The sequence below is a fragment of the Maniola hyperantus genome, chromosome 10 (genome assembly GCF_902806685.2).
Source record: "Maniola hyperantus chromosome 10, iAphHyp1.2, whole genome shotgun sequence".
NCBI lineage: Eukaryota > Metazoa > Arthropoda > Insecta > Lepidoptera > Nymphalidae > Maniola > Maniola hyperantus.
The window spans coordinates 9,815,751-9,887,839 of NC_048545.1; the positions used below are offsets into that span (position 1 = coordinate 9,815,751).

Here is a 72,089-nt window from a genome sequence, read left to right on the forward strand (position 1 = left end):
CCACGGGATTTTAAACACCTGAATCCATGAGGATGAAGTCACATGATGGCATGATCTAGTTTAAAATTATTTCCCGGCCCTGCGAGTGTACGGTGTGAAGGAAATCTTCTCTTATTTGCATTATTAAGTATAATTTATAATACTTTAGTGCTGATTTCACCAACGCCGAGTAACGTTTTATCGAGGAATAAACTGAGCCAAAATATCAAATTTATTCTCGGATATATAAGACTTATTTTACTTTGGTGAAATCGGCCCTTATACGTGCATACACCTACACTAATTAATTGAATTTACCGAATCCCAAATCAAAACAAGTTCCCTTTGTGTAAATTCATATAAATCCGCAAAATACTTCAATAGGTTTATAATTGCCCCAAACTGAATCTTTGTACAAAAACAAATTATTAAGTACTTTTACCTATCGGAATTACTCTCATTCCAGCAATCGGTTAAGCGCACGGATTTTCAAATGAATAAAACCACCATCTCGTTTTACTCTACAATTTATAAAATTATTGATTTCGTAATTATTTAAACTGTTTCTTTTCTAGCTTTTACACGCTTTGAGTATTATGTAAATATTGGAGAGATTGTTTTAGGGCCGACGCTTTCTCGTTATCAAAGGAATTTTACACAAAAACGACTTCATATTTTTAAAATGTTTCATCCCTCACGTGAATTTATGTGTGAATTTCGTTTCTAAACCCTGTGTATTACAGTAGCACCTGAAATATCCCTGTCATAAAATAAAAACACTCGCAAAAAATCCGTTACGTCCAAAAAATATTGAGATTGTCGTTTTGTTTATTTCGTCCATTTATTGTGTGAATATTTCATGATACTTTAGGCATTTTATGTGAATGATTGTTGTTGCGTTAGGTGTAATGCTTTGTTATTTATTTTACGGTTTTCATTATATTGGTGTTTGGTGTATTAGATCATATATTACCCTATGTTCAATCTCTCGCGACTGTTAAATACGAGAAACGATTTCAATTCAAACATACATAATGTTTTGTTTAAATTTTTTTTGAATTTACTTATGTATAAAAGAATATCCAACAAGTAGCCACGTGGTTGCCGCTCTTTTACGTTGTCCACGCGGTTCCCGTGCGTCGTCTGCGTGATTGCCGCGTTGCCACTTTGCTCGTTTAATTTAAAACATACTTTGTAAATATAATTTAAAGCACGATATTATACTACTACAATGTGCTTCATCTGCAATGAAATTGTAGGTACCATGTGGCGGGCATTTATAGGCGCAAAGAGATTCGTGTCAAATAAACGCGCCCTTAAGCGTCCTATCTCCGATAAACACCCAGAACTCGCGGCTTAAAAAATCTTGCTTGAACTTGTAAAAAATAAAAATGAAAATCGTGTTTTGTGGATAGCCTCAAGGCAACACGGTCGGGCAAAGTTTCCTCCAGCCCAGGCTGTCTAGTACAATCTGTTATATTTTATTTTTCATTGAAACATAATTGTTTTACTGAAATAGACAATTTTATTTGACCGTACAGTGGTTATCATAATCTCAATCTCAGATTTTAAAATTTCTTGTATTTGAGTAGATTCAAACTATTTTCATTCAACTGTTCAACAGTTTTATCAGTAAAAATTCTGTTTTAAGTTATTTTACCTTTTACAAGTTTGCTATTTAATCTCAGTGGCGTATGGCCCTTGGTTCTGTCTGGTAGTATTTTACGGCTCATCTTTTCAACCGGTTGTATTTAGTACGTACGTACGTTAATATATCCAAAAACACCAAATCTATTTAACTATGTATTGTAGTTTCATTTACCTATATACCCATTACAAATGAGTAGGCAGATCAAGTCGTATCTAATTTCATACATATCCGTTTCATGTGTTTCGAATAAAACCAAACAAAATTGCCTAGTAACGATGAATGTAGGGACAAGGCCTTCTCTATTAAAGTAAAGGGTTAGAAAACCCTCGGCGTTGCTGAGTCATCTTGCTTATTAGATATCCGAGAACTCCTGTCATGTTTTCCTTTGTTACATGGTACGCGATCGAATAACTACTTCATCATTATACTGTACGTCAAACCAAAATTCCTAAAATATCTGCTATTAAAATACCTTTGTAATTTTTATAGGTAGGTACGATAAGTAACTTACGCTATAAATTACATAATATATACCACGCGCGAATTCGCGGAGAAAAGTGTGTAGGTAAGTTTGTCACACTATGTATTTGAGAGCTGGTAGATAAGCCTGGGGATGAACAAATATTCCTATTCTGAAAAACTAATTCCACGTGGACGAAGTCGTGAGCATTATCTGTTATAATATATAGTTAGCTTGCATCCTGTAAAAGGATATAGGTTAATTTTATCCCGAAAATTTGAGTTGCGTTCAGATTTTTAAGAACCTATATCCACGCAAACAGTCACGAGCTTCAACTAGGATGCTCCCGACATGGTCCTCGTAGATTTAAATATTTAAAGATCGCGTGGGAAGTTTTTAATTTTCCGGCCTATGTCCAAATCTAGGCTACAAGCTATCACTATAGAAAAAAATAGATGTTGCCCGCAAATTCATTCACGTGGATTTAGGTTTTAAAGAATCCTTTACGAAGAGGAACTCTGACAAAAAAAATAGCTATCATTTCCCGGGAGGCAAGCTATCTCTGCGCCATATTTCGTCAAAATCGATTGAACGGATGGGCCGTGAACAGTTAGCAGACACAGACAGATAGACAACTTTCACATTTAAATAATATTAGTATGGCTTTTGGCTATGGATAGTGTATATTGCATTTACTACTCTATATATTACTTTGTGAAGCTATTGGTGTTAGTAGATAATATGACATAACTTACTAATAATATTAACTATGAAATAAATTGGCACTGTGACATAAAGTAATAATATTTCGCATCCAATGTAGGGACAATGTTTATATCAAATTATTCCTACTACTCTACGCAGCGATAAACAACTTGACTCGGCAATTTCCGTTAGACATCCGAACATAGCCGAATATCTTTATTTTGTGACGAAGAGAAGCGATAGTCGCGTAGCGGTTTCAGGTCGCATCGTAGCCGACGTAAACGGCTACGCGCCTACGTTACCGCTACGGAAATTCAGACCGTTAAATGGACTAAAATTGTTAATTTTAACGTGAAATTTCTGATGAACTGAGTGTTGAATATATTATGAAAATAGTCTCAGATATGTTTCTTGTGCTTTTGGATATTTATGACTAGAAGGTAAGTTTAGTTGTATGAAATATATTTTTAAAACTGAAAATCGCTATATTGTCATCATTTATCATGATGACTTTATGGTTATGAGCAAAAACCAATATGGTAATTATGGTTTACTTTTATTATATGTTTATAATATTATGTTTTACACAATACGGTGGTGACCTTTAACTTTAATAAGAATGCTAATTATTACTATTTTGGATTTTTGATGCCGAAAATAATAGTCTTCGCATTATTGCCTTTCAATGAAACCGGTTTTGGGGCACATCAGTTGGATGGTTTCAGTCTTTAATGGACACAGGTAGAAACATTTTGTCTTTTACATACCAACCTATATATACATTTAATAAAAGAAAAATATAACAAGGTAAACCTTTCAAGTTGAAATGACCTATTACCGTTCGTTCACTTCTATTTATAGCTTACCCTTAAACTAATTGAATAAACTCTATTAGTGGTTCAGCCATGACAGCGCTAAAGGTTTCTTCATCACCCGCCTACTACTGAGAATAGTTCTCCGCTGCAGAAAACAGGTCCTAGGTCATGGTCCACTTGGCCAGAAGTGTGGATTGGCAAACATCACACACCTTTGAGCACATTATGAAGACCTTTAGTTATGCGAGTTTCCTCACAATGGTTTCCTTCATCGTTAAAAGAATTTAATTGTTTAAAACGCACGTAGCTCCGAAAATTTAAAAAATGCGTGACCTGACAGGATCAAACTCCAGACATCCCCGAATAGAAGGTCAAACTCGTAACTACTTGGGTATCAGCAGTTAAGCTCAGGTTTGACAATGGACAATTTTGAAAAATACCAACTCTGATAATATAAAACTGGTTTGAACTTTGCAAAGTCAAAGGCAAGGAAAAATAAAGGCAATATTTCTGTGCTGCCCTTGAGAGTTACGTTTCTACGTGTAGCAAAACATTGTTTTTCTCTTAATTAACTTTTTATTGTTTTGAAAGCGTTTATGCAAAAAATCCAAGATTTTAACAATCTTACGACTCAGCAAGCTTATTTTTTTTCAGTTTAAGCAACTTAAATTTTATTTGTTTCTAATTAAGTATGTACCTACATGTCAACACCAAGGGCTTGTCACGCATGGCGCAACATTTCCATTATAATATTAAAATGACTTAGTTAACTTCTAGTTAATTATTTTTAAACAGAAAGTCTGGAGATATAAAGTGTTACACTTTAATTAAAATGAATTTATGTTCAAGGTATGATGACCTCTAATGTGAATTTCTAGTAGGTACATTCGTTATTTATTTCTTGGCTTAGTTTATTTTTATTTTTAGGGTTCTGTACGTCAAAAGGAAAAACGGAATCTTTACAGGATCACTTTGTTGTCTGTCTGTCTATCTGTCTGTCAGAAACGTAGAGGGTACTTCCCTTGACCTAGAATCATGTTTGGCAGGAAGGTAGGTCTTATAGCAGATATGAGGGGAAAAATCTAAAAACCATACAAATGCAATTTGTATCTAAACTACACATTTTTACAGAAATCTAAAACCAGAAGCACTGTACTTAATTTTACGAAGGTATCTACAAAATTTTAGTAAGTTGATTAGTAAATATTCAAATGAGAGAAAAAAATAGGCTTGTTTGAGCTCGCTATGAATAAATTCCTCTAAAACTCCTCTTTATAAGGATTACCTCTAAAAGGATATTATAAACTAGCTTATGCTCATGACTTCGGTCCGCATGGACTATACAAATTTCAAATCCCTATTTCAACCCCCTTAGGGGTTGAATTTTCAAAAATCCTTTCTTAGCGGATGCCTACGTCATAATAACTATCTGCATGCCCCGCTCCGTCCAGTAGTTTGAGCTGTGTTGATAAATCAGTCAGTTAGTCAGTCAGTCACCTTTTCCTTTCTATTGTGACAAATCCATACCTCAAAAGCAATCTCCATTCCAATATAAGGAACATCAATTACTAATCTAGTAATTTGATCAGGATCGATAAATAATAGAGAGAGTACCTCTCTGCAAATTGAAGCGAATTCAGATAATAAGAAAACCGAGAAATAGGATTGTTGTTACAAAGGGTCCCAAATTGTATAGAATTAGGGTGCTGGAACTAATTAATTACACGTCTGGTCCTGATGGGGTATTTACTCACAGAGAAACAATTTATTGAGTGATTGTATATTGTGGTTACCGATGAAGTAGGTATCTTTTCATTTCATCTAAATATATAAAAGAAAAAGCTGACTGACTAATCTATCAATGCACAGCTCAGTCAGTCAATCAGCTTTTCCTTTTATATATAAAAGAAGGCCTCCTTTTATTAATTGAAAATCACCACTACTGAAAATATATTTCGTTATATCGACAGGCGAGTAAAAATTGCAAAGCCACGTGAATCAAAAACCGCAGCGCAGGGAATGTATCGATTCACTCGTTATTTACATAACAAAACCTCATAAAGGGGAGCATTACTTCCAGCCGTCGGGCGCACGTGATGACAGGGTGCGCTGGAACACCATTGCAATTTTTTATGCACAGACTTAGGGCTCATCCACACTGGAACAATACATTACCGTGTTTTAAGACCCTACATATACTTAACTACGGAATAGAGTATAAAAGAAGTGCAGCTTTTTTAGACAACTAGCTTATGCCTACGACTTGATGCCACAAATTGCAAATAATTTACGTCATAATAGCTATCTACATGCCAAATTTCAGCTCGACCCGTTCAGTAGTTTGAGCTGTGCATTGATAAATCAGTCAGTCGGTCAGTTTTTTCCTTTATCTTCGATTTTGACTTCGATTGAAATTGGTTTAATGAGAACAAAATAGATGTTTGCAAGACAGATTCAACGCCGCCCCCACCTGCCACTATACCGCAGTAATTAAAGTAGATTTGAACTGTTATTAAAAAAATCCTGCGCCTTATCACAGTGTAAAGAAACAGTAGTCTGATGATTTTGATCTCGTGGTAAATGACGGCCATGACGACCCTTCAATATAGGGCCTTAATGAGGTGGGCCCGTTCGCTTCTTCGTCCCGCACTTATTGCACGGTTGAATGTGTCTAGACGGTTTCGTCGAATCTTTGGATGTAGTAATAATAAATAATATCATACCTTACTCTGTCCATATCCTAAGGGCGGTTAGCGCACTTATCCAATCCGAGTCGTGAAAATACTTTTCGATGTAGTCATAGAACTATATGTACGTATGTGTTTGTATAGTAGCGTATGACATATGACTAGATATTTTTTATATCCGAATTTTCACGGATTCAGATTGTATGAGTGTGGTCATATCAGGATAAAAATATATCCAAATTAATTATGCTAAAATTGACCAATCATAAACTTGGAGTCCTACAATAAATATTTGTAGTAATAATTTAAAACAGAATCGTTATCCCGCGACAGTATATCAACGCCAATGTTACCCAGCCCGAAGGATTATGATTTAATAGTGTTTTATATTCTTTATTGTTTGTCCAATTTAATATCTAGGAAGGTGACATACGATAAATAATATTATGTGAATTGTCAATACTGGTAACTAATTATTCATTGTAAATTAAATACTGTCAATGTACTAAGAGTGACATTATACTAAGCTATTGTCAACATACAGTTGGCAATAGCTATTATGTGAAAATAATATGTTGTGTAAACTGTCAATTTAAGTCCGCTTATTATTATTGTAAATATTAATACGTAGACCATCAATGTTACTGATTTTATTATTGTAAATTGGGTGTGTCCAACATACCTTTTGTCAACAACCTAAAATAAATAATTATTAATATTAAGATCATGGTGATAGTCGACATCCGGCCCTGTTTGCGATGGCAGTGTTATAAAAGTACCCTACCTCGACAGAGAGGGGACAGTCTTGTATCGACCAGCCCAGAGGCAAACACAGCGGACCTTACTGAAGTTAGTATTCTTATATTTTATTATAATGTAATGTAATCATTGCCTTTTATAGGTTACATGTTGTAACTGTGTACAATATGTACCTACTACTTTACTCAACGTTTCTAATGTTTAAAAGATGTGTGTTATGGAGTTTCTTTGCCCCTTTCTTCTCCATGACTAACACCTAGCGAAATGGGTGGTAGATTCATTTTAATATAAATAGAGCAATGCTGAACAAATACAATTCAGTTATTATTTCGACTTGGTTGGTTTTTATTCTGTATTATCACCTACCCTCTTGTGCTATTTACTTTTATACATTGAGCATAAAAGTAAACACTAGGTTGTTAGCTTCTAATTATTATAGAAGCCTGTTTAGATGATTAGGATTCTTACTTTGAAATAATACAGCAGATGCTTTGCTTGATTTATAATTACTTAGTATTTGGCCTTACCTGACAAATAATTGATAAATGATAACTTTCATTAGTAATCATTGGATTTAATTTATCATCACTATTAAAGCCCACTGTCTTAACTTCTCTTCTCTTTATCTAAATTTGACATCAGAAGTGGGATACGATAATTCTTTTCTTGTCGAAATACTAATACTTTTCAAATGCTTTTAGCAATCGTGGATGCGGCTTCTCCTCGAAGCAACAGGCTACTGCCTGTCATCGGCAGCACTTGGTATTGGTGCCCGATGATCACAAAGCGATGGGCAACGCTGTTGTCAGCGGCACTTGGTGCTGGTGTGACACCGCTGATCGAAACGTCGCGTCGCTCCAATTGTGAAAGATAAGTGAAGTGTAATTATGTGCTGCTTTAAAGTGATCTTAAAACCACGTTTGTGGTATTGTTTCTATGAAAAAGTTTTTGTGGGGGTAATCATAAAAGATTTTAATTAGTTAGATAAACCACGTGTTGTGGTATAATTAATTTAGATAAGAATAAGTCTAGTAGGCGTCAGATGACCGAGCGGTTTTAATAAAGTATATAACAATGTGAAATCATTTAGAAGGTTATGATATACCGAAACTAAATAACGAATAAATCAGTAGGTTTGCTTTAGATACATTGCATCGTACCGTTTGCTTACAACTCAAAACAAGAAGAAATCACTATTTTGATTTATGTAACTTAAACGTAAACTATTTTAATTATTCATTCTCCTTCTTAAATAATTCAACTATTTTTCTTTTCTAAAAGAGATGGTCAAGTAACTTTTGTTAATCAACTAATTTCCTTTTCTTAAAACAACGTAAAGCAGATTGCCTACTCAAGTATTTCTTTTCTGTTTAGTGATGCTATCAGAACATTTAATTTTATAACTACCTACGTTACAACGCGTTTTAATTTATTATTGTTTTGAGTTGGTTTGAGGTTAAACAAGTGTAGTGTATGTACACTACACTTGTTCATAAAACATAATCAACAAAGAGAACATATTCTCTTCTACTCTAATTTTGGTTTGACGTCTAGCTATTCTAGTTTTTATGACAGTAACATTGACATTGAACCATTGAATTTTGTTTTGCAAATAGCACAATCTAAATTTTTTTGTGTCGGTACTTTTGTTGCCGTAGTTGATTTAATTTCACGGGCTGCAGTTTTCTATTTTCCTATGTACTTCGGGAACGAAGTACTTATCAAGATGGCCGAATAGTAATAAAACATACTAATGCTAAATGACAGGAGAACAGAGGAGAGGGAAGGAAAAAGAGAAAAAAAAAGAAAGAGAAAAAAAGAAAAAAAAAAAAAAACTTCTCTCCTCAATGGAAACAAAATCTTAAGACTGCCAAATGTTAATGGCACAAATTCTAAGATTCTCGTATGGGACAAAATGTTAAGATTCTCATATGGGTCAAATTAAGATTCTCATATGGGTCAAATGTTAAGATTCTCATATGGGTCAAATGTTAAAAATTTTATATGGGTCAAATGTTAAGATTCTCATATGGGTCAAATGTTAAGATTTTTATATGGGTCAAATGTTAAGATTCTCATATGGGTCAAATGTTAAGATTCTCATATGGGTCAAATGTTAAGATTCTCATATGGGTCAAATGTTGAGATTCTCATACGGGACAAATCCCCATAAGATAAATGTTATTATTATTATTTATTATTATTTATTATTATATCATAATGTGCACTGTCCTTACAGGGGAGTCCTAATGCGGCAGTGTACTCTAATCTATCTTATACTTAAAATTTACAAAAAAAAAATATTTACAACGACTATTATTAATCCACTACTTAACAGCTATATTATGTGTAACTAATAATCCACATTGCTATCCTTGTGAGCTTAGTCAGAGAGCAACAAAAAAATATCTATATTTTTTTTCGGCTATGAAGTATGAAGTATGAAGTGTATGTTTAGATTCCCGTATGAGACAAATACTAAAATTCCCGTAAGGGATATCGATAAGATGCCCATATGAGACAATGCTATAATTCCCGTAAGGGATATCGATAAGATGCCCATATGAGACAAATGCTAAAATTCCCGTAAGGGATATCGATAAGATGCCCATATGAGACAATGCTATAATTCCCGTAAGGGATATCGATAAGATGCCCATATGAGACAATGCTATAATTCCCGTAAGGGATATCGATAAGATGCCCATATGAGACAAATGCTAAAATTCCCGTAAGGGATATCGATAAGATGCCCATATGAGACAAATGCTAAAGTTCCCGTAAGGGATATCGATAAGATGCCCATATGAGACAAATGCTAAAATTCCCATACGAGACAAATGTTAAGATTCCCATGTGAGACAAATGTAAAGATTCCCAATTGGACAAAGTTAGTTAGGTCTGCCTGGCGCTAATCATTGCTAGTACTAAGTAATCATTTGTTGGCCTTGTCTTTTCTTTCTTCGTATTTTCCTATGTACTTCGGGAGCGAAGTACTTGTCAGTATGGCCGTGTCATATCAGGATAAAAATATATCCAAATTATTATGCTAAAATTGACCCAATCATAAACTTGGAGTCTACAATAAATATTTGTAGTAATAATTTAAACAGAATCGTTATCCCGCGACAGGATATCAACGTCAATGTTACCCAGCCCGAAGGATTATGATTTAATAGTGTTTTATATTCTTTATTGTTGTCCAATTTAATATCTAGGAAGGTGACAATACGATAAATAATATTATGTGAATTGTCAATACTGGTAACTAATTATTCATTGTAAATTAAATACTGTCAATGTACTAAGAGTGACATTATACTAAGCTATTGTCAACATACAGTTGGCAATAGCTATTATGTGAAATAATAATGTTGTGTAAACTGTCAATTTAAGTCGCTTATTATTATTGTAAATTATTAATACGTAGACCATCAATGTTACTGATTTTATTATTGTAAATTGGGTGTGTCAACATACCTTTTGTCAACAAACCTAAAATAAATAATGATTAATATTAAGATCATGTGATAGTCGACATCCGCCCTGTTTGCGATGGCAGTGTTATAAAAGTACCCTACCTCGACAGAGAGGGGACAGTCTTGTATCGACAGCCCAGAGCAAACACAGCGGACCTTACTGAAGTTAAGTATTCTTATATTTTATTATAATGTAATGTAATCATTTGCCTTTTATAGGTTACCTGTTGTAACTGTGTACCAAATATGTACCTACTACTTTACTCAACGTTCTAATGTTTTAAAAGATGTGTGTTATGGAGTTTCTTTGCCCTTTCTTCTCCATGACTAAACACCTTAGCGAAATGGGTGGTAGATTCATTTTAATATAAATGGATCAATGCTGAACAAATACAATTCAGTTATTATTCGACTTGGTTGGTTTTACTTCTGTATTTATCACCTACCCTCTTGTGCTATTTACTTTTATACATTGAGATAAAAGTAAACACTAGGTTGTTAGCTTCTAATTATTATAGAAGCCTGTTTAGATGATTAGGATTCTTACTTTGAAATAATACAGCAGATGCTTTGCTTGATTTATAATTACTTAGTATTTGGCCTTACCTGACAAATAATTGATAAATGATAACTTTCATTAGTAATCATTGGATTTAATTTATCATCACTATTAAAGCCCACTGTCTTAACTTCTCTTCTCTTTATCTAAATTTGACAAGTGCATGATCGCTCTTAGTCTATAGAATAGAGATATAATAGCTTCATTGTTTATTTTTACGCTCGAGTAAAAATCGGCAGTGTTTTTTGAAATAGAGCGGTTACAAAACAGAACAAATCGTTTTAAAAATAGTCCTATTTTAAAGCAAAAATCATTTGGTGATAAAAATGGAATATTTTTTAAATCAAGTGAATTTTATTTGCTTGGTAAAAATCGCGTATTGGTTACGTTTTAATACACGCGTATTAAAACAAAGGTAAGTTTGGATAATACCTAAGATTTGCATCATCAACTGAATCATCAACGCCCAGAATCTTGGAACTAGAAAGCTTTGATAATATAGATAAGAAATAGGGCTAATGTTTTTAAAATAATCACGGTAGCGAAGTCGGTCGTTAGTAGGTACTCGATATAAGTCGATTTTACATTCTAGTAAAAAAATATTTAGGTAGGTATGTTAGGTATAATTAATTTGTATTTTTATAGATCTACTTTATTAGGATTTTAGAACTTACTACTTATAATTTTTAATAGTGTAGAGTTAATTTATTTATTTAGGTAATAAATCAAAAAATTGCTTTTCTTAAGAGCCAAGTATGTACAGATTTTAGATTATAATTACAGTGCTACATGAGTGCTACATTTGCATCGCCCCTAAAAAAGCTTATTCGTACCTAAAATAAGCGGAAATGGTTCGTCAAGATCTTTTCATGTTTAAAATATAATATGTTGTTTGTTATATTAAACAATCAAAGCTGACGAGGACTTCAAACTCAATTCCCTTTTGGTATTTGAACTACATTATTCCCAGCGATCAGCAATTCCATATAAGTGAAATACTCTTCAATTTTCACGTGAAAGCCTTTCACAGAGTTAAATAAAGACTGGGCGCCAAAAACGTACGTGCCAATAGCGCGAGCGCGGGGCTTTTATTTTTTCATAAAATATTATGGGCGGGCGATGGGCGGGCGGGATTAAATAAAAATTATATTGCTCTCGTGACTTGTGAAAGCTTACATTACTTGTTTTTATTCGTGTTCGTGTTGTATAATTCTTCTAGTGGAGTAATTTACCAAATTAAGTTTTTTGTAGTTTTTACTTCAGATGTATTTAACGCAGGTAAACTTCTAGATTAGGGGTCACAACAAAGTCATATCGCAGATAGGTACGGTGGCGGATGCGCTCACGAATAACAAAATCTACTTCTGAAAATGTGATATTGAAATGAAATGAATTTTTTTCGTGCAGCTTTTGCCACTTATAATATGGCAAAACTATAGCACCGGCTCGGAAAACAGATTCTACTGAGAAGACCTATCAAGAAATTCAGCAGTTGCTCTTTTTTAGGGTTCTGTGCCCGATGAGTGCCAACGGGACCCCATTACTAAGCTTCGCTGTCCATCTGTCTGTCTGTCAGCGCGCTGTACTTCATAAACCGTAACATGTTAAAAGTTGTTTTTTTTCTACTGCCGTGGCAACAACAAACAATAAGTATTATTATAACAGCTATAGTTTGCGTGTAGTTATTGCAAAAATACTACACCTGCCACCGCACCCAAGCTTACGATTTCTACTGTGACCTTCATGACACCGTGGTGTACTCTGCCTTTATATTCTGCCTGTAAGTTGAAAGCTCAGCTGATGCAATTTGAAATTCTTATAACTTTGTGCCCCTAAAAAGCCTTATCCCATCCATACTAATATTATAAATGCGAAAGTGTGTCTGTCTATCTGTCTGTCTAATAGCTTTTCACGGCCCAGAGTTTAACCGATTTAGACGAAATTTGGTACAGAGTTAGCTTATATTTCGGGGAAGGACATACTACTTTTTATCCCAGAAATTCAAAGTTCCCGTCGGATTTTTAAAAAACCTAAATAAACGCCAACGAAGTTGCGGGCTGATGCCCGCTACATAATTATAAGTCAAGTCTAGTAGTACATAATTATAATTAGTGTCGCTCTTTCAGCTCGACATAGTATGTAACATGAGGTTAAGTTTAGGAGTGGTCTGAAACTGCCAATTTCAGTAATAAACCGTTGAGATACTGTAGGCATATATGTAGACTGTAGGCTGTAGGATTATCGATCACACTTCAGTCAGTCTAATTAGTCTTAAGCTCTCGAAGGCTTACTTGAGCCTAGCTCCAATCTGAGTGGGCATAAATCAATTTAATAAAGTATCTTTTCAGTACTCCATCCGTCCTACCAAAGTTTGTTCGAAAATAATAATGTAACGTTAAGGAAATTATATAAAAGGAAATATAAGGCTCGACTTATACTTGCGAAGATTTAAAGAAAAACAGCGCGTCTTTTCCAAAATTTTCGTAAATATGCTGAACTCATCTCCGCGATGTAATGTACTGTACAAATAGGTGTGAAGCAAAATGGAATGATGGAGTGGTGGAAAGGAATGGAATTGGAAGCGGGGAAATTGTTTTACACAAATAAAAGGGCGATAGTAGGCACGATGAATGAATGAAAAGGAATTAATGAAATATTTTATTAGTATGAATATGTAATGATACAAATAAGATGTTACTGTATGTTATGTATACAATTAAGCTTGCATAATATCATGCTTGCTAGATGCTTTAGCATCAGTGATCGATGAATTTGCGATTGCATCGATGCTGCATCGCGTTTTGACAATTTTCTGTCTTCGATCGCTATTTCTTAATGTATAAATGGAAAACGTGACTGACTGACTGATTGACTGACTGACAGACTAATCTATCAACGCATAGCCCAAACTACTGAACGGATCGGGCTGAAATTTGGCATGCAGATAGCTATAATGACGTAGGCATCCGCTAAGAAAGGATTTTTGAAAATTCAACCCCTTACGGGGTGAAATAGGGGTTTGAAACTTGTGTAGTCCACGCTGACGAAGTCGCGAGCATAAGCTAGTTGAAATAAAATAATATTGACTTGATCGTTGCGACTAGAGATTGTATGTGTGCGGAGTGGAGCTAAAAGTATAGTGTCTATTGTGGCCCTAAGTATGTACGAGTACATTATGCTTTATTCAATTTAATTTCAGAAAAGACTTGTCATTTCATTTTAACTGTGCGCAAATATGTCTTGAACTTAAGTTTTATTTCTGGCAGAAGGTACAAGTACTTTTCGTTCAAAATTAATTGAACAACTTTGTAAGAAAGTCGCGGCTGAGATTTCCACCGAGATAAGGGAATGCGTTTCTTAACTTTCAAAGGTCGTACAGGCTAATTGCAAAAGTTTAATTATTACCATTAAGCCAGTTACTTTTTCATATAAGTATTATAATAAGGGGTGAAAATGTCATTAATATTAATATTTGTACTTCAATAAAGCTGCAACTTCACGCACAACAGACGGAAACGTTTAAGTGCGGAAACCAGCCCAGAGCGAAGAAAAAAAGCTGCAACTTCTCTAGATCGCATTGTAATGAATTACCTCAAAATAAATAGAAGCTTATTTACTCTTTAAAAGTATCATAGAGGTTTTAAATAGTCTTTAGATGAAAGGAAAAGCTGACTGACTGACTGATCTATTAACACACAGTTCAAACTACTGGAAGGATCGGGCTGGAATATGGACATGCAGATAGCTATTATGACGTAGAGATGCGTTAAGAAAGGATAAATCTCTATTTTATCCTCTAATCAAGGGGATAAAATAGAGATTTGAAATTTTTGTAGTCCACGCGGACGAAGTTGCGGACATAAGCTAGTTTTAAATAATTTAAATAATTCATGCTTCTTTATTTCCAGTACTAGAGTAAAAAAAATCTTAGCTCCTAAGATACAGGCTTTTCTAGTTTAAGTAGTCAAGATTTCTATGTATTTTGCTGTATTGAGTTTCAATATTTAAAAAAAATTAATTGCTATTTTTTTGGTAATCACCTAACCAAATAAATTTTGTATAATGGTACAAACCTTCAGAAGTACTCGTATATCAAACTTTGGATAAATGGAAATTAATCTTCATAATATTATGTGATAATTCATTCAACAAAACTAATTTTCATTACCAACGGTTCCAATTAGCAGGAAACTGCAGTGCTCCTGCTAAGTGGATGTGCACTGCGTGATTGTGAAGCCGTAAGCCTTATTGAATTGCAGCCGCCCAGAGCTTCATCTTGTCCTAGTACTTGGCTCCTAAAATAAATACTCATTTAGAAGTTGGCTTTCCGAGTTTTACGGGTAAACTTTATCTGTTGACCACCAGTTGTTTTCCACTCTGGGAACTTGAATAAATAAAGAAAACATCCATACTAATGCAAACTTGAGAGTGTCTGGCTATCAGGTACGTTTTCACGGCCTATCTGTTTTTTAAAAATTAAGATACAAATTAGTCCTTGACTGCAATCTCACCTGGTGGTAAGTGATGAGGTAGTCTAAGATGGAAGCGGGCTAACCTGGTAGGGGCATGCCCGCTTTGGTTCCTACACGGCATCGTACTGGAACGCCAATTCGCTTGGCGGCACGGCTTTGTCGTTAGGGTGATAACTAGCCATGGCCGAAGCCTCCCACCAGACTGACCATTTAGCTGATTTTAACAAAATTTGGTACAGAAATAGATAGTTTGCATTCCGGAGATGCATAATACATATAACTATAGGATACTTTTTTTATCCCGGAAAATCAAAGATTTCGGACGAAATTTTTAAAAACCCAAGTTAAGTTGCAGTTATTATTTTTTTAATTAAAAGAAAGTTGATAAATAAAATTTATTTAATTTAGTAGGTGTACAGAGAACACACAATTCTATTAAATAAACTTAAATCTAAATTAAAAGAAAAAAAAACGTTAAATTAAAACTAAAATAAATTGAATTAAATCTAAGACTTCATCGAGACCACCGCAGCGAGGCATTGTACCCAAGATGCTGGCCGCATTACCAACAACATGTTGGTAAAGCATTATTAGCTATGTATAGTTACGACAGGCCGAGGTCGCAATCGGGGTATGAGGTTGACCATTAAATTCGTAAGAGCAACTACTGATGGAACTAGTATCCCTAATCAGGAATTGATACTTGATATTGATGTATAGGCTATTATTGAATATCACATATGAATAGCATAATCGCATCCGTTATTGTAATATTCTGAAACCTTATATTATTATGTTGTTGTAAAGGAAACCTCAATTTAATCAGTGTTCTATGAATAAACGTATGTGCACAAAAGCTACATTATAAAGCTGGATACCAAATTGTATTAACAAATGTAGTTAATATTGAGTTAATCTATTCTATAAAGTTCAACTATCCTAAAAATGTTAACACGTCGTGCTTGTTTAAAATGTATTTGCAATTCCTCGGTTAGCGAATATTTTCACTTTATTGGACACGGTGTTCTATCGAAAACACCAATTCGCAAAATTGGTTTTTAATTGGAACGAAACTTCGTGGAATATGCGTGATGCATTGCTTGCATAGTTTGATTTGTTTTTCAACAGTTTTGCAGTTTACTGCTGCAGTGGCGATGTACAAACTTTTGAAGTATTTATTTGTATTGTTCAGCAAATCACATTTCATGTTTCTGCGCTAAACACTCTTACTTTTTTGTTTCAAATATGAACATAAAGGGTATGTTTTGTGTGTAAGCCTTTTATAAGATTTTCAATCTAATCATCCAATTTTGGTTTACTAATATCGACAAGCTATTTTTTGTATAAAAGTAAGGTGGCCTTTGGACAAAGTTTATTTCATGTAGGTAAGCCTCCTTTACAAGCATAATTTAGTTATTGTAAAAATATGCTTGTACTGTTTGTTGCATACAACAACGAAAAGAAAACTTTCTTAGAACAATGCTGTTTCATTATGAGTGCTTTCTGCTTAGTACATCACTAGTATGAAATTAAAACAGATCTATGAAAAGTCTATTTGAGTGGCCAATAAATTTTCAATAAATCTGCTGCTCCAGCAAAAAAACAATTAGAGAGTTTTCCAATTTATCTAGACTACGCTATCAGCCGTTATTGACGGGTCTGGTTGTCGTTTTGTTCCATTAGGATGGAGTTATCAGAAAGCTGTATTTATGAGATCTAATATTACAAAATGTAAGACGTATCTAACTGTGGATTTACTATAAGAGAAACTCTGACTTTGATTGACGTATGAACTTTTCAGTTTTCTGGCACATTGACAGTATGGCAAAATACATTGTTGCAAAAAACAAAGAATGTAAAATCCTAAATCCACGCGGATCAAATCACGGGTATTATCTAGTTTATCATAAGTTTTAAAACAAAATTAATTACTGAAATAGGAAGTACACAAAAAATAAAAAATAACTGCACCAATGACAACAATTACAGCAACTTTCCTCCCCCTTCCCATCCTCCATTAAAACACAGTGTTACTTTAAATAAATTAATTGAAAATAAAATAGATGATGGCGATCTTAAGGGAGCGGCTCGTATTTTATTTTCTAGTGACACTGTTGCCCCTGACACGGCGGAGACTCTGGAAGCACTGCGTTCCAAACATCCATCCCCATCTCATAATTCTTCTTTTCCGGACGTACCGAGCAGTGACGATTTGGTTTTTCAGGCCACTACAAACGACGTGCTGGGAGCTCTGTTGGCTTTCAGGAGTGGTTCGGCTGCGGGGCTCGATGGTTTGTCCCCACAACACTTCAAAGATTTGGTTTGTGGTCCAAATATCGACGCAGACGGTACACTCCTCAAAGCCATCACTGATCTGGTGAACCTGATGCTATCTGGACGAGTACCTCAAGAAATTGTTGAAACTTTATATGGTGCCAATTTATGTGCCCTCAAAAAAAGGATGGTGGTATTCGTCCCATAGCAGTGGGTTCGACGATTCGGCGCGTCGTTTCTAAAATTTGCTGCAAAAAAATTTTACCCCTAATTTCATCCACATTTGTTCCTGTGCAATTAGGCTTTGGAGTTAAAGGGGGATGTGAGGCAGCTGTTCATGCGGCTCGCACGTTCCTTCTTGGCTCCCGGGAGGAGGTACTCCTTAAAATTGATGTTAAAAATGCATTTAACTCAATAGATCGTGGTGTCCTCCTCTCGGAAGTTAAAAATAAATTTCCACAGCTGTTTCCATATTTAGCGCAATGCTACCGGAATCCGTCTAAACTTGTATATAAAAAAAATTTACTGATCTCCGCTGTGGGCTGTCAGCAGGGGGATCCACTTGGACCAGCTGTTTTTAGTTTGGCTATCCATCCTATCATTTCGACGCTAAATTCAAAATTCAATGTTTGGTATTTAGATGATGGGACCTTAGGTGGCGAAGTGAACACAGTTTTGGACGATCTAAGCAGTGTTATATCAAAATTTGAATCTATTGGCCTAGAACTAAACTTTGATAAATGCGAAATATATGTTCCAAATTCGTTTTCGGCTGATTCTAAATTAGATATTTTAGAGAAATTCAATATGTTGGCTCCTGGTATTAAAATTTTAAATGATGAGTCACTTCGTCTCCTAGGGGCTCCCGTACTAGATGCATCAGTTCCTCAATTTGTTGAAAATACTATTTCAAAATTTAGTAGTAACTCCCACCGTCTGTTTGAAATTAATCCACATATGGCTCTCACAATATTGCGGTTTTGTTTATTTGTTCCAAAATTTACTTACTATCTAAGATGTTCTCCACTTTGGAAATTTAATACTTTATTGGACAATTTAGATGCTTTTGTTAAAAATATTCTCACTAGTATTCTAAATTGTCCAATAAGTAATCAAGCATGGTCCCAGGCTTCTCTTCCAATCAGGTATGGAGGCCTGGGAATTCGCAAAATTTCTAGTGTTTCGCTGCCAGCATTTCTTTCCTCTGTTTACAGTACACACACTCTCTATGGCAAGATTATATCCAATTCTTTGGGTTCCATAGAGGTGTCTGGCTTAACAGAGGCAAGAAATGAATGGTCCATGCATAGTCCCAGCCAAGTGCCGGTTTCTCTTTCTTCCCAGAGACAGTGGGACGACATTATTTGCAAAACGACATTTGACACTTTACTAGCAAACGCAAATTCTAAAAAAGACCGTGCTCGTCTTCTCGCTGTCTCTGCAAAAGAGTCCGGCTACTGGCTACATGCTCTTCCCTCTGCCAACCTGGGCACTCTGTTAGACCATACGACACTTTCTGTTTTGATTGGTCTTAGGCTTGGCGCCACAATAAACCAGCCTCACCGTTGCCACTGCGGTGACTGCGTTGACGCCTTCGGCCACCATGGACTCTCCTGTTCGAGAAGCGCTGGTCGCTTCTCCCGCCATAGTACCCTTAACGACATCATCCGGAGGTCCCTTGCCACCGCCCATGTGCCAGCTGTACTAGAACCTATTGGTTTGGCACGTGGCGATGGCAAGAGACCTGATGGTATGACGCTCGTACCGTGGAAGATGGGCAGGTCGCTTGTTTGGGATGCAACTTGTGTAGACACTTTAGCTGCATCCCACATTCAGGCGACCTCCTCTATGGCGGGTGCAGCGGCCATCAGCGCCGAACAGGCCAAAAGGCGCAAATATGAAAACCTCGATGGGAGCTTCGTATTCGTGCCTTTTGGTGTGGAGACCTTGGGGCCGTGGGGCCCGGGGGCTCGAGCTCTTTTTGAAGAAATTGCGAAAAGAGTTATCGAGTCAACCGGGGACCCGAGAGCTGGCAGCTACCTTGGCCAAAGAATTAGTTTGGCCATCCAAAGGGGTAATGCTGCCAGCATCTTGGGTACAATGCCTCGCTGCGGTGGTCTCGATGAGGTTTTAGATTTAATTTAATTTATTTTAGTTTTAATTTAATATTGTTTTCTTTTTTTTTAGATTTAAGTTTATTAATAGTTTATTTGTTTCCATCTTCAAGTAATTATTAAATAATAAAAGTTAATAGGAAGTTATATTAAATCAATATATATATATTGAAATGAGATGATGGTCATTTTTATTATTACTAACTATACCTGCCTAACTACTAACGCGGCTTTATTTAGAGGTCGCGCATTTTTACGTAAATAATTGTGGCTAATTCCATTGTACTCAATCTCTAAACGAAACTAAAATAGACGTGTCGTTTAAATCTATTGCTATTCCTTTCAGAATGTTGCTTGCGGAAAAGGATAGCACTAGATTTGTACCTGTTCATTTAGTTTAGTTTAGAGATTGTATTATAAGTCTCGCAAATTGCTAATGCGCGTGGCCGCCATTTAAGTGACGTCAGCACTGGACTGAAGTTTCGAGCTGATGGTATATTTTTACTTAAATATACGTCAAATGACGTTAAAATGACGTCCTTTCGATGTTAATGAGACATGGTTCCAGCGCAATAGCAATTTGCGGGACTTATACGCTAGTAGACAAATTATGTTGAAAAAAATTAAAATTATTAAGGAAAGCCTTAAAATGTATGCATAAATTCAAATTATATGCGGCATGTTCAGTTGCGTACCTAGTTAGTTGGAAAGTTTTAATGATAAAAAACGCACGTAATGCGGTGGTCGTTTATCTTGCAACGCCAGCCGCACGTGCTTAACTACCACCTATTTGAATTTATGCGCCACAGTACTTTCATCCTGTTTGCAGTTCCCGACATTTATCATTAGACCGCTTGCAACTTTTATGTGGAATGTAGATAGATACTTTGCTTTATCTCTATATATATATAAAAATGAATCACTGAATGTGTTGCTGATTGCATATCACGAGAACAGCTGAACCGATTTCGCTAATTCTTTTTTTATAATATTTCTTGAAGTACGTAGATGGTTCTTACGGAGAGAAAAAATAATTAAAAAAAATTAAAGTATCTACATTTAGGCGGTAGGTACGAAGTTCGCCGGGTCAGCTAGTATATAATATATTTTAACGGCTATACTCACGTATCCAGTCAACGTTAGCCCGACTAGTTTCGAACCCATCCGGGGTCCTTTGTCAAGGGAGTCAATTCGTGCACGCGCGGCGTCGCATTTAAGACTTAAGCGGTTAAGAGTGCAGTCTTAACCGCGACGCGTGCGCGAACTGACTCCTGATAGTTTAAGCGCTAAGATACTTTGCTATTAGGTAATAACCTGGTAAATATGTAATAACTAATAACCAAGATAAATATGACGTCATCATCTTCATCATAATATTATTGTAAATTGGAAACTTGGAAACAGCAACCGCCGAGTTTGTTGCTGGTTCTTCTCGTAGGAACGGACAAACAGCCAGACACACTTTCGCATTTATAATATTAGTATGGATAAATAAAAATAGACGTAGTTATTTTAAAAACGTTCGACACAAATTTTGAAGCTTACCATAACTTACGTGGGAAATATCGATCTGTTTTTATTGATCGGTATAAAATTACTTGGGGATCGCAAAATCTTACAAGTGGAAATGAAACAATGAATTAAATCAAGCTGTTATCTGGTCGAAACTAGTACAGTGCAAGTTGCAACACTGTCTCGAGTGTCGGCTGTCCTTCATTGCTAACTGTTGCTAACCCGCAACTGTCACTTGTCTTGCACTAAATAACTTCACTCATTGTAGGTACTAACTCCACTGTTTGAGGATAAGGATAATAATAGTAAGGGCGTAACAGAGTGGAAACACTTTATACTTTTTCATGGCATTGGGTCCTGACCCGATCGCTTGTTATAGATAATTATGTTTACACGTATACCTACCATAACATTTTATGCCATACCATCCATTCTGGCCTTTCCTTTAAAGAAAACCCAAAAACATAGCGAGAAAAACAAGTGACTTGAACTCTCAATGAAATAAACCTGCGGCCCGGCTGCCCCAAATTAATCAGCATAATATGGTTCTGAGCAAAGTTGCGATTATAGGAATAGTTTAAAACCACTCAAATTAATGAAGCATTCATTATCATAATCAGCCTGTGGACATCTACTGTTGGACATAGGCCTTCCATAAAGAGCGCCACCATACCCGGTCTTCAGCCTTCCTCATCCAACCACTTCCCGCAAGCCTCTTTTTATCGTCGGTCCAAAGCAGTCATTGAAGCATTACCAATTGTAAATTTTCCTGTACCTTTTGCAGGATGCAGGACTTAAACACGTCAGGAGTATAAAATGATAAACTGGATAGACAAATTCACTAACTTGAGATGATTTTTATGCAGTAGACCCCCAGTAAGGTTCCGATGGTTTTCAGAAATTCTGAGCCGAAGCAAAGCCGAGTTGAGTCAAATTGTTACGGATACAAAAAATACAATAATCAAAGGCTGGCAAAGTCGCGTGATTTCCAATAAAAATATATATATTATTTTGACCACGAGAGCAATTTAAAACGCGATTTTTATTCGCGATTGCTCACAAACTGCGAATGGTGGAATCAATTCCATTGTTGGCATTGCCAACCAAACAAATTCGCTGCAATGGATTTTATAGGTCAGCGATTATTTTATTTGCTTAAATAGCAGTTCGTACAAAGTGGAAAGCCACGATTTACAAAACCGTTCCGATCTGGAACTTTAAAATAAAGAAGAATAGGTACTTAAATTAATTTAACTAGCCGACACCCAGCGTGTGCTACTACGCTAAAAAAACAATGCATTAACATTGTTTTAGTAGTCTAAAACCATCTTCATATTATTGCCTTTCAAAGTAGATAGTTTCAAAGACTAGTTCCCATAGCACAGGGAATCCTAGTTTGGGGGCTAGGAACTTTGCATTGCTTCTACCAGGGTTATGTATTATTGTATATATACCTTGTAAACTTTTATCAAATAAAGATTTATTTATTATTTATTTACAATAATGGACATAATTATGTGGAAACATTTTTTGTTTTATTATATTAGGATAGAAGTCAGTACAGGAACACGCTCTCTCGTATTTTTATTGAACTTTACCATAAAGCTGCGAGCATAATGAATCGTAATAATTGTGCTTTATTTATATTTTGGAAATCTTTCTTTGTTACAGTTTCCATGGATGAAGATGCGCATAAATTCATTTCCAATCTCTTTCTGGAGACGTCGTAATCTTAACAACTGTAGATGAATACACAAATGTTACCATGATGGATCGGAAGTTCACACGTGTGCTGATGGCAGCACTTATCGTTCACGTAATTAGTGCCAGAGTGATGTGCCCTAGTCACCCTAACTGCGTTTGCGGCGGCACGTTCGCTATTGAACTGAACTGCAATATCGATGGTAAGTGCACTTAGATAGCTACATTTTAGTGCATTGGCAGCGATATATATCTGGCATTTCATAATAATAACATGTAACACCGAACATAGGTGTCTGCAGTCCTGTCAACCGTAATCCGCTTTAGATGCAGTTTCTTATAATAATTATTATTATCTAAATGACTACTAATTTTGGTATACACTACGCTGTCTCATAATATAATAAACTGTTAAAATATAATATATTATCAACACTAACGACGCTTAATTAAAACATTTGTTTCAGGTCGGATAGTAAAAATAAACTTACTACCAAGTACGTACATAAATATAGAATGTGAGAATACAACAACTCTAGATTATAGCCAGCTACCAAAGTGTGCCAACGGAACGAGTACTTTCAAATCAGTCAGCTTTAAAGACTGTCCATTACCAAACAATTCATTCAAGGATATTTTAATGCAAATTGGAGTCTCTAAGACAATGTCACTAATATTTCAAAATGCAAAGGAGCTTTCTGGATATTTCGATAGAAAACATTTCGCAGGCTTGCAAGATTTGACCAAGCTACTTCTTTCAGTTAATGGTATTACACATTTACCGAACAACTTATTTATGGATATTCACAACCTAACATGGCTTAATATAAGATGTAATAATATAAAACTGTCCGAAGAGTTGTTTAAACCACTCGAAAGATTAGAGACCTTAGAAATTAGTCACAACCACATGACGAATATGTCCTCGAATCTGTTTTCTCATTTATCTCTATTAAGGAAACTGTCTCTATGGCAAAGTAATGTGACAAGGTTTTCGAAAGATTTCTTCTCGGGTGTAGACGTTCTTGAGGAATTGGATCTAAGTTCTAATGGACTTAACGAACTTCCGACGTCAATATTTAAGCCATTAAGAAAATTAAAGAAACTCACGTTATTTTCCAACAAGTTTTCTACTTTACCGCAAAATCTATTTTCAACCAATAACAAGTTGGAAACTGTAATCATTCTAAACAACGACGTTAAAATGAAAGAACTGCCAAAGAATCTGTTTGGAAATTTGCTAAACCTAAAACAGGTATACATTCAGCGAAGTGGAATAGAAATTATACCCTACGATATTTTTACAAATTCATCTCTCATAACAAACATATCTTTAGCATTTAATGATATTGCAATAATACCAGAATCAACTTTTAACGATCAAATAAACTTGTTAGAACTGGATTTAAGTCACAATAACTTGAGAAGCTTAGAGTCCAAATTGTTCTCATCATTAGTACGGCTGGAGAAATTGGATTTATGTTATAATTCAATTGAAGCAATTTCAGGGTGAGTTTAAAGCTAACTCCTTCGCTTTAGTGGAGTGCCTTATGTATAACATTTTAAATCGTATTTTTCTTTTGCAGTTCCACATTTTCTTCCCTTTTAAGTCTTATATACCTGAACATGGAGCATAACAACTTGAAAACAATATCATCGTATTTATTTAGCAATAACAAACAGAGGATGTCAATATCACTGGCATATAATGAACTCGACTTTCAAAATAAAGAGTTGCAACAGAATTCTTGGACTGTTAAACATGTTTCTCCGTTCGCTCACACATATAATCTAAGAATGCTTAATTTGAGTCACAATAAATTCCGAACAGCTTTCGAAGATTGGTGGATTAATGGACATGAAATCTTGGACATCAGCAATAACTACTTAGAGTTTCTGTGGGTATGTATCAGAGACGATAATAATATTATACTGAACGGGAAAAATATTTCTGAGCAAGGACTATAAACATTATTTTATTTTAGGGAAATGGAAGCACATTGCTAGACCCCGGGGATTCACCGATCTATGAAAAGCTTCTCAACAAGCCACTAAAAGAAATTTGGTTACAAGATAATCCATTGGAATGCAGATGCGTAAACTTTCGCTTTGTTGACTTTGTTAAAGAAGTTTTCCATGCAAAGGTATGTTAAGTTTTAGAAATCATGTTGTCATATTTTTCAGTCTATTATTATTATTATCAATATTCTTTTGTGCATCTAGATGGTTTATTTATGGATTTAATATTTCCAGGTAGTTGAGGATACCCTGTCTCATTGCTCTATTTGGAAGAGAGAAGTTTGTTATTTAAGATTCGTAATTTTCATGACAGTTTTAACAACATCGTTAGCATTTTTCTCGCTTTTAATCATGGCGTATGTTACATACAAGGAACAAATTAACTTATTTATAAAGAAGACCCTCTACTACTTTCTCCATCAAGATACTACAATCATGGAACAGGAAAAGAATATAATTGTAAAGTATTCAGAAAACGACGAAGAGTTTGTCCTAAAAGAAATATTACCCGAATTAAGAGAGCATAAACATTACAATATACAAGTCAAATGCATAAACAACACAAATAATAAAGAAAATTTCATGAAGCAGTTTAGGGTTGGCACAAAGGAATCAAACATTGTCTTGGTAATATTTTCGCCAAATTACTTAACGTCAGTGTATAGTCACGTGAACATAAAGAAAATTCGAGGCGAAATGTTGAAGAGCAAGAACACTGTTTATGTATTCACGGATATTGGGCCAGAGAACTCTATCTACGCTTTTCTGAAAGAGCAGCGAGATCGGCGTTCAACAATTTTGTGGAATGATCCCAATTTCTGGAGTGTCCTAATCTATATGTTGTCAAATGGCACATACAAGAGAAAAGTAAGAATCGCTACGGAATATAATACACACTCTCCGATCGATACATCGTTTAGTTCACCCAAAACTGAATGGTTCACAACCAACCCTTTTCTTATGACAACTCCTGATAGACCAGATATCTACACTTCAAGTACATTTGCAAACAATCAAGTTTAATTAAATTCTAATTTATTTTAGTGAGGTAAAGACTGAATTCTTCGCTACAATCGATATGAGTCTCACATTCCGTAGTTTCAGATCACCAATTTAGTTTTGATGTAACATAGGTTATTGTAAAAAACGTGTTTTAGGGTAATGTAAAACGTATTCTGTAAAATTTTTACGAAGATAACTTAGCGTGTATAAATTTCTGTAAGTTACATTTTATGTAATTCTTTTCATTTTGGAAACATTATCATACATACTAGATTCCGGTATCCGTGTTTCTTGTGCGTTGGCTTCACATAAATAAGCCCTTACTTTAATAAAAAATACAAACGGCTTAAACACGGCTTATACAAATGTCATATATTTGACGTGTTTAAGCTCTTTATAAGCAGTGTGTGAATTGGTAAGAGGCTCAGTGTATATCCGGTGTCAAAGAAGTGTTGCCATTGCTATGTAATCGTTATATTTATATTAATAGCCATTTATTTCTATTACATGTAAATATATTATAAGAATGTATTACTTAAACCCATCTAAGTTTCAAGGAAACTGCATATTGTTAATGAGTTATAAGCTACAGCTTAAATAAAACATATACTTTACCTAATTTTATTATCTTTCATTTTTATAGCCACAGCTATAAAGTTCATCATCATCATCATGATCAACTCATCACCGGCTCTCTACAGAGTACAGGTCTCCTCTCAGAGTGAGAAGGGTTTTGGCCATAGTCTACCACGCTGGCCAAGTGCGGATTGGCAGTCTTCACACACCTTTGAGTACATTATGGAGAACTCTCAGGCATGCAGGTTTCGTCACGATGTTTTCCTTCACCGTTAAAGCAAGTGATATTTTAATTTCTTAAAAACGCACACAACTCCGAAAAGTTACAGGTGCGTGCCCGGGATGGCACCCCCGACCTCCGATTGGAAGGCGGACGTCTTAACCACTAGGCTACCACAGCTATAAAGTTATATATTCATAATCATAATCATAATCGTAATTTATTATTGCAAATTATACGTTTTATAGGTGGTAAAGCAGTCAGGTCGCAGTGTATTTACCACTAGCTTATGCTCGCGACTTCGTCAGCGTGGACTACACAAATTTCAAACCCCTATTTCAACCCCTTAGGGTTTGAATTTTCAAAAACCCTCTCTTAGCGGATGCCTACGTTATAATAGCTATCTGCATGCCAAATTTCAGCCCGATCCGTCCAGTAGTTTGAGCTGTGCGTTGATAGATCAGTCAGTCACTCAGTCAGTCAGTCAGTCAGTCACCTTTTCCTTTTATATATTTAGATTGTACCTATTTACCATTATAGGTCAAAATATATTATAATAATCAGTGGGATTATATCGGTAAGTTGCAATGCGTATAGCAACACGTTTAGAGTAATATGGGTGTGTATTGATTGCTTTCCCTGCAGTTGTAGTAGTAGTAGGGCGGTGTATTGCATATCATGCAAAGGGCATGGTGTACGTTGTACCAAATTTATATTACAGCAAAATAAGCTTGCTGTAAAAAAAGCGGTGTTAGCTGGGAGGTCTCGGGTTGGATCCCGGGCACGCACCTGACTTTCAGAGTGAGGTGCGTTTTAAAAAATAATTAAATATCATTTGACTTAACGGTAAAGGAAAACATCGTGAGGAAACCTGCATGCCCAAAAGTTGCCTATAATGTTCTCAAATGTGTGTAAAGTCTGCTGAAAAATTAGAGGTGCATGCCCGATGTTGACTCTTTTATTATAAAAATAGAAAGGAAGTGTAGGTATTTATTTTGCGTTTTAGTATGTTATTATTGTGCCAAACCTCTGCATCTTTCACAGGCACCATTGATGTCAATGGTGTCAAATCATTCTCATCCTGAGAGGAGACCCATCTGGCGATGAGTTGATGAAGATGATGATGATGATGAAGATTGCTGTTAATTATTGTAAAATAAACGGCAAACCCGTGCCGCCAAGCGATTTAGCGTTCAGGTACGATGCCGTGTAGAAAACAAAGGTTATACCCCTTTCAGGTTAGCCCACATCCGTCACAGACTGCATAATCACCTACCACCAGGTGAGATTGTAGTCGAGGACTAACTTGTATTTGAATATAAAGAAGTCGGTTAAAAAGGTACAAGTTAGTAGGTACATAATATACACAAATTAAATTATTGAGTATGCCACAATATTCACTGAACACGAATACGCATTCCGTATACAATGTTTCATAGTGTTTTATGGGAGTTTTGTGGGAAATACACAGGTGTTCACATGTTGAGGACGTTGAAATTTGTAATCGTTCTATTTAATTCAAACTCAATAAAACGTGTTATAGTGGAACAAACTTTTATGTCCTAAGGCTCATTATGATCAACCCATGGCTGGCTCACTACAGAGCACGGGTCTCCTCTCAGAGGAGAAAAGGGTTTTGCCCATAGTCTACCACGCTGGCCATGTGCGGATCGGTAGTAACTAAATCTGACTATAAAATGCTTTTTAATTGTGAAATTTCGTCTCAATCGGTCTTATGTTTGATAAATAGATTTGTAGTGTTCGTAACGTAGGTAAAGGTATTAGTAGGTATTGTTTTTAGGGTTCCGTATATCCAAAGAAAAAACGAACCCTTATGTGACCACTTTTTTGTCTGTCAATGGAATCAATATCTATAAATGCCTATAGGGTATTTCCCGTTGACCTAGAATGATGGCAGGCAGCATTGTCTCATAGCACAAGTAAAGGAAAAAATCTAAAAAACTGTTAATTTGTCGTAACATCACAAAGAATACGATGGCACGGAACCCTTTATAAGCGAGTCCGACTCGAACTTGAACGGTTTTTGACAAAAATAACAATCCAGTGATTGAAGAGTATTATGAGATCTTGAAGATGCAAGATTTGACATCATAATATAGAATTAATAACCCAATTTTATACGAGTAAATAATACAAAGGAAATATCTAGGCCAGTTTATTTGATCTACCAGTTGTAGCTAACCATCCACGTTCCAGAAGTGCCGGAAATTGCATATAAGCAACGGCGAGCGAAGCAAGTGGACAAGGGTGGTGCGGGAGGTAAGTCATCGCTATGTTATATAGTACGCGACAGGTTGAGGTGGCAATCGGGGTATGAGGCGGGGAGACGCCCCACATACTCGCACGTTACCCACGCTTTCCCGCACCGGGTTAGCGCGGAGGCTGTGTGGATGAGCGGGGCGTTCCCTTCCCGATTGCCATTTCGACCTGTTGCGGACTTATATATGTAAATACATACATATATTCGTAGTACAAGTAGTTACATACGAAACATAAAGTTGTACCTTTATGGTATATACAAATTAATTAAATGCGAAAGTCTGCCTGTCTATCTATCTGTATGTGTGTCTATTAGCTTTTCACAGCTCATCTGCGCAACTGATTTGTCGAAATTAATACAGAGGTCGTTTGCATCCCAGGGAAGCACATAGGCTGCTTTTTTCTCCCGAAAAATCGAAGAGTCCCTATGGGATGTTTAAAAACCTAAATCCACGAGCATGAAGTTGCAGGCATCATTATTTTGGCACTTAGATGCCTTGCATTCTGGACACGGCTGATATAAGCAACTTTTATACCGGAAAATCGAAGAGTTCCCACGGAGTTTTTATAAACATAAATCAACGTGGATGAAGTCACGGGCATCATATAGTATTTTTTTTTAAATTCAGACACAAGTTAGCCCTTGACTACAATCTCACCTGGTGGTAAGTGATGACGCAGTCTAAGATGGAAGCGGGCTAACCTGGAAGGAGTAGGTATGGCAGTTTTTATTACATCCATGCCCCTTTGGTTTCTACACGGCATCGTACCGGAACGCTAAATCAGCTTAGCGGCACAGCTTTGAAGATAGGGTGGTAACTAGCCACGGCTGTAGCCTCCCACCAGACCAGACCAGAGAAGAAATTATAAAATGCCAAACCCCTGCCAGGAATCGAACCCGGGACCTTTCACTAATAAGACTAGGTACAGTGCTTACCACTGCGCTAGGGACGTCGTCAAATAAATGCGGCTGTTTACTATAAATATTGTTATTTATACTCCCAGGGGTTATCGCAAGCGATAAATATGAACAACAACTCTTAACTAGAAAGTTGCTTCCGCCTACTTTAACTATAACAAATACACTACTAAATGATAGTTGTAGTTGTGTATACAAGCAATATATTTGCCGCGTATCTGTTCGGTGCAGTGTAGTATAAATCTAGCTTTATTTATGTCCCCAACGAATTCCGGCGGTGGCCACATAACAACTACTAACTGGACAGTTTTTCCTGTACATTTTCCTGCACAACTGTTAAATATGAATAACTTTTATAGTTATATGAATTGAACAAGCTTTTTAGCCTACGACTTTGTTCATGTTTTCTTAAATGGGAGTCTTTTCTGCGGTAAAAAGTATCGCATGCAGCTCGTGCTTCTGCTATAATAGGTACGTATATAGCACACGACAGGTTGAAATCGCAATCTGGGAGGGAACACCCCGCACACCTGCACAACCCCCGCGCCAGCCAGGTGCGGGCCAGCGCAGGTGACGTGCGGGTGCGGTTGATTGCCATCTCAACCTGAAGCGGACTATAGGTTCATGCCGTGTTTTTTGATTACAAAGCTTCTAATAAAATAAAATTTTTGATCGAATTTATTAAAATGTTATCATAAAAATATGTGACTGAATATACATATATGTACAGCTCACACCACTAGATCCAGAAATGCAATCCAGTATTATTATGCGTTTGGAATCATACTGCAACATTACGAAAGAACGTTCCATTAAAAAGGGTTTTCAGAAATTGCAATAGGGTTTTGAAGAACCCTAAATTCACTCTGTTAAAGTCACAAGTAAAAGCTAGTTTTATCATAAAAATAAATCAGAATGTGAAAAAGTTTTGTACGTTAACGATCAGTACAAAACTACGCCAAAATGTTCGGTTTACAAAAAGTATAGTTCCGGATTCGATAATAGCCTGATCTAGCTCATGAAATATGCATGGGTTCGCCGAACTCTGCTTTTATATTTAATTCTGACCGCATCATGGTCCGCAGCGCCGCACCGAAAACTTTATCAAATTTATCCAATGTTCAAACTTCACCTGTGAACGAGAAAGGTTAATGTTAGATATCTACTAACCACTCCGCCTTTGCTCGACTAAAATTTCTGATAACCGTGTCTTAGTGGGTGTCATTTAGCGAAAAAACCTACAGGATTTTGAGCTAGCGATATTGGAGCTGTGTAGAGAAATACTAAGTATAACCTGGCTGAAATATCTGCGAACCTGGCTTAATGACGTTATGCAACGTGCTTGCGTTGGCAAAGGTACTGGCACTGGTACATGTAGCGGTACTGGTAGAACGTATTGTTTATATACTCTTTGGGTACTGGATAGGCGAAAATAGGCGAGCTGCGGGAAAGCGCGAGGGGAAGCGCATTCCTGCGAGGTGCGCAGATATTTTCACCAGGTTATAGCTAGCTCTATTTACTACTACCCCATTGCCACAATATTCGAGTTTTCAACAAATTTAAAATTCTGCTGCTTTTTCGAGTTTCACTTTTCATAAGACAAAGAGTTTTGTAATTCTTTGTTTAAAATATTACCCTGCACAGCCCTTGCGCTTACCCAGTGCGGGATAACGCGGATGACTTGCGGGTGTGCGGGGCGTCTCCCCGCCTCATACCCCGATTGCCATCCCAACCTATCGCGGTCTATAGGTAAATTGCCGAGGGTGGTGCATTGAACCGTGCGCATTATTCATGCCACTGGTGGAATGGTGCTGTCGCCACATAACACTGACTAATTTATACCGTGGCTGGAATAAATGACTTATTGCGAAACCGCTGAATCCCGATTGGCGTAAGTTACCGACCCAGTCAAAATAAATTATGTCCTAGAGGATTGTGGAAAGTATTGACACATAGAGTAAATGTGGCGCGTGAATTCTCAAAATGTACTTGATGTTCTTTACAAAATACTGTGTATAGTTTGCGACAAGTCGACATGGCAATCAGGGTAGGAACGCCCCGCACACCTGCACCTCACCTGCGCTATCCCGCACCCTACATTAAAGTAAATTTTTATTTATTTTCAAATCGGCTCTTCAAACGCCTGTCTTTCTATCGCTTTATACCTCATCTCTTTCTATCTGAGATTACCTATTACGAGACAGGATCGAAGTGACGCGCCAGATTGCTAGAACTCTCCTCCATTTTTCTCTCCAAAGAGGAAAGGGGGACTTCTAGCAAATTGACAGATCTAAATCTAGTCCTATTCTTTTTCGGAGGGAGCAATATGGAAGGGAAAGAATATCTATACAGATTAACTTGAAAAGTTACACTGGTTCGGCACATTGTTCGGGCTCTATATATTACGCACCTATGTATTGAACTTTTATTTTATTTTGTTATGGGGTATCTACATATAATATGTTATGGGGTCCCTACATAAAATATTTAACTCAACATCTACCTTCATATTTCTCTTCATAAAGATTTTCAGTTAAACTTAATTTAAAGTTCCTGTAGCGTTGTAACAGAATAAATTAGAGACGTAACACGAGTAGTTTCTACGGAGATTTTCAAGCCAAGTTCTGAAGGAGCGAAATTCATGTTTCGAAATGCCTTGGAGTACGACACTCTAAGGCCGTCTTAGCTCACGTCAATTTTAATAGCAAGCACTGTTTGCGCTTTTCAAGTTAAATTTTGCAACGCGACGGCAAAATTCTCGACAACTTGTCCAGTAATTTTAGAAAAGTTATACATAATTTAGAGACATAATAAATACCTATTTCCTTTCTTCATATTTCATGATGCCAAAATTGTATATTACTACATACTGACTATTATCTTAATCATTGGTAATGAATATTGCATTGAAATTCACTTAAAAAGTTCAAAAAACTATACTTACCTAAGTACTTATTTAAGCAAATACCCATTTAAACGCGAATTGCGATTTTGTTTTATGTTTAGAAGAAGAGACAAAACAGTAGAGAAGAATTTAACTAATAGGTTTACAAAGTACCTACAATATTATGTACATAATATTATTATATTCTGTATATATAAAACTCAAAGTCCTGACTGACTGACTTATATATATACGCACAGCCTAATAAGCCCCCTAGCCCTAGAGATATCAATTTGGAGGTTATGTACTTTGTAATGAGTATAGGTAACCACTAAGAAAGGATTTTTCGAAATTCCATCCTTAAGTACCTAAGTTAAAGGGGGTGTGAACTTTATGTAGTCCAGACGGACCAAGTCGCGAGCATAAGTTACTCGTTACAATATAATTTTCAAAGCCAGATTGTTTAAATAAATTGAGTACCTATGTAAAAAAACGAAATCCGACATTACTCGGTGTGTAAAAAAACAGCAACATTCTGTGTTTTTTTTATCATTATGTTGTTTATCCCTTTTGATAAATGATTACCCTCGAGTCCAGGCAAAGCGGTCAATTTATATCCTTATTATTTCGCTTGAATAAATTGGCAGTAATATTTTAGTACGAAATATTTACGATTTCATCTGTTGTTGATAAATATTTCTGAAATTTTACGCATTGCAACAATATTAATTAACGAAATTCATCTTTTTAGGGTTCCGTACCCGAAGGACGTCAAAGGGAAAATCTCCGCTGTCAGTCCGTCCGTCCGTTTGTCCATCCATCCGTCCGTCCGTCTGTCTGTCAGCGGGCTGTATCTCGTGAACCGCTATAGGCAGAGGATTGAAATTTGCACAAAATGTGTATTTTTTTGCCGCTATAATTACACGATATATTATTTCTTGGTAGATTACCTGCATCAAAGCTTTTATAAAGTTCTTTGAGTTACAAAGAACAACACAAATCTAGTTAATTAGTATATACATCACTAGCAAGATTATATTGTACTTATAATTTTGCCTTATTTATGTACGGTATACTTTTTTATTTAAAAAGTATTAAAATGGCGTCATACTGAAAGGCTTACCAGATAAAAGACACGTTGGAATGTAATTTATCACACTATCCACACCATTAACCCAGGAGACTGTAAAGCCGCATGCATGATACGCTTCACGGCTCTCGATTGTGGGAAAATTCTAAAATCATTGCTATTATCACCGTATTTATGGACCCGTACAGCTTCAGTTTAGGGATAAATCTTTTGGTAAACGTACCTATACCTTCTGGGTGTCAACCTGTTATGTATTTTGTATAGAGCAAATTGATTTTCTTCACCCTAGCCTGCTCCTATACCTACTTATCCAGGATCAGTAATTTTTAAATATAGGTCCCGCAAATTGCTATTGCGCTGGAACCATGTCTCATTAACATTGAAATGACGTCATTTTGACGTCAGCCAAAATAAAAATATACCATCAGCTCCAAACTTCAGTCTTGTGCTGATGTCAATAAAATGGCGGCCACGCGCGTAAGCAATTTGCGGGATTTATACCAATTTGACAAACTAAAAAGTTTTACTTGAATTGACCACGTGAGTACCAACAACCGATTGCAGATGAATAGCTAGCTCTGGTTTCAATAATACTTGATACTAAATGATGCCCACGTCTTCTTTTGCGTGGATTTAGGTTTTTAAAAATCCCGTGGAGACTTTTTAATTTTCCGGGATAAGCCCGGGATGTAAGCTAACTCTGTACCTTTCATCAAAATCGGTAAAACTGTTGGGCCGTGAAAAGCTAGCAGACAAACAGACAGACACTTTGTGTCTTTACAGCTTTTATATCCCTCTTTAAATATTTGTCACGGCTGAAAATCGAGTCAACGATTTCCGAGTGACGGAATAGATTCTTCTTCACGACGTTCGAAAACGAAGACGTCTGTCGCATAAATCTCTACACTTATCCCCAAATAAATGGGTCAAAACGTACTTATTACAGGAATTCGTTTTTGGTAAATGATAATTTTATTCACAATATCAAATAAGGCGGCTTAAGGGGAACGATTTTTTAAATTTGTTTGGAGGATTGAGGAAAAAGGATCTGCCCGAAATCCAGAAACTCCTCAATTTTTGGATGATTAACTCACAAATGATACGGAATGGTGTATTTTTGTCACATACCGACTGAAATATTGATAAAAATGTTTTATGTATTCTGTGATGGGCGTACTAAATTGTGAATGATTGCTAAGCAAATTTCAACTCGTAACGCTAAGCAAAAAAGATTATCGTCAATTTAATCCTAATATTAGTAGTTTAGTCCACCTATTGATTTGTAAATAGTTTGTGGCACTCCATATTAATTTTATTATTAATAATAAGAAGGTATCAAGCATTGACCTGAATGATGTGCACATAACGGGAAATGTATGAAATCTAAGAATTGTGTAAATCAATTTATGAAATGTACAATCCCACCAAAAACATTTCATGTAAATTTGGTTGATCTTGGTAAAAAAAGTATGGCTTGGCCGTTTAATGTTCATAAATTATTTATGAAATGTACAATATGGTAGATCGCTAGATTCAAGTTAATTTAAACCGCTCTTGAATTTTGTAATACAACGGCCGATTCGCAAGTACAATGTAGGTAATTCAGTTTGAATTTTCTAGAATGAAGATAGAATAAATTAGAGATTATAATATAGTTTCTATATTCCTGAAATCTTCTCATTAAAGTCTAATATTGCTTATCCAGTCTGCGAAAGCGTTAGTTACTTGATACGAATCTCCAAGGCTGACTTTGTTAGGGTAAGTTTTCTACGCTTAGGAATTCAAATATTCTTGTCATTTCACAATGAAATGAATGGGGGTGAGGAAGTAGTTGAAATCTTACATTCTTTATTAAAATATAAGAAGAGCTATCTACAAAACTAGCTTATGCTCGCGACTTCGTCCGCGTGGACTACACAAATTTCAAACCTCTATTTCACCCCCTTAGGGGTTTAATTTTCTAAAAACTTTTCTTAGCGGATGCCTTAGTCATAATAGCTATCTGCATGCCAAATTTCAGCCCGATCCGTCCAGTAGTTTGAGCTGTGCGTTGATGGATCAGTTAGTCAGTCAGTTAGTCAGTCACCTTTTCCTTTTATATATTTAGATTAAAGATTATTGTTATTTTATGTTAAGTTAAAGAGACTACTTTGATTTCGATTTACGCAGTTCATATCTTATAACATACTAGAAGATGCCCGCGACTTCGTCCACGTGGATTTAGGTTTTTGAAATTCCCGTAGAACTCTTTAATTTTCCAGGATGAAAAGTAGCCTAGTATATTCTTTCCCTAACTCTGTAGCAAACAAATTTCATCAAAATGGGTTAAACTGTTGGAACATGAAAAGCTAACAGACAGACAGACAGAAACACTTACAAGTATATCCTTAAGTGGCGTTATAACTGACAGTCCTATTAAAAAGTCCTTACCCAAAAGTAAACGATATGTTCTGAAAATATTTGTAAGCTCTCAATAACAGACGTGCTGCTATCAATAATGGTTGAACCTTTAATTTCAGACAATGTGAAGAAGAAATCGAACAGAAAATAATACGCAACTAATATTAAGCATCCAAAATAGGTGCAAACATGTTTAAGTAGCGATCGATATTGTCGCAAAGGGAACCGCTTCGGTGACCTCCACGCTCCGAGAATAGTTTGTTCCAGTTTATAACACTTGACTGTGCGTGTTCTATTTATCTTGAAGCTCAAATTAAAGGCTTAAAAACATACATTAACTGGGTAGAATTTTTTTTAAACAATAAATTCTCTTCTTTCTTAATTTTTTGCTGAAAAGTGAACAATATCAGTAGGTACCTCAGTAGTTCAGTACCCTTATTATAAATGCGAAAGTGTGTTTGTTTGTTGGTTTGTCCTTCAATCACGTCGCAACGGTGCAACGGACTGACGTGATCTATTGGATGGGTATAGATAAAGACGGAGAGTGACATAGTCTGTATTTTATCCCGGAACATTAAAGAGTCACCACGAGATTTTTAAAAATCCTAAATCCACGCGTATGAAGTCGCGTGAATCAGCTAGTACTCAATAAAGCGATTTTTATAAGAATCAAGAATGTTTAAATGAAATCAACTGCGAGGGAAACGATGCCAGGGTGAGTGTCTTTCTATACCTACATAGGTCATTTTAATAACATAATGGCTTACTGATGAGGTAATGAACTAATTACTCAAAATACATTTATAATTATAATTTATATTTAAACATAAATAAGATTAAAATAATCGGTTCACGTTCAACTCAATATTTCAACTGAACTCATATTACCGATTTAATATGGAGTAATTAATTTCCCTCGAATCGGTTCTCCTTTGGATATTAAAAATTTACCAAAACCCAATTACTGATACAAATTGTACTCATTGTGGATTCATTAAAATAAAACCAATTTATTGGAAAATGTAATTTAAACCTATTGATAAACATTTGGGATTTTAAAACATTTATTTGAAGGTTAGTTTTATACAATAGTTTTGTGTTCACGTGTATTAGGCTGACTGCACAGGGTCTGATATAAGAAGTCACTATTTTGAAATTTTATTGTATTAAATTTCTACAGAATAGTACTTCAATTTAAAAAAAAAAAATTAAGATACAAGTTAGCCCTTGACTGCAATCTCACCTGCTGGTAAGTGACGATGCAGTCTAAGATGGAAGCGGGCTAACCTGGAAGGGGTATGCCGTATGGCAGTTTTTAATAAACCCATGCCTCTTTGGTTTCTACACGGCATCGTACTGGAACGCTAAATCGCTTGGTGGCACGGCTTTACCGGTACGGTGGTAACTAGCCACGGCCGAAGCCTCCCACCGGACCAGACCAGAAATTTTAGAAATTATAAAATTCCAAATCCCTGCCAGGAATCGAACCTGGGACCTCCCACTATTAAGATAACAGCGCTTACCACTTCGGGGGACCTCCCTGGGGTCGTCAATACAGGCAAGGTTGCGCTATCTTGAGCTCTTTTCAGCCAGTAGCTATCCCTAGCAGTAGCACCCAAGACTACAGCCATGACTAGTTATCAATCACTCAATCGGTAAAGCTGTACCATCAAGAAATTGAATGTTCTCGGATGTTACCGATACCAAAGAGAATATGAACACTACAACAGATTGAATACAATCTGTTGTAGTGTTCATATTCTCTTTGCTCTACGCAACATCGTACCATGATAATTAATGTCGTACGGTATTGTTAGCGTATCCTCTATCTGACCGCATCGGTAACGCCCACTAGATGAGATCGATGTCAGTTGTGAAGTATTTTGAATGCCATTAAATTAATGAAATCTACCTGACTTTGACCTCGTCGGCTGTATAATATTATTTTCTTCGTCTTCGTCATAACACTCTTGGCGGAGCAGCTGTCGTTCTTATCTTTTAAGGCAGATATTATGCGCCTCACGAGCATTCGCCACTTATCCCTGCCCATCGACAACCTGGTACACTCACGCAAGGGACCGCCCACAGCAGACTTAATTTGGTCGATCCATCGCGTGGGCGACTTTCCTCGCCCTCTAGTGCTCTCCACCTTGCCCTGCACGACAAAGTGCTCTATGGAGTCATTCTCACGACAGGAACATAATAATTTATACTTAGGGCAGTTTTTTATGGCCGCATACACATTTGAAAATACGTATTTTCCCACATTTCAATGTACTTGTACGTTCAAATTGATTCATGGTGTTGAAATATAAAGTTAAAAAGTAAAACCCGACTACGATCGTCTTAATAAATGCTAAAATACATATTATAGTAAAATTGTTGATCTGTCGCTTGGTATAGTTTAATGTTGTAGTATATTTATATTTATAAACTCAAAATTTTCTCCTCTTTCATTTGACACCCCACTCGATACGATAGCAAAAAACTTTTTTAAGACCTCCACTTTTTTGGGTGCAACATCCGCCATATTGATTTTGTTCACTTAAAATGTGGACTATATCACCCGAAAATCAAACACCGGATAACAAATCGATTGACACCTCATTCATCAAAATCGACTCAGTAGTTTAGGTGCCACGGTGGAACACATATAAATACAAGCATACATACATAGACTGCTAAAATCATAACCCTACCCTTTGGATTTGCCATTGTAAAAATTTTGCTGTTTACGATTCGAGGATCTTCTTCAAATGCATAGTGAAGTGTCCGTATAATTCGCTCGTTTGTCAACGTCTCACCGCAGGAGAGAAATGATTCAGGGAATCTGTCGGGTTCACGTCGTTCGGTTAATTGAAACAAATTACGGAGGCGGAATCAACAATTTCATCTCCTAATGAATATTAAAAACCTTAACTTTGTTTGCATTGGTTTTAAATTGGCAAAGAAATTATGCTTTATTAAGACGAAATTTCTGAAGGGTTAGGATATAAACGAAAATTAATTACTAATGCTTATTTTCATTTTGAAGCTATGATAGCCTTGCGGTTAGGTTAGCCGCCTCCTATTCGGGAGGTCGGGGGTTCGATCCAGGGCAGGTAGGTAACTCTAACTTTTCAAAGCTACATGCTTCTGAAAAAATTAAATATCACCTACTTTAACGGCGAAGGAAAACATCGTAAGGAAACCTGCATGCCTGAGAGTTATCCATAATGTTCTAAAAGGTGTGTGAAGTCTGCCAATCCGCACTGGGTCAACTTGGTAGACTATGAGCCGGCGATGGGTTGATCATGGTTTTCTTAATACAGAATATTAGCCATGTTAAATTACTAATATTCCCCTTTCCTCTCCAACTAAGCATGATGATGATGATGATAATAACATTCTTGAACATAGGGCACGCACACACAAGCAATATTGTTGTCTCTGCATCAGTTTCGCCGTCCATATAAATTCTACGGCTTTGAAAGTTCTTACACGTGTAGACTTGCGCAGTCACCGAGCAATTTTCTTAAAATTGATGTAGAAGAAAGACGAGACTGTTGCAGTAACAAAAGTTGCACATGATCGTGTGCTTTCTCTGAGTTTCGATCTATTGACGTACCTACGGCTATAGCAACTGAACAGCAGCAGAGTCATGTATTTGAATAAAATCCAGTTGAGAACAGGCGGTTAAAGTTATTTCGTGGTTACGGTTAATCTTTGACCGCAATCGTAAAAAATTAAAACGAAATGGGTTGCATAAGTCAGGATTTGTTAACTTTGTACCAAAACGTTGATCAATCATGGCAGGTACTAACTTGTGCGACCCACTTTGCTTTTCATTGGTGGTCAAAATTTAACAATAACCTTACCCAACATAACTTTAACAGTTCATGATGGTACTGGATCTAAGTATTTTAGTGTTCCAACTCAAAAGAAAACAAATTAAACTACCTATCTATTATACATCAATAGTTTGGTGGTTAAAACGTTGATCTCGTATTCAGATGGTTCCAGGTTTGATGTGTACCCCATCACTTTTAGGAGCTATGTGTGTTTTAAGCAATTAAATATCACTAAGTGAAGGAAAACATCGTGAGGAAACCTACCTGCCTGAGAGTTCCCATAATGTTGTCAAAGGTGTGTGAAGTCTGCCAATCCGCACTTGGCCAGCGTGATAGACTATGGCCTAAATCCTTCTAATTTTGAGAAAACACCTCAACTCAGAAGAAGACCAGCAATAGGTTTTTGTAGATGATGATAACGTCAGTCTGTTTGTCATAAACGTTTAATTCAGACACTATTTTCTCAAGTCGTACGTACATTTAGAACTACTAGGTAGCTGGGTAGAAAGCTTTAAGGGGGCTCAGGACGGTGCTTTCTTCATACAAACGAAGGAGGGTAATTACTACATTATTTGATACTGTATGCTCAAAACTAAGTATTATATCGATTAATCTCGTCATTATCTAGGTTTATTGATGTATGAAACGTTAAAAAAAATATTGATTTTAAAGTTACGAGCCTCAAAAGATTCCTATTTTAACACTAAATTTATGACAACTTTGGGCGTAAATAAATAAGATTAGGGGTATGAAAATTCTAAAGAAATTTAACATGAGACATAGTTTATATATTTAAGTTTTAATTAAATGTTGTTTTTTTAGATTTAAGTTTATTAATAGTTTACCTATTTGTAATTAAAAATTGATTAAAAAAAAAAGTTTATTTATTCATTACTTGAAATAACTACACTTTGCAAACATAAACTCAGTAGTTTTTTCTCAAAAATACTTTTCCTAAACCCTTGATTTCGGTGAAAATCATCGTGCCTCTCACCTTTCTCATATAATGTCAAGTGAAAAGCAAACAGGTTCGGTCGAGCGTACTGCGTCACCTTAAGAATTGTGTATTTAAATAAAAGAGTTCATTCTAGGTTTTCTTTTTACTCACTCTTATTGCTCCTTGACACTTTTCTAAAAATATTTTCCCGGTACGGGCATATTTTATGCTCATAAACATTGATGGCAGAAAAATAGCGGAATTTTCGCACAATTGAGACGCGTGAAGCATATCACGAACGTGGTTTTTCAATATCCATGTTTAATGTTCCGGAAACTGTGATTTATTACGTACTAAAACACTTCTCTCTTGTCTCTCAAGCCATTGAGTAGAAGAGTAAAAGTTGGAACGCGACGTAGTAAACAACCCCGATAAAAACTTATCCTTTTTATTTGTCTTTCTTTTCATATCCTCTATAGAATCAAAAGATATTTAAAAATTACAGTTATAATTTTTAAAATAATACTTTTAATGTCAAAAGTCTTTCCAATAAATAAACGGACATACCTAAGTAGCTAGTTATTCTTTATTTGAAGATATCATAATGAGATATCCAAATGTTTATTGATGCACGATCACAGAAGGAACAGCCTATTATAAATACTTCACATGTATTACAAGTACCTACCGAAAATAGCTTGATTTGGTAACCAATAATTAATCAAATTACCAAGTGGTCATTTATGTTTTAAGATAAATGCACATTATATAACATAACTAAAGGGTGACTTATATATCCGTCTTTATATTATTGAAGAATAATGCAAGGCAAAAATAATGTGGAAAATTATTGAGTTCTCCTTAAAACCAAAGACATTATATAATGCGACGTAAATCAACCCTTTTACGAAAATATGCTTGAGAGAATCGACAGAGTTTTATTAAAGTGACGATCAATAATGTCGCGAAGCCGGGAAAGTACGCCATCCCTCCGTAAAGGTCTTAAAGCCTTGGACACACAAAACGCGTGACTGAAACGTGTCTATTAAGGCTCCTAGAGGTTGTAACACAAGATATTATGAATGCGTTTATATTTACACAGCAGTAACAATCCGACTGTTCATTTACTGTGTCTCTGCTCCTTCTTCTTATTTTGCTTTGTGGCTATTGCTGTCTCTCTCTAGCCGGACGTTTGACAGCAATGATCGCGAGATTTACGCCTGTCGCAAACCTGTCGCGAGGACCCAACTAGGACTAATCACCGGGACGTGATGTTCGAGTTCAGCGAGAGAAAGCACCCCTCGAGCTTGTTTTGTGCGGAGTCTACGTCTTCTTCACAATGGTGACACAGCAGTCTCACTTTGCGACCGATAATACACAAGTACCTACTCACGAAAATAATCATGTCTGGTATCTTTGTCTGTATAGAAGCTACATGCCTTAGTCTGAGAAGAAGCGCACAACAAACTCAGCCGGGTATTCATAATATGTCATGAATCGCTGCTGTCATGCTTTTTATATCTCCAAGCCTTTAGTTTAGATAGTAGGTACGTATAGTCAACTTCTTTGAATTTTCAAGAAAGTCCACTATACTTTGACCTTTCAATCTACTGGAAAGGACTACTTGGGTTAACAATTTCCGTAGAGTGTCATAACAGATGGTATTTGTGGAGTGGTTCCACTTAACTGGTGTACCTCTTCAAGGGTCATATCATATTATAAAAGTGCTCGTATGATAACGTTACAACGAGGTTTAGGCATTTTTTTTTTACCTCAAGTAAACTTTCACAAGTAGGTACTTTCGAATCGTCGGATGCATCTACAACTGATTCGGAATGCCTTTCCTACCGAGAAGACCCAAGAAACTCGGCGGTTGCTCTTTTCAAATATTTGATATACAATATTATGCCATGTGTAAATAAGTATTTGCAGTCCTGTACGTTGCTGGAACGAGCTGCAGGTCAAATCCAAGCTCTTTAATCATTTAGATAATCTTCAATTGTGTAATATGCTTTTTTGAGGAGCATACTTTTAATAGATTTTATTACACTGCACTAGCTTGAAATCGTCCATCTATAAGTACGTGACAGGTCGAGATGGAAATCGGGGAGGGAACGCCCCGCACATCCGCACGGCCCCTGCGCTAGCCTGGTACGGGCGAACGCGGGTGACGTGCGGGTGTGCGGGGCGTCCCCCCACCTCATACCCCGATTGCCATCTCAACCTGTAGCGAGTGACCTGCGAGCGTTGCTAAATTGAAGCGTTAGGAGACCAGCGGAGCTCAGTGCAGGGCCACCATTCTAGCACTTTGAAAGAAAGAAAAGAAAGAAAGAAAAACGTTTATTTTTAAAGCTGTGCCACACATTACCAGTTAGACCTAGTTAGGTTATCCCGGCGCCTCTAATACTTGAGTAGTAAAGTCAAAAGACCTCAAGTAGAAGTAGCCCGACATCTAGCAGTTAGATGTTTGAGTGATAGTCTCAACCCATTGGCAGCAAAATGAAATGGACCCCATCTAGGTGGGACAACGCTAAGTCGAAGAAGAAGCAATACCTATCACTCTATTGCAACATCACCTCCAAATTGTAAAAAAAAATGTTAGTAGAAAAATGGTATTACACTCAAACTGGAATTAAAATGTTTCTGTTGTTCAATTTCGCTTCAGCTATGATTGATGGGAATAAATCGTGCGTGTCAAAAAATTGTACCATGTTCCAGCTTTGTGACATTTTTCTCGATTTCGATTAAATTTGGTACAGACTTAGGTTACATCCCGGGTAATTAAAGAGTTCCCACGGAATTAAAAAATAATCTATAATCACGTGGACGAAGTCGCAGGAATCGTCTAGTGTTCAATAAAGGTAAGAGAAAAAAAGAAAAATAATGGAGCTATATAACATTTAAAAGGTACAAAAAAAATAAGGATTAGATACCTATATAAAGAGCTTATAGGACCACGTGTAGAATGTTATTCCCACGGGTCTTAATAATGTCAAAGGACCAAAAAAGTTGCCATCAACAGTCCTTCAAGGGCTTAGTATAAGAGCTATTACGTTCTTCAAAATAACAACATTTATTAAATTCCATCAAAGCGAACATCATTACTAAAACCTCTCTCAATATTACGTTTAGATCGCAGAATATTTATAGAAGTTGTAAAGGTGCGTAAGCTTGGTGTTGAGCAAATTTCTATTGAAACATATTATAAGGGCGCTTTATTGTGAAAATGATGTACCTATATATGCCTCGTGTTACATTACATACATTGACACACTTGCCATTGCGATCCGGCTCCCAACTCGCCGTTAAGGTATGATTCCTAACCACGCCGCAACAGTGCTGCCACCAGCTGTCACAGCGCTGTCGCGGCCCTACTGGTCCCCATACAATCTCTATAAGCTTAAATGACATTATATTCCGAGCAAGACAGCAATGTTCCGCTACATTACTGCCGCGACGTTCATTTTTAGAATCATACCTTTAATATATCATCGATGTGTCTTGCATAGTGTTGAGTCTGTGCGATTGCGCGAATAGAATGGGACGAGCTCGCGTTTCGGCTCGCCATTAACAATGCCAGCTTTAGCTGGTATCGTCGGGTTAGTTAGCTCCCATAGCTGAGTAAGTTCGCTTAGTTTAGCTTCGTAGTTCATGATGTGAACCGAAGTATGAAACTACATTTCGTTAAACTGTGCTACATCGCAGCTATGTAAACTAAGCCAAACGAAGTTAGCTTAGCTCGCGGTGTGATCTGCGCTTTAAAGTCTTTTATGTAAATAAAGGCCATTTCTATTAACTTATTTAAATTTGTGTGGTTTTGATACAGTCCAATAGAGATAGGATTTTATTATCAATACTTTAATAAATACGTAATATGTTTTGTACATTATGAGGAAAATTTTCCTTATTAAACTTTCAGACCCGGAGCAAAAAGAAAATACCATGATTCGATTTCAGTGAGCAATAATAAATAATTAAACCGAATATGGAATGGAACTTTTTAAATATTGTTTAGAAAGCGAATATACTACTATTATTTTCTAAGGAATTATAATTTGAATTTTCAATTAGCTTTCCTTACATTAGGTATAATATTCTGATCCATTTGAATACTTATAATATTCTGGTGGGAGGCTTCGGCCGTGGCTAGTTACCACTCTACCAACAAAGCCGTGCCACCAAGCGATTTAGCGTTCCGGTACGATGCCGTGTAGAAACTAAAGGCATGTGGGTTTAATAAAAACTGCCATACTCCTTCCAGGTTAGCCTGCTTCCATCTTAGACTGCATTATCACAATACCAACAGCCACCAGGTGAGATTGCAGTCAAGGGCTAACTTGTATCTAAATAAATAAAATAAAAAACCTCAAAGATATTTATGTAAGAAATGATTTGAATTGCGTGTTCAAAAGAGTTACTCATATTTTATTTGTTCAAAGTTGAAACACATTTATACAATTACTAGCTGATGCCCGCGACTTCGTCCGCGTGGAATTAGGTTTTTTAAAAATCCCGTGGGAACTCTTTGATTTTCCGGGATAAAAAGTAGCCTATATCACTCTCCAGCTCAAAAAATCACGTCAATCCGTTGCACCGTTGCACCGTTGCGACGTGATTGAAGGACAAACCAACAAACAAACACACTTTCGCATTTATAATGAAGTGGTGGCGGTGCGATGCCTAGAAACTTAAGGAAACTTGAAAGTTGAAACCGTCTCGACGCTAGACTTTTACATAGTCTAGACCACCAGACTTGAAAATTAACTGTAGGTATAGTCGTATATAATACGTTTATAGAAAGGTTGATAGTAAAGGAAGCTTTTACGATTGTAAATAAGCATTTACAATCGGAAGAAGAATGTAAAAGTGAAGTATGAAGTCCAGAAACTTGTCACACTACAAGTTTCTTGTATTACAACAAAATCGCGTTTTACACATTTTCAACCCGCATCGAACGTGGCGCTTTGCTCATTATCTAAGTACTATACTTATCAATGGAATAGAATTTAAAAAAAATAGTTTGCATCGAGGAAGACACAGTGGAGAAATCATCTTTCTTTTCTTTTTCTTTACTTTAAAAAAAAATTTGCAAAGTTTATCATGCTAACTAATATTACTAGTGCTAGGAGTGGGTACGACAATAGTGCAACGGGCGCGGTTTGAACCGGTGACCTTTCGGTTTAGTCCGCTCCAACCGTTGAGTTATCGAGGCTCTAATCTGGTAGCAATGCATGGTTTGGGTAATCTAAAAGGAGCCCCGTCGTACTCAGTAGTGAGCCGGCGATTGGTTAATGATGATGATGTTACTAGAATTCTAATCCCTATCGTTATCATAAAATAATTGTTCCTATCGAGACTATCAGTAGTGGTGGCACGACGGGCATGATTGGATAATTTGAAATCGTCTCATCGCCCGACCGCTGTACCCTCAAAACGTGACTTGTATCGCAATTTATATTTTTCCTGATATATTCTACAGCCGCGTATATTAACTCGCCGAACCAAAAGAGCTTCGGCGTGCTGAGACGAAGTCGAGTCGAATTTAACGTGAATCGATTCGGCTCTTACGCAAGGCTTCACTCATCACAGTTACATCCACACTCTGTACGCTTAGTATAATATTTTACTACTCGCCAACATTGATAGTATATTTTGAGAGTCGATACACGTTAGCGTTAAAGTAAAATGGCCCTTAACTGCCTTGTTTTAATGCTCAAGTTTGTACATATATTTACAGCCAGCGTTGCAAGCGGAAACGTCTCGAAATTAAAAACAATGGTAGGTACTGAATTTTTGACTTTCAATCAAGAATCTTTGGGTTCATTTTACTTTGACTCTCGAATACTATCAAAATTGGTGAGAAGTAAAATCTCATACTTAGGGCACTGTATGTACTTATTAGCGATGGGCATTATTGCTACTTTTAAATCATTTTCATTTGGTGAAATAATTATTTTTCTTCACAGCGATTTTTCGAATTACAATCATTTGTTACATTTGGTTTGAAACGGAAAGTGAATTTTTAAACGTATGTTATATTGTGATTGTAAATGCGAACATTAGCTTTGCGTGAAACTACTTGTTTGTTAGCTACGTGACAGAGCGCCAAGACAGACAGACAGACTGTGCACGACTTCTTATAAAACATGTATGACTCCAATCGCCTTCTGTTGCGTCGAGATACACCACTAGGTATATACAGGGTAAAACTAATCTGTTTTTTTCCGAAAAACACAATTTTAAAAAAGGCCTATTTTCATCCATAAGTATTCAGATGCAATATGAAAGTATTTGCCGTCCCGTACAACAGAGTTCCCACGAGATGAAAAAAAAACTAAATCCACATGAATGAAGTCAACTATCAGTTAGTAAATCATAAAACTTAGCGTAACATAACGCATACGGTACCGCGATTAAGGTCTATAACGCCGCATCTTACAAATTATACGGTCTCCATTTTACATTAGGATTGTAGTGTAGGTAGGTACTGTAAATGTAAATAAGGCCGCAGATTTGGAAGCTAACTGGCTATCCGAGAACGTTTGTTCAGTATTCTCGTAACTTGAGATACATCTGTGTGTTATTTGCGGGACGTAGATTATATTCATGCTGTATGCTCACACTATGAAGTTCTTGGACCTTGCTGGTTCATGATATAATAATATACTTATTATTACAAAAATGCCTAATACCTTCACAATAAGCTATTGTGTTATTACGAAATGCAAAGGCTCTCACATAATAAATAATTATTATTATTTGCTAATTCCTCGGAGTGTAATAAGTAGATATAGCGTTTTCTCTGTTACCAAATGATAGAGGCAAAAATTTCAGTGGGCGTTAACCATTTTGAGGCACCAAACAATCACAAACATGTTTTCAAAAAATGTTCGAGATTTGATTCGAAAATGTTTTCAAAAAACATTCGAAATTCAATTGGAAAATACAGACTCGTTTCTGGTTGGTTAATGACTCAAAATGGTAAGCACCCACTAAGATTTTTGACGCTATCATTTGTATGGGATTACGAAACAGAGAGAGAGCGTTATAACTTCATTTCGCGGATAGGGTATAGTAAGAATTTTAACATTATATTATTTTTCAGTTATTTCGTACTATTGAAGAATTCTTTCACCAGTACATTATTCCTGGTGGAGTGAACCAGGGCAAAGTCGTGGTGGGCCACTAGTTTGTTTATAAGGAGAGGTAAATAGATGAAATCATTGTGATTCCAATATATAGAAATGTATGGAAAAAACCTTTCAGGAACATCATTTTTGTATATCGTGTAGCGATCATGGTGGTCCACTCTAAAAAATGAGTGGCCGAGAACAGGAAAAGAGGTCAATTTTTATCTGTAACGTTTCGCTTGAATAAATCGACAGTTATATTTCAGCCTGAAATATTAGAGGTTTCAGCCGCTATATCTCTTGGGTCAAACAAGCCGATACTGTTAATATCTCAATTTCTCTTTTCCAAAAACGAGAGAGTTATTTTCGTTTTTTATGTCCAAACTTTAGGATTTTTCAAATATCTTTTTGAATAGGACCAGAGTACTAGTGTAGGGATTTAATGGTAGTAGACTAAATGGCTATTTTATTTTATTATATTTACTAGTTTAGCTTACGTAACGGAGTCAGTGAGAAGACTAAAAAGGACCAAACCTTTTGAGTTAGTGTATAGTGATTAGTGATAGTGTACATAGTGTAAGTGCTGAAAGAACACGTGAACAAAGTGTCATATCTCAAATCAAGAAAGACTAAGATGCGTCAGTGGACAATTTCTTAGTATATAAGATAATTTATAAGTTTAGGTTAAAATAAAATTACTTATTAGTCATACATTAGGCTAGATCGTAATATAATTGAGTAGCTAATTGGCACTCAACAATAAGGAAAAAAAAAAAAAAAAAAAAAAAAAACTAGTTTAGGAATAACCTTCAAATGAATCATGCGTTTAGTAAATTGAGTGAATAATTACCAACATTAAAATTTATCTAAACTAGAACTATCTACTCAGCTTCATCTGCGTAGATTTAGATTTTTATAAATCCCATGGGATCTCCTTAACTCCTCGGGATAAAAATATATTAAGGGTTGAATAACGTCCTTTAGGCGTCTTATGGGACTATGTATAAAATTAAATCTTTGGTGAAACAAATTATTATCTTCAAATTTGAGCTTATATACAATTTATGAACTTTTTCCCTTATGTGATTGCAGATTATACTATAGAATTTTCCCTTTGTCAGGGAATATCGCTGTAAGTGTGACCAGGTGCTCAAACAATTCGGCCAGGTATATACCTTTCAACCTCGATAGAATATTTAAGGGTCGGCATGTGAAAATATGGTACAATTTCAGTTACGTTACGCACGGGATTTCCACTTTAATATTCAGGCTATGAAAAAATTCGCCGTCATAAAAAGTGGACCATATTATGAGATTTTAGTAGGCACGTTGAATATTGAAGTTTATAGCTCAACAGGTAGGTATATAGGACTATGGAGTATAATTTGATTGTAGTTTCGTGTCGAGTAGAATAATTGAGTTTATTAAAATCGAGTAAATAAAATATTGAAGAATTTTGGTCGATGAAAATGATTTTGGCACCGCTAACCTACGAAATTATAGCGTATACGCTACGCATGGCTACGAGCCTACAGCTATAGTACGCGACAAGTCGAGATAGCAATCGGGGTGCCCGGAGCGGGGGGATCCGCCCCGGGTTAGCGTGGAGGCTGTGCAGGAGTGCGGGGCGTCCTCACCCCTACTGCCATATCGACGTGTCGCGTACTGCTTACACTATCTTGCTTCACCTAGTCAACTAATCTGTGAAATCATCTGAGAGTCTGAAACTACTAGCAGCCGCGATGTAACGGCGCCACTTATTTTAATAAGTAGAAATAATACTAAAGGTTTTTGTCGATGGAAATGGTTTTTGGTAGAGATTGCAATCGGGGAGGAAACGCCCTGCACACCCATGCAACCCCCGCGGCGCCCGGTGCGGGCGAGCGTAGGTGACGTGCGGGTGTGCGGGACGTTCCCCAGCCCGATACCCCGATTGCCATCTCGACCTGTCGCGGACTATAGTTCAAATGTTGCCAACATCTGCAAGTCGAGGGAAAGAGTAAATATCTGTATGGGCTATAACCCTTTTATGTTTAGACGCAGCAGCCGTAAAAGTATTCAATGTCGTAAAACGTACCCCAACAATAAAACTGCTAATCGGCCGAATAAAATGTTGTACGACGTATAAAAGACAATATTAAGTATAATTTGAATAGCAAAGTAAAATTACCTTATAAAGACCTTGAGATGAGTTGAAATAACAGATGGTGAACAGCATCCCAAAGTCACTATGATCTAAACAAACATCCAAACAAACGTTCCTCCCAGTGTTGGGGTCAATACCCAGAGAAACTTTTAGCTTTCATAAAATAATGAAGATCTGGCACGTGCTGGCGCTCTCTGTATAACGTATCGCATTATTGGTAGGTGGTAACTCTGAAAAAACACACACCCTCTGTTTTGTATTCATGACAACACTAAAGTTAAATAATAACAACAATAGTTTTGCTATATTAATAATTAATTATTAAGCATTAATTACTGAATATTTGTAAGTTCTCGTTTTATAATTTCAAGATTTTCGATTGTAATTTGTAACGAAAATAATAGATAGGTAAGTATGATTCGAATTTACAAATATTTTAGTGATAATTAAGTACTTAATAGATTTTAGTTAGAATTTTGCTGCATATAAATATTACATTATTTAAAGCTTGCAATATAACGCTTTTTGATGTGGGAGTAGTCAGTATTTGTTATAAATATTTTATACTCAATATCTGGAGAAGTGCCAGTTGAAACGGAAAAACTTATTATTTCTACAATACAGATGTCTACTGCAGATAGAGGATGTTCCAAATAAATTGCAAAACGCTTGCTATCTAGGCTCTCCGTAGACCGTAGTCTAAATGTAGAAGCAATGTAGGCTTCGTCAGAACGATGCATGTGTTCCGGCGCGACGCTACATGGGAAAATGCAGGCTAAGAGCTACCTGTATGTATAGCGAAGGTAGTTTTTTCATTCGAAATTGTCGTTATAAACACTAGATGATGTGGATGGTGAATATACGGTTTTTAAAAATTCCGCGGAACTCTTTGATTTTTTTTTTAAAAAAGGAGCCTATGTGTTAAACCAGGGTGAAAAAGAAATATTCTCTTCAAAAATATTTTATCAATAAAATAATCTCGATGGCGCATGGCGTGATTAGCTCACAATTAATTAATTGCTGTGAAAAAGGACCCCGGATGGATTCGAAACTAGTCGGGCTAACATCGACTAAATACGTGAGTAAAGCCGGTTTGTCATACATGTATAAGCCCGTGGGAATTTGCCGAGATAAAAAGTAACCTATGTCACTCCAGGGTTTTGATTACATTCATGCGAAAAGTCTGTTCAATATGCTGTATTATGGCGTAATTGAACACATCTTTCGCATTTATAATAATCATGAAGTTGGTAACAATCATCTTGGTTTTGAATACACAATCATACAGTAGATATAGTGAAGTTTATGTCTCTATAAACCTTTGAAAAAAGGGTTACTTGCTCTCAAACTAATCTAAGCCAACTGCGGCGTTGTTTCTCCGATACGTTTAATTTAATACACTACAACGTGCGCCAACAGAGATTAAACCAAGTTCCCTGTCCCGAGGAATGTATTTCTACACCTTGTGTTGATTGTTGGAATTCATATTATGCCGCATGCTATGCTCTACACTATGCGAATAGTTTATAACATAGGACCGGCTCATTTTCTACGTTAAGAATGCAGCTTCCGTAACTACTATTTTAATCTGTGCATCCGTTTCTCAACAGTTCTAGAGAGTAACTTTGAAATCTGTAATTTTTAACTGTGTAGCAATGTTTGAATCATTTTGTAAAAAAAATAGTTGCTCTGATTCTTGTTTTTTTTTACACTGGAGATGTTGAATTTAGACAGACAATTTGAATTATTATACCTCAGATATTCTCCTACCTACCTACTATAATAGAGATCCCCATTTAGTCTCGTGAGAATTCTATGCAATTACTCTCTGTATTATACAGACGGGTTGTAGTCGGACAACTAGTTGACTACAAAATTGTAGTTCGGATACAGTTTACATCATCATCATCATCATCATCGTCAACCGATAGACGTTCAAAACTGGACATAGAAACATTAAAGCTAAGTAATAAAGTCTGTAGCGTTCTAAAAAGATTGATATACGAAGACAGTTTTTCAAAATAAATTCCCACGATAGAATGTAATTCTTCATTGAAGAGAATGTAAGCAAATTCAAAAATATTTTCTCTATCATATTTGTGTTTCTTTCTAAATATATTGCATTTGCTTCTTCCTTCCTGTAGCAAATATTCGTTTATGATAAGTAAGATTATGTTACGATATGCCTGTCCTAGCAGTAGCTTTACTAGATATTATCACTTGAAATTCAGACGTCCTAATTTGTGTTCTAAACTTTTTGGTATAGAGTTGAATATCGGTTGCTCAAGATCCATATTACATTAGGATTGTGGCGTACTGTAAATGTAAATAAGACCGCAGATTTGGAAGCCAACCGACTATTTGGAATCGTTTGTTCGGTATAATTTAAGATAAATCTACATGTTGTTTGTAGGACGAGGAGTGTATCGCACAAATTGTCGCACACTGTCCATGAATGGGTATTTCAGATTCCAGTTAGAGCAAGGTACCACCTATACTTAATATGTTTATCGCAAGCTTCGGGTAAATGGACGCTTTAAGTTTTGAGATAAGGTGCTCTACCAAGGTAGGTAATCTCTCAATACTATGTCCCGGATATGGATGTTATATCGACTTATAAAAAATAAAATATTATATTAGTTTCTTTTTCCTTACAATGCATTAATTTTATCTATCTTAATCATCTATTTTGTTAACATCTATGGTTGTAATAATGTGGCCAAGTGTGTGCCAACTCTGAATTACACTTTCTCTAAAGTTAACTAAAAAGACAGATCTAAATGTTTTTTGGAGTAAGTATACCAAAAATTTTCCTAAATAAAGTGCCCGATTTGATAATCCAATCTACCATTTGGGACCGTAAACTGCGTGTAAGATAAGAAACATCTGCATGTTGTTTGCGCGACGTAGAATTACACGTATACAGAACTAATTGTCGCCCACTGTTCATGAATATTTCATGCCTTGACCGCATATGCCTTAGGCCAGGTACAAATTCAGCGGAATTCCACAAGCGGACTCTCGCACATGATTTCCGTATTGAAATAAGAAAAGAGTGCCATAATGATGTCCTCCACGAACATCTGACGACCTCCCTAGCGCAGTGATAAGCACTGTGGTCTTATTAGTAGGAGGTCCCGGGTTCGATTCCTAGCAGGGATTTGGAATTTTATAATTTCTAAATTTCTAGTCTGGTCTGGTGAGAGGCTTTGGCCGTGGCTAGCCACCACCCTACCGGCAAAGCCGTGCCGCCAAGTGATTAAGCGTTCCGGTATGATCCCGTGTAGAAACCAAAGGGGCATATGGGTTTAATAAAAAAAAACTGCCATACCCTTCCAGGTTGGCCCCCTTTCATCTTAGACTGCACTCATCAGTACCACCAGGTGAGATTGCAGTCAAGAGCTAACTTGGATATGAATAAAATAAAATAAAAAATCAGCCACGTTTTTATCCGCATCCATGTGCCCGTTTAAGACTGAAGCCACACGATGCGTTGCGTGCCCTAAGCGGTGCCGCTGCGTCGTCCTACATAAAAATCACTGTACCATACCACACGATGCGTTACGACGTCGTGCGGCACCGCACCACACGTGCAACGGACTTGGGACCAGAGAGACGAGACGGGGCAACAACATACTTTTTGCCGGAAACGCAGCGTCCGTGTGGCACCCAATACCTACTCAAATCTACAGCGGTGCGGCGCCGCAACGCACCGGAAACACATCGTGTGGCTTTAGTCTTACGCGGAATTTTTTAGTGCAACTGCACTTCTTTGCCTTTTTTTGAAATTTTCTCTTGGATTTGTCGCGTCGTGTTCGAGCAGAATACCGCACATTTTTTCTCCGCTCATGGAATTCCACAAGGTTTGTCCCTAGCGTTATCCAGATAGCTTTTCAGGATTTCGTTGTCAGCCAGCGGCCGTGTCATCGAGATGAAAACAAACTGCTCCCGCATCTTAATTGACTGGCCTCTCTTTACAGCGTTCACGTTGTCGATGTGATATTGGTATATTATTATTTATGGTTTCATTTAAAATGTATGAAATACGCCCCTACCCTTCACTTTATCTTATCATGATATTGGATACACGTTTCATACATTTTTAAAGCTAGAGCTAAGTCTAAATAGAGGATGCTGTGTCATAATTTTTCTAACGAGCATTTAGGATATAGGTACCTATCTGTTTTGAGATAAGATAATTTGAAGAGAAGGGGTGTACCTATTACATACATTTTAAAAGAAACCATAAATATCCACATTCTATTCGATTATGTTAGTTAAGCAACGCTGACCCAAGTCAATAACTGGATGGGTGAACGATTTAAGTCTGATTTTCGCCTTTGACTGTGAGGCACGGAGGAAAGGTAAAAGCGAAATTCGGACCACTCGCCATGCAGTTACCAACTTGAGCCAGCGTTGCTTTACCCAACTGACTTGCATTTCACAAGTAGGCTACACCCTCCCCTATCTAAATATTTATTTTACGCCATTTTTAGCGAAATTTATAAAAATCATTTTTCTACGGCGACCTCATAAATAACCTAACATTCATCTTCTTGACACTTGAATACACCCACAATGGGACCCCATTAGCCTTTGAACTAAACAATGGCGACCGATGATGGACGCCTTTATTTAGAAATATCTATTTTGCGTTTTAATTAATTTTGTATGGCTTTTCGTTTCAATAGAAACGATACTGAATAATGCAGAAATTGTAATAAGGAGATCGTTAAATGCTCGATGACTAGGCAAAATAATTAATTAAAAGATATACGAAGCGTATAATTAAAACAACGGTACTAATGCGGTGGGAAACAAATCTCTTTTTATTTACATTTTATTCAGATTCTTGACTGCGATCACGGGTTTGTTGATAGGGTGGTAGACACGGCTGAAGCCTCCCACCAAACCTGACCAGAGCTAATTTAAAAATTATGAATTCCTAAACTGTCGCTGCCGGAAACTGAATCCAAGACCTCCCTCTTATTCACCACTATGCCAAGGAGATGGCCAAAAATCAATCAAATATTCTCATCAGTAGGTACATACATTTTGAGTGCGGTTCAAACAAAAGTACTTTCTTTGTTTCTCATTTGAATAAGTTAACCATTAACCTATCAAACTCAATGAAACTTTGTAGATACGTTCTAGGAACTAGTATATTATGTGTCTGTGGTTTTCAGATTTCCATTAAAATATTCAGTTTTAAAAAGTACACCGGCTTAAGAATAGGGTCTGGTACTGTATTAATAAAATGATGTGATATTTTGTATAGCGGTGTAGTTTATGGGGTTTATCCCATAACCCGTTTATCTTTAAAACTAGTTATTTTTACCCAAATCTGATACAAAACAGACATAGATATTAGTTTCTAGAACTCAACTACAAAATTATGTAGAGTTTAATGGGATAATATTTTAATGAGAACTACGTTTGTATCGAGCTAGTGAGACAATGAATAAATAAATGAACGCTGTGAACGCTGAGGTGAAATTCAATCTTCAAAAAACCACAATGCATAACAAATGAGCACCTGCAATTTGTTTCGTAAAATTTTCGGGCTTGAGAGACGAAAAGGATTGCACGAATTCACACTAAGCTTATATAAAATGTACGGAAAAACCGCCTGTAATTTATTTCGCATAGTTTTCCAGTTTGCGATAGACGCAAAAAGGTTGAATCCGATTATACTAAGTGGATATTAGATATTTATGGAAAAACCGCCTGTTTTGTTATTCATAGGTAGTATTAAATATTTTTGGTAACCTTAAGGACCAGGACACATCTACACAGTCGTTCCCATCACGACATGATGTGGTGAAGTACAAAGGCAATGCATGACGAAATAGAAGCAATATTCGACTGAGTTTGTAGTGGATTTCTTCTCAGACCAGGTTTGGAAACCTCGGAGCTTTCGTTATGAGCGTTAGTTGTTTACGGAAATAATTATCACCATCAATTATCAATTATCTTACAAATTCAATCGACAACCAAAAAATGTACCATATTAACTATTTTGAATAAATAACTTTGACTTTGACTTTGTTTTTTTCTGGATAGGTATTTACACCACGCACAATCACCACACGCATAATAATATGCGCTCCATATTTAGAGCAAAACCATCTATATACCATGCCGCGCCATTGCCATTGCGTATTTCGCCACACGATGCCATCATAAAGTGACGATGTGCTAAGGTGATGTGTCTTAATCCTAAAATCGATTAATACATGTAAAATGAATTATTTTTTTACCTACGTGTTCAAACAGAAAGTAAAAATCAAACGCTTAAGTTATCGGAAGGTAGGTTTACTTTAGCAAAATATTTCTGTATAGCAACAGCAGGTACCTACAGTTTTGCGCTTTACTTAATTCAAAAAAACATTTTATTCGTTAAGTTGCGCAGTTGGCTTGCATTTTCAAATAAATTACAAAATATATGCAATCTCGTTGGCCAACTATACGCTAAAAGCATAGCCGATGCAGCCACCGACTGAATAATCTATGAGTATGGAACCAGTCGCTACATATTTTCCGCAAAACCAACTGAACTGCAATACGCTTGATTTGATTAATTTGCTGCAACGCGTGCGACGTAATACAAAACCGAGTTTCCTGACACGAGGAATATTAATTAATCCATGCCTAGCCTACTCATATTATAAATGCGAAAGTGTCTATCTGTTGGTATCTGTGGATATCTACCTTTTCAATGCCCATCCTTTTAACGAATTTTGACGTTTAGTACAGAGATAGCTTGCATCCCGAAGACACATCTCTATATATAAAAATGAATCGCTAAATGTGTTGCTGATCGCAAATCGCTAATTCTTTTTTTAAAATATTCCTTGAAGTACAAGGATGGTTCTTACGGAGAGAAATATTTAAAAAATTGCCTAAAAAAGAATCTACTGCTAGGCGGCACGAAGTTCGCCGGGGCAGCTAGTATCATATTATTATAATAATTAATATAGGTTACTTTTCTTTATCTCGGAAAATCAAATTATCATTTCATCCATTTACTATAATCTAGTTACTGAGATAACATGGGCTCAACATAACTTGTAGTTAGTGTAAATGGCACTGGCTTTTTAATTAGATGTATCTAAAAAAATATTATAACACTCCGAATAAATATTTTAAAGTTTTAAAACTAGCTTTCTATTAAAAAGTTCAAATTGCGGAAATGGGGCTGATATTCAGTTCGGAAATTCTGAAGGACTAATAAATTAAGAAGTTTAACGCTTTCGCTTGGGAGCAGTATGTCTGAATTAACACAACTAATAAAGATTAGCTGCCCGACCCTAAGGGACCATTCGGTTAATGATCAACCGGGTTACGAGTTTTATATTTATACAGTGAAATTAGTGGAGCATTTACATAAATAAATGAAATTGACTTTTCCGTCTGTTTAATTTCGAAATAACTGCTTATTTATACAAGACTTGCTTATACTCGCGTCTGCGTGGACTACACAAATTTCAAACCCCTATTTCACCCCCTTAGGGGTTGAATTAAAAAAATCCTTTCTTAGCGGATGTCTACGTCATTATAGCTCGATCCGTTCAGTAGTTTGAGCTATGCGTTGATAGATCAGTCAGTCAGTCAGTCCCCTTTTCCTTTTATATATTTAGATGAAAACCACAAAGCTCTCCAAAAACTATTTCTAATATGTCTAGTTGCTCATCACCGAATTGTCCGGGATTATTTTCTAAATGATTTGCCAAATTTCGTCGGATCTTACCTATCAATCATCACCAAGATCAAACCATCACCGACTTATACCTACTAATGAGCACCTACAGGTCTCCTCTCAGAATGATTAGGGTTTATATCCAGTGTAAGGTTTCCGTACCATCGTAGAAGAAATCACACTTTTTTCTGCGACGTAACTTGAGTTTCGGATTTTTCACTTTACTAGTGCTATAGGACATTGCTACCTGTCAACTTACATGATTCTAGGTCAACGGAAAGTACCCTATAGGTTTTGATTCCCTTGATGGGTCTTTACATACACGACAGACAGGCAACGAAGTGATTCTGTAAGTTCCTTTTTTCCTTTTGAGATACGAAACCCTAAAAATTAGTGTACCTTATTTGATCATAAACAGGAAATTACATTTTGTGTTGTGAATCTGTGAAAGAATTCTTTAAAGCTCTCATTTCCAAAATAAATCTCTTTCCGGGGTCCATTGTGTTCCATCGGAATGAAATATTAGTATTGCGAACATGATTTGTATTCGTAGTTTCCGACGCATAAATGTACGAATTTGAAAGAAAGTGATATTGCTAGAGGGAAATGGTTTTTTAGGCTTCCGTGCCTCGAAAGGAAAAATGGAACCCTTATAAGATCACTTTGTCGTCAGTCTGTCTGTCTGTCTGTCAAGAAACCTACAAGATACTTCCCAAAGAATCATGAAATTTAGCAGGTAGATAGGTCTTATAGCAGACATTAGGGGAAAAATCTGAAAACCGTGTATTTGTGGTTACATCACAAAAAAAAATTGTTGTCATGAACTAATAATTAGTATTCAATTTTTGAAGTAAGAAGTTTATTAAGTGGGGTACCATATGTTTTTTTAAAAACAGATGTTATGCATCATGGTTTTTGAATTATGGTGCGAAAATGTCAAAAAATCTGACTGTAGTACGGAACCCTCGGTGCGCTAACTTGACTGGCACTTGGCCGATTTTTTCTTCTATTCGATTGAAAAATATATGGTGGACATTTCATACTCAGTTAATTTTATTAGAAAAGTTTTCGGTAAGTATCTTTTCTATTTCCTATAATATAATAGTTGAACTGTATTTTCTAATTTGTGTGTAATGAGGTAGATTGAAACAACCTTTGTTACACTTTATGATCCATAATAATATGAGAAAAGGCATCTTAAAACTGTGTTGGAGCTTATCGATTTAGAACTTTGATATAATATTCAAATTGAAGCGTCAGGTGGGTTTCAATCCCTCAATAAAGTCTGAGAGAAAAGTACGATGGGTACCTATTGCTCGAAAAATGGGATATCCTTTGTTCATACAGTAAAATTTTACTTATCTATTTTGTATTTCCAATTACTGAGGGTCCTTTTTCCATTAATCACTTAATAGTAAGTGTTTCTTGTAAGCGTAATAAGGTGTTGGACATGCAGATCTTTTCGCAAGCAAGTCGAACAAGTTAACTCTAGAGTTTAACTAATATCAGATTCGAGTGATAACCAATGGTTACCTCTCAGAGGCAAGAAAAAGACAAAAAGGCCAAAACTGGACCACCAGAGTCAATCCAGTTACCGACTTGGATCACCGTTCAAATTTGGCTAATATACATGACCAGCAGTTGCCCGCGACTTTGTCTGCGTGAATTTTCTGGTTTCTGAAGAGATTAGAAATTTTCTCGCTGCGAAAGGCCTCCTTACCTATTCACTCAATCTCAAGTTAGGGTACAGAACCCAGAATACCTACCTAAATGCAGATTTTCATATATCTAACTTCAAAAACATGGATTTTCATATAACCTTCTACCCCCCATTTCACCCCCTTAGGGGGAGATTTTCTGAAAACCGTTTCTTAGCTAACACTTAGGTCCTAGAAAGAACCTACCTTCCAAATTTCAAGTTTTTAAGTAAGTAAGTTTCAGCTGTGCGTTGATAGATCAGTCAGTCAGTCACCTTTTCCTTAAATATTTAGATTAATCCATTGCTGGCTCACTACTGAACACGCATCTCTTCCCAGAATGAGAAGAGTTTGGCCATAGCCCACCACGCTGGTTATGTGCGGATTAGCAGACATGACTGATATACGCTGTTGAAACTAGATATAGAAGCTCAAATAAATATTAATTATTATTTTTAATGAAAAAATATTAGAGTATACTCTCACTTTTTCGCAAAGCAAAAGCCAGCATGAAAATCCATTTTTTCGACGCGAGCTCATAAATAACCTAACATTTATCTTCTTGACACTTGAATAACATACCCAAGCTGAATCCCATTAGTCTTTGAACAAAACAATGGCTGCGAATGGACTTGACGCTTCTATACCTATATGAGAACCAGATTCGTTTTTTGGGGGTCATTAATTTTAGTACAAATATTAACGAAAGTAGATAATGCTTATACTTTTTTAAATTATAGACTACTAGCTGATGCCCGCGACTTCATCCGCGTGGAATTAGGTTTATTAAAAATCCCGTGGGAACTCTGATTTTCCGGGATAAAAAGTAGCCTATGTCACTCTCCAGGTTTTTGACTATACCTACCCATGCAAAAAATCACATCAATCCGTTGCACCGTTGCGACGTGATTGAAGGACAAACCAACAAACCAACAAACAAACAAACACACTTTCGCATTTATAATAAGGGTACTGATAACGCTTGGCTGCAATAAGACCTACTGGCAAGTTGATGGAGCCTGCTCCAGCAGGCTCGCCTAGCAGATGTCTTCAGATTAACACTTGACTTGAATATACCTACCGATATTAAAAGTGGAGGGAAAACACTGTTGCGTTGCGTTGTTGCGTTTGAAAAATGGCGTTCCATATCTAAGCGCTTCGAATTAGAAACCAGGAGGCAAATCGCTTCGTACGTCTCCGTGGAATTTCGAATATATGCGGGCGTAGACCTTGACGATGACTTGGAGTTATAGTATGAAGATAAAACCAGGTCAAAAAATTCTTGAGCATAATCTCCAAAATATAGATAGGTATCTACTTAAATATATAAAAGGAAAGGTGACTGACTGACGGACTGATCTATCAACGCACAGCTCAAACTACTGGACGAGCGAAAATTTGGCATGCAGATAGCTATTATGACGTAGGCATCCGCTAAGATAGGATTTTTGAAAATTCAACCCCTAAGGGGGTGAAAAAGGGGTTTGAAATTTGTGTAGTCCACGCGGACGAAGTCGCGAGCATAAGGAGGAAGTCAAGGTCGCATATACCAGGAGAAACATGCATTGAACCAGTGTTCAATCCAGTTGTAATTACAGTCAGAATCGATAATTTAAATATCAGGAATTGCGAAAGTGACTATCATCATTCATTAAAACATGAGACAGCGGAATAGCATTGCCACAAATGTTCACTGATGATACTGCAGTTCAGTTGGACAGTGATTTATCGTGACTGCAACCACATTCGCTATATACGAGTACCTAATACATTTATCAATAACCTTTAATATAATCGCCATACCTGTAGAAGTACCATCGTAGGTACAAAAGTAATCTGCTACAAGAAGCCCTGTTAGTTTGACCACTATAGTAGCAATGTTGATACGACAAAACACATAGTAATGAAAAATCAATTCAACGCTACAAACATAGCTATAGTCCGCGACAGGTTAAGATGGCAATTAGGGTATGAGGCGGGGTATGTCACCCGCGTTCGCCCACACTGGGTATGCGTGGGGGATGTGCGGGTTTACGGGGCGTTCCATCCTCGATTGTCATTTCGACCTGTCGCGTAATAGATAGCTACTATACTAGTAAAGGAAAAGCTGACTGACTGACTGGCTGACTGATTTATCAACGCACAGCTCAAGTCTCAAACTACTGGTTGGCTTGCAGATAGATTATGATGTAGTGTAGACATCCGCTAAGAAAGGATTTTTGAAAATGCAGACGAAGTCGCGAGCATAAGCTAGTCTATGTATTATATGACAGGAAAAGCTGACTGACTGACTGACTGATCTATTAACGCAAAGCTACTGGCCGGATCGAGCGGAAATTTGGCTTGGTAAAATAGGTGTTGTAGTCCACACGGACGAAATCGCGGGAATAAGCTAGTCTGTGATAAGGATGTGTGTGTGCGAAAAACCTCAATAGAAATCAAACTGCATAATATCTACTTAATAATATTGTGCTATTAGATAATATTATTATAGTCTTGATCTATTAGCAAAGTTATAAGCTTAGTTGCCCCATTACACACCTCAACATAGGTTGTGGGAATTAATACCTAATTTGGCCAAAGTTTCAGCTAATAACTATTCAGGCATAATTCCGGAGTCCGGACTATGTCGGAGTAAGTTTCATGTTCCGGAAAGTTACGCAAAGGGATACTTGGGGTAATATAGTCAATGTGCAGTTATGTTTCGTAAGGGAGGCCATAATGCTCAATTGCTATTGAACTTGCCATTTATTATGCAATAACCATTTTAATTAGCATTGTAAAGGATATCTATAGTACGCGACATGTCGAGATGGCAATCGGGGAGGGAACGAACCGCACGCCCACATAGCCCTTGCGCTAACCCGGTGTCTGCCATGTGGGCGAGCGCGGGTGACGTGCGGGCACAGATGAGTGATGATCTATGCGTGCGGGTGTACGCGACATCCCCCCACCTCATACCCCGATTGATATTTCGACCTGTCGCGGACTTAGGTATATATTGTATTTATACATAATGACCTGCAGTAGGTATATAATATTACTTACATAAACGAAACAGAAAAGGATTAAAAATTACCATAGAGCTTTGGCTTATAGATTACTTAGGCTTAAGTCCATTCAAATTGAGTAAAGTAAATATTATTATGTTTACTTTACTCAACCAACAAAACGGTCCGCCATGTTTTAAAGCAGGCCTGCAGGTGTCATTTTTCCCAAAGACACGTATCTATTTAATCAATTGGCGGCACACCTTTGCCTATAGGGTAGTAACTAGTCAAGGCCAAAACCTCCCACCAAACCAGACCTGAGTTAATTTAGAAATTACAAGTTTCTAAACATGTTTTTTTTTTTAAATAGATATAGCGAGCAAACGAGCAGGCGGGTCACCTGATGTTGAGTGATTACCGCCGCCCATGAACATTTGCATCACCAGAGGAAACACCGCGCCGATGCGTTGCCGGCCTTTTAGGAATTTGTTGGTCCGCCCCTTGAATAACCCCATGTTACAATAAATTAAACAAGCAATTTAAAGAGTTTTCTTAAAAACCCCCTAGCAGAAGTTTCAGCCTAATATTAGTTATTAGCCCATAGGCTAGATGGTAGTAGCAATAATGCTGCCATTTTATAATGGTGCTATGGTGCTAAACTAGGTTTTTTTTCCTACCATAGTAGGAAAAAAAACCTAGTGCGGTTTTCCCTGCATCGTTCTCAGTCCGTACCTATTTGATTTTATTGAAGAATAGTAGAGTACGCGGCCGAAAGTGATGAGCCTTTAGATTTAGAATGACATTTCAGGTTTGTAGAGCGTTCTCTCTGTCACTCATACCCACATGACGTTTTGTCGGTCTCAACGACCGAGACAGTGCTCTACAAATTAATATGCTATCTCCTGCTAAAGATTTTCATCTTCATCACTTTTGGCCGCGTATTGTATGTTAGATATACCCAGTGACACTCGCGTCATCAAGACGAATCTACTGACTTATCATTTATGATAATAGATTGAGTTGAGCCGCTGCATCTGAGTAGTTATGAGCGGACATAGGAACGGACATACACACATACATACCTTCAGGTCAAACACATAACTTTTCCTTTGGGATTCACCGCAGTCTGGTAAAACTTGCTATCTCCCGAGACTTGTAATTGTTTTGTCAATACCCATTCATCTTTCTAAGCTTACTTATTACTCCCTCGAAAGCGATTTGAAAATAATAAATCACGTAGCTTATTACGTATTTATGTCTAAAATTTGTAATGATTTATCGCTCGAAATTGCTCTTATGAATAAAATAGGAAATCGCCCAGCAACAAGCGATGAATTTGATTTATACATTTGCATATTTTAGGTATTTAGGTCTCCGGTTACCACGAATCGTTTATATTATTTGGTAACTCAAACAAACACGAAACAACAAACCATAGCATTCAACCCCATTATAGTCTGCATCTCTAGGTACATACTAAATGTAACGCCCTGCACTCCCGCACAGCCCCCGCGCTAGCCCGGTGCGAGCGAGCCCCCGCCTCATACCCCGATTTCCATCTCAACCTGTCGCGGACTATAGTTCAATAAAATCTGTAAATAAACAAAGCATAGGTATTTTACTTACTATATGGAAAAAATCTGTTTATCATAATATTATATCTAGGCTTGTTTTTTGTACCTCTTGCTCCACATATTTCAAATTAGGATTCGGTTTTACGGTCTTCGACATTTTTACAGCGTTTGGGTCTTAAACGTAAAAGGGTTGGGTGGGAAAAGTTATGACTACCGTAGAAACCCTCGCACTGATATAATGTAAGAAAACGTTTTTAACTTTCCTGTTAGCTTAGTTGAACAGATGTCATTCCAGATCGATATACTTATTTCTAAATCAGAGATGTATGTATCCAGACCATCCTTCTTTTCATGTTATCAAATTTCATATAGAACGTGTTATATCCATCCAAGACCAGAAGATAAGACATCAATGCCAAAAATAAAGTATAAATCTATACTTATAACTGTGCGAAAGTTAGTCAGTCTGTCTGTCACCTTGTCACGGCCCATTTTTATAAGCAATTTTAAAGAAATCCGGTTCAAGGACGATTTCCCCGGGACGAACACAGGCTACTTTTTGTCCCAGAAAAATCAATGAGTTCCCACGGGATTTAAAAAAAATCCAAATCTGGCCACTCTGGCCCCGCCCACTTTCTTTGCAAGTCGTCATTTGTTGCAAATATGAATCCGCATCCGTATAAGTCCCGCATTAATTGATGCGGATGGGGATGCGGATGCAAATGTCCGTAACACCCTTGGTATGGACTAAAAAGACAAAAAAGAGCTCTAGGGCCTCGGTTTTTAATATAAAATCGAAACCAGATGATAAAAAATCCAAAAATGTTTTTGTAAAGAAAGCAACCTAAGCAAATGCATTTTCTACTTTCAAAAATAGTATAAAAGTAACAAAGTTCTGATAACACAGACTGGGTGTGAGCCAAACTCTGCGGGATACGTCGTTAACCTCACTTTAAGCGTATAAAGTTTAAGGAGACTCTTCTAATCTAAGTTTGGTACTATCGTAAAATATAAATATGGTGTGATCAGTTGCCAGAACGGATCTTTTACGGATTTTTCAAATAATTCAAACAACAACAGACTCAAAGACAGGAGGAAAACAATGCGACAGCAAATTAAATTCGTCTCTACAATGACTAATTTGCCAGAAAAAGCTAAGAGCTAGTTTAACACGTTTTGTACATTGTAAATTCTTAAGTGTCTTTGATATTTGTAAGTGTATATTATATTGAATGGATTTAGTTGGAAGTCGTTAGAATTCCGCGAGAGGTTAGCGCTATACCGACCACAATGCTACGTAATTGAAAATTCCTTTAAGATACATTTGTAGCTGTTTTGTGATACTGTGAAGTGTAAAGTGGACCGACGACGGTTTATGTGAGAAATAGTTTATAAAAAATTCTACAAGCTTTACGAAGGATTTTATATTGAAACTATTGTGATTTCTATTTAAACAAAGAGACAAGGTATATATAGATTACATTAAAAAAAGAGAAGAGAAATAGATATTCATCAACACAATAAAAAATATTATTGATTAAATATTTCAATAACTTCAGAGGCAGTTTGTTTACAATTTTTACTGTCATTACGTTAAAACTTAAAACTATTATTGATGAGAGCGGTTTTATGTGATGGGATTCTTAATTTATGTTTTTGTCTTTTGTTATCAACATCTGTAAACATATTTTTATTATTAGCTACAAACCAAATGGTTTCATAGATGTATACTTACAAAATACACACCAATGCAAATTAATATATATTTAGAATTGAAAACCACTCTTTTCTTTGAGTTTTCCTAAAAATATGTCGATATACATTTTAAAACCAACCCATTTTACAAACATACATGCTTCTTCATATTATGCGGAGTGGCTTGTCAATAGCTGAATACAACCTCAGGAAAGCTTTTAGCAACTTAAATATCATTTCAAAAGTGCACCTTTCAATAGCTACTATTTACCTAAATTTCGAAACATTTCAGCGCACACTCTAAAAGATGAAATCGTATCTACTGAGCATAATATGTTTAATGTAGTTAATACATGAATGCACAGCTATACCTAAAACTAGAACTTATTGGTGCACTAGGTTAGATATATAGGCCATTACTACTTTCAATGGAAAAGCTGCAATCTGATTCATGGGAAAAATCACGAAAGCGCGAAAACTCTAGGGTACAATATTAAATGAATGGTATAACCAGTCAACCGAACGCTTATAGGTTTAAACCTTCTCATATCAATCCATCACCGGTCTACTACTGAACACGGGTCTCAGAATGAGAAGTGTTCAGGCCCTAGTCTACCAAGCTGGCCATTTGCGGATAGGCAGACTGCACACATCTTTGCGAACATTACATGCAAGTTTCCTGACGATGTTTTACTTGACTGTTAAAACAAAACTGTTGAACAATTATTGTCATTCATTCAATATTCTCTCTGGATAAAATTTCAACTCGCTGGATCAAATAGGTATTATTGAATCGCATTGTAAAACATGCGAAATAACTATACCTACCTATCGTACTAGGTACCTACGGGCTTGGCGCATACACTACAATCTAAAATGTCCCTTACATTATTTGGAATTACCCGTGACTAATACGGCCTGTAACCCTTTCAAACACTACATAAGTATCTCTAGTACGCGACAGGTCGAGATGGTATTCGAGACAAGAAAAGGGCGAACGCCTCGCACACTCGCACGTCACCTGCCCTCGCCCGCACCGGGTTAAAGCGGGGCTGTGCGGGTGTGCGGGGCGTCCCCACCCCGATTGCCGAATTGTTGAATCTGTGTCTATGGTTTTCCAGGGTTCCCGGTTCAGTCTACTTATTTAAGAAAGGAAGTTATCTCAATTGGGTATTTGACTACATCAAAAATAAATTAGGTATTTCTCAGTGATTATTAAATAGAGGGTTCTCCAAAATACGTAAAATCCACGTCCTTTGTTGGTTTTAAGTTTAAAAACCATTTGAAATTATCGATTAAACTAAAAAAGCACGTCAAATGATTGTGACGTCACACACCGGTATATCATAGAATCTCGCATACTAAGCGCGCGTTTTGACGTTTGATAAAAAGTTACTGATTTGACTAGTTGCCAAATACCGTACTGGCTCATATTTGGGTGTTTACTGGTAAACCCGTAACTTTAGGCGATGTAACGTTTCGGAAGCCTTCTAGCAGTAAAAGCCAGTAGCTTTACTAACGAAAAAAAAAACCGGCCAAGTCCGAGCCAGGCTCGCGCACCGAGGGTTCTGTACTCCAGTCGTATTCTTTCGACATTTTGTACGAAAAACCAAAAACTATTATCATCATCATCATGATCAACCCATCGCTGGCTCCCTACAGAGCACGGGTCTCCTCTCAGAGTGAGAAGGGTCTTGGCCATAGTCTACCACGTTGGCCAAGTGCGGATTGGTAGACTTCACACACCTTTGAGAACATTATGGAGAACTCTCAGGCGTGCAGATTTCCTCACGATGTTTTCCTTGATATTTAATTACTTAAAACGCACATAACTCCTAAAAGTTAGAGGTGCGTGGCCGGTATCGAATCCCCGACCTCCGATTAGAAGGCGGGCGTCCTAACCGCTAGGCTATCACAGCAAACTATTATGCATAAAAATAAATAAAAATCTGTTTTAGAAAATTTAGAATGTACCTAGGTAAAGGTAAAGTTTCATATTATGATACCCCACTTGGTATAGTAATCTTACTTAGTCTTAATTATTTGTTCACGAACACATTGTTTTTTGTGATGTACTTAACCACAAATTTACGGTTTCCGGATTTTTCCCTTGACGTGTGCTATAAGACCTACCTACCTGCGAAATTTCATGATTCTAGGTTAACGGGAATTACCCTATAGATTTCTTGACAGATAGACAACGAAGTGATACTACGAAGGTTCCCTTTTTCCTTTTGAGGTACGCAACGCTAGAAACATACACTCGGCTTGCTACTTGTGTTCTGTAATCGGGTTCGCAAGGGCTCATGAATAAAACAGGAACGGAAGCTCTTTATTAAGTTACTCGCGTCCAGAGCCTACTGCCTACGGCGCTGACGTGGAGCTTATAGAGTATTAAAGATGGGCGTTATTGGCTATTTACGGCAACGGTTAATCAACAGTTACTTAGTTTCAATACCGATATTGTTAACCGTTGCCGAATATCGGTATTAGAGTTGTGTTTCAACTAATTTAATATGCACAACGCGCAGCGGTTTCCGTAGTAGTAACTAAGCTAGCTGCCGTATCAATACCGTCTGTATAGCTAGCGCGCGCATATTCACTAAAATAAAACCAATTTTACTTTCATGAATATCGTGAAGTAATCACAACCTTAAGTTCATAGCAGTAAAGTTTAATTTGATCATTGACATAGGTCAAACTATAGTGGACGCCTGCACGAATAGTTTGCCACAGTCCAGTTAACCAAAAACATTTCATGAAGATTGATAAACCAAAGAGGACCTTATCTCTATTACTCTAAGGCTAACTGTATTTAGAATGATAGATCAAAGTGTAATGGACAAGTACTTGTTCAGTTAAGCCTTAGCGTAATAGAGATAAGGTCGGCTTTGGTTTACCAAGTTCTTAGTTACTAAGCCGGTAGCCAATAACCGCTCCTTCTCAGCTTTCAGTGAAAGAAAGAAAGAGAAGGCATAATTATTGCGTTTCTAGTTACCAAAAAACCAAACAATGCATTGTCAGTTGCCAGTTGGCAGTGTTGCGTTGTCAGGTGGTTCGTCATAGATGATAACTGAAAACCGTTGCTAGCTACGACAATAACGCTACGGTACGCTATAGGCACGGCAGCGGTTTTCAGTTAAGTTAAGCTATAGCGGACACATGTCTATAGAGTATAGTGTACAACGGAAATTCTAAAATTCGTAACTTTTCAGGACACGAATAAAGTTAGGCTTTGTAAAGTTGAACGCATATTTCTTTTCATCGTACTAGCCTTGCGTGCCTTACAGAACTTATTTTCTACAGGATTTTAATCTAATTGGGTATTTGATTACATCAAAAATAAATTATTTCTCAGTGATTATTAAATAGAGGGTCTTACAAAATACGTAAAATCCACATCCTTTGTTCGTTTCTCTTTTATTTTCCGGTTTAGTCATTATGTCACTCTGCAGGTCTTTATCTATACCCATGCAAAAAATCACGTCAATCCGTTGTACCGTTGCGACGTGATTGAAGGACAAACCAACAAACCAATAAACCAACAAACCAACAAACAAACACACTTTTGCATTTATAATAAGGGTACTGATTTACAAAGTCAGATTCCAGATCTAGACTCCAAAGATCTGCAAACTTACTTTAAAATAGCGTACGAATGACCTTTTCGAAAGATTTTAATGCACGAATTAAGTAATGAGATTTAAATAAATGTACACACTTACCATCAAATAACAGATAAGTACATAATATACCTCCCCTAAGCAATTTAGACGAAAATGATATTACTAAGGCGATTACGCACATGGTACTGGTTCAGGTGGGCTTAGAAATTGTCGCCCATTACATTCGCTCTGCCGGACCGTTTCATACCAACTGATGTGCTTAGTATGAGATTTTACATCTCTCGTTGATAAAACTCGAGATCGAAACACAGTAACTAAAATAAATCTAAAATTCCTTGATTTAAAGTCAAAAATCCAGTACAGGTTTTCTATTTCGCGAAGACCGTTTGGCTATGTTTTTGTGAGTGCACACGTAGGTACACATTGTTACAGTGTGCGTAGCGCTGAGTTTCGACCGCGACGCGGTTTACGCACAATAATGCGTTTACGCTTATCGGTACACTCACTATTTTAACCAAGGCTGCGGGTCATCGTGGAATAGAACAGCTACCACCAATTTTAATTTTACAACGTTTCCACTTGGAGTGACGGCTGTAGATATTATGGACGAACTTGAGTCTCAAAACAAAGCTCTTAAGGTCCATTTCACTTTAATGCTGAAGTGTTTCGACACTCGAATCGTATGTGCGATTTCAATCTCATACTAAGCACACTGCGTCGTGAAATCGTGGAACGCGAGCGACGCTTCAATATTCATGTCTTGGCCGTAAATATTCTAAAAGGTGCTTATATACAGCCTTTTTATATGTATACGATATTAGACTTTATTAATATTTTTATGTATTCCATATTATGAAAGTAAGGTTTTATGGTAAAGGAAACATTTTATTAGTTCCTGGAGATGCTGAATTAAAGCTAATCGTACTTATAAAAGTATTTAAAAAACTATTTTTTGGATAGATTCAAGCCATGCGGAAGTCCATGTAAACAAGGAACAATATGCTTAATTTGCTATAATACGCTATAACAGACAAAGTATGGTACAGCGTGCAGCATGCAATATGCACCGTCCACCCTCCCACTGCTAAACATGTAGAAAATGCAGCCACCAAACAAGCAACACACACCACCACCACGCAACGCTACACAAATCCCCCACGTAAACAATAAGTACACACATGTAGATCAGAAACGTCAGCCGAAGAACAGAATATGTCAATAATCATCATCAGGATCAATCAATCGCCGACTCAATACAGAGCACGGGTCTCCTCTCAGAGTGAGAAGGGTTTTGACCATAGTCTACCACGCTGGCCATGTGCGGATTGGAAGACTTCACACATCTTTGAGAACATTATGGAGAACTCTCAGGCATGCAGGTTTCCTCACGATGTTTTCCTTCACTATTAAAGCAAGTGATATTATTTAACTTCTTTAAACGCACATAGCTCCGAAAAGTTAGAGGTGCGTGCCCGGGATCGAACTCACGACCTCCGATTAGAAGGCGGACGTCCTAACCACTAAGCTATCACAGCTTTCGTCATAGCACACGTCAATAATAAAACAGACAAATTATCGATGTATATTGTCCCTTAAAGACGAGACCACCATAAAAAACTGCGGAGTGTAAAGCGCGAAACTTCTAAAGCCGGAAAGCCAGCGTCCGCCACATCCGCCGGTACTGTCTGCTCTTGAAAGCCTTTTAGTTCAACTTACCGTAAAAAGACAATACATACCGTTTTCGTTCCGTTTTGCGAAATGTTGTTTCCCGCGTTTCAGTATCACGTAAGGGAATACGTTACCTTGTTTATTATGTCTGCATACATATTATAAGAAAAAGACTACTCTGACTCCATAACTTTCAAGATATACATAAAGGCGATAAGACGTCGATAGGTGGATGTCCGTTACCCAAAAAAGAGTAAAAAAAGCGACTTTTTACTTTTTTTAGGGTTCTGTACTCAAAGGGATATTACAAGATTATTTTTGAAAGCGTATTCTTATTAATTTGTCATACATTGCGTATTATAATCTGATACACTAAGATGATCCTTTCCTTGCTAAGTAGGTACTCGTACTAAGCAAATCATATTATTTTGAGATTATAAGCTATTCCTAAAGTTAAGTGTTATTACCTATCATGACTTATACCTAGGTACCTATTTACTTAGTTCCTTTGAAAGATACTTGAGAAATAGGTAAATTCTA

General features: G+C 36.7%; 1 protein-coding gene across 1 annotated transcript; it reads left to right on the forward strand.

Moving 5' to 3' along the window:
• Positions 1-3,047: 3,047 nt before the first annotated feature.
• On the forward strand, positions 3,048-26,807 carry LOC117985885 (protein toll-like). Its single transcript, XM_034972691.2, has 6 exons — positions 3,048-3,235; positions 23,138-23,370; positions 23,635-24,676; positions 24,754-25,069; positions 25,153-25,311; positions 25,421-26,807. The coding sequence occupies exons 2-6, from the start codon at positions 23,232-23,234 to the stop codon at positions 26,207-26,209; spliced, it is 2,445 nt and encodes an 814-aa protein (XP_034828582.1). The 5' UTR covers positions 3,048-3,235; positions 23,138-23,231; the 3' UTR covers positions 26,210-26,807.
• Positions 26,808-72,089: the final 45,282 nt, after the last annotated feature.

Coding starts and splice junctions, on each gene's coding strand:
- LOC117985885 (XM_034972691.2), top strand. CDS start 23,232: ATGATGGATCGGAAGTTCACACGTGTGCTGATGGCAGCACTTATCGTT. Junction 23,371..23,634: donor ACTGAACTGCAATATCGATG/GTAAGTGCACTT, acceptor CATTTGTTTCAG/GTCGGATAGTAAAAATAAAC. Junction 25,070..25,152: donor ACTACTTAGAGTTTCTGTGG/GTATGTATCAGA, acceptor ATTTTATTTTAG/GGAAATGGAAGCACATTGCT.